Here is a 61,118-nt window from a genome sequence, read left to right on the forward strand (position 1 = left end):
CTGGTGTCTTTTCGAGGGGGTATGGCAGTATTGGTCAGGTCTGGTATAGCCGTGTTATCCAGTCACAGTATGGCGATATTGGTCAGGTCTGGTATGGCAGTGTTATTCAGTCAGTGTGTCGGTATTGGTCAGGTCTGGTATGGCGGTGTTATCCAGTCACAGTATGGCGGTATTGGTCAGGTCTGGTGTGGCGGTGTTCTCCAGTCACAGTGTGGCGTTATTGGTCAGGTCTGGAATAGTGGTGTTATTCAGTCACAGTATGGTGGTATTGGTCAGGTCTGGTATGGCATTGTTATCCAGTTATAGTATGGCGGTATTGGTCAGGTCTGGTATGGCAGTGTTATCCAGCACAGTATGGCGGTATTGGTCAGGTCTGGTATGACAGTGTTATTCAGTCACTGTATGGTTGTATTGGTCAGGTCTGGTATGGCAGTGTTATCCAGCACAGTATGGCGGTATTGGTCAGGTGTGTTATGACAGTGTTACCCAGTCACAGTATGGTAGTATTGGTCAGGTCTGGTATAGCGGTGTTATCCAGTCACAGTATGGCGGTATGGTCAGGTCTGGTGTGGCGGTGTTACCCAGTCACAGTGTGGCGGTATTGGTCAGGTCTGGTATAGTGGTGTTATCCAGTCACAGTATGGCGGTATTGGTCAGGTCTGGTATGGCAGTGTTATCCAGCACAGTATGGCGGTATTGGTCAGGTCTGGTATGACAGTGTTATTCAGTCACAGTGTGTCGGTATTGGTCATGTCTGGCATGGCAGTGTTATCCAGTCACAGTATGGCGGTATTGGTCAGGTCTGGTATAGTGGTGTTATCGAGTCACAGTATGGTGGTATTGGTCAGGTCTGATATGATGGTGTTATCCAGTCACAGTATGGCGGTATTGGTCAGGTCTGGTATGACAGTGTTATCCAGTCACAGTATGGCGGTATTGGTCAGGTCTGGTATGGCGATGTTACCCAGTCACAGTTTGTCATACCAGATCTGACCAATACCGCCAAACTGTGACTGGGTAACACTGTCATACCAGACCTGACCAATACCACCATACTGTGCTGGATAACACCGCCATACCAGACCTGACTAATACCGCCATACTGTGACTGGATAACACCGCCACACCAGACCTGACCAATACCGCCATACTGTGCTGGATTACACGGTCATACCAGACCTAACCAATACCGCCAGTGTTATCCAGCACAGTATGGCGGTATTGGTCAGGTCTGGTGTGGCAGTGTTATCCAGCACAGTATGGCGGTATTGGTCCGGTCTGGTATGGCAGTGTTATCCAGTCACAGTATGGCGGTATTGGTCAGGTCTGGAATGGCGGTGTTATCCAGCACAGTATGGCGGTATTGGTCAGGTCTGGTATGACAGTGTTATTCAGTCACAGTATGGCGGTATTGGTCAGGTCTGGTGTGGCAGTGTTACCCAGTCACAGTTTGGTATACCTGTAGTGCCCTGTATATACATGTACTGTATAGATGGAGTAGGGGGTCCTGTATACATGTAGTGCCCTGTATATACCTGGACTGTATAGATGGAGTAGGGGGTCCTGTATACATGTACTGTATAGATGGGAGTAGGGGGTCCTGTATATACATGTACTGTATAGATGGAGTAGGGGGTCCTGTATACATGTACTGTATAGATGGAGTAGGGGGTCCTGTATATACATGTACTGTATAGATGGAGTAGGGGGTCCTGTATACCTGTACTGTATAGATGGAGTAGGGGGTCCTGTATACCTGTATAGATGGAGTAGGGGGTCCTGTATACCTGTATAGATGGAGTAGGGGGTCCTGTATACCTGTATAGATGGAGTAGGGGGTCCTGTATACATGTACTGTATAGATGGAGTAGGGGGTCCTGTAATATACATGTAGTGTATAGATGGAGTAGGGGGTCCTGTATACCTGTATAGATGGAGTAGGGGGTCCTGTATACATGTACTGTATAGATGGAGTAGGGGGGTCCTGTATACCTGTATAGATGGAGTAGGGGGTCCTGTATACATGTACTGTATAGATGGAGTAGGGGGTCCTGTATATATACATGTAGTGTATAGATGGAGTAGGGGGTCCTGTATACCTGTATAGATGGAGTAGGGGGTCCTGTATACATGTACTGTATAGATGGAGTAGGGGGTCCTGTATATACATGTCCTGTATAGATGGAGTAGGGGGTCCTGTATATACATGTACTGTATAGATGGAGTAGGGGGTCCTGTATACATGTACTGTATAGATGGAGTAGGGGGTCCTGTATACCTGTACTGTATAGATGGAGTAGGGGGTCCTGTATATACATGTACTGTATAGATGGAGTAGGGGGTCCTGTATATACATGTACTGTATAGATGAGTAGGGGGTCCTGTATACATGTACTGTATAGATGGAGTAGGGGGTCCTGTATACCTGTACTGTATAGATGGAGTAGGGGGTCCTGTATACCTGTACTGTATAGATGGAGTAGGGGGTCCTGTATATACATGTACTGTATAGATGGAGTAGGGGGTCCTGTATACATGTACTGTATAGATGGAGTAGGGGGTCCTGTATAAATGTACTGTATAGATGGAGTAGGGGGTCCTGTATACATGTAGTGTATAGATGGAGTAGGGGGTCCTGTATATAGATGTAGTGTATAGATGGAGTAGGGGGTCCTGTATATACATGTACTGTATAGATTACATTTGTATACCCTTGGAAACCATCTTCCAATCAGATGTACAATTATAGTGTCTAATTATGACAATAATAATCCTCATCAGCTGCCGCTGGTTCTGATACAAATACAATTCTTAGTTGCCCTTACATAGTGGCAGCATATCCATCCCATCACCTGACAGGTACCAATGTAACCAAACCTTATTGTCTCATCACTCCTCTCCCTAATCCTGACTACAGATGTAGCCAAGCTGCTCTAGGTCCCTGTACTGTAGGACACCCTCCGTCTCGTACCTAGTCTCCTGTCGCTCCTACGTCTCCCTGTGACACCGAGTGATCGGACAATAAGCTATCCACTGTATATAACAGACCTGACTCTAGCACAAGGACTCTACCACTTTGGTATCATGTGGGGATTGGAAAGTCACAACAACTAACTTTAAGAAGTTTCTGAAAAGAAAAGTTTAGATGTGAGGAAATCTTATCTCATGGCAAAAGCAAAAATAAAAAGATGATTTGACACATAAACCAAAAACAGCACAACAGGTAAATGCAATAACATCTCCACAATGTGACCTACTATGTGACCTCTAGATTATAATATATAACCAATTAGTGAATTCACACTCGTCAGTACCGGATTCTCAGAATTTCCACTTCTTTTTAGTCTTTTTACTTCATTTTGTACCTAGAAAACGTCTTTATGATCAGATCCCACAGGTCTAATGACTGGTCACATGGTCCCATCTCTTCCTGTACATAATCATATAGTATAATACATACACCAATAATATGGAGTATCTGGGCGCTTATTACCGATATAATATATGTATCCTACTGAATTGTCTCTTCTCTCACTGAGATAATAATAATAATAATAATAATAATTTGTATTTATATAGCGCCGACAGATTCCACAGCACTTTACAATTCTGAGGGTACATACATAGACAAAAAATCGACATTACATAGATACATATAATTATCCATACATGAGGAGTGAGGTCCCTGCTCGCATGCATGAGCTTACAGACTATCAGGAGGGGGGGCGAGACAGAATGGCAGAGGGGCAAAGTGCATCGTTGTTCTCATGGTCCGGCCATCTTTATGAATAAGGCAGTGCGGGTAAGGGGGGGTGAACCTGTCACCAGCCAATGCCTGCTACAGGTCTAAGTGCTTAAATGCTTGGTGTGTGTGTGTGCGTGTATGTATGTGTCTGTGTGTGTGTCTGTGTGTGTGCGTGCGTGGTGGAGGTGTCTGTGTGTGTGTGCGTGTATGTATGTGTCTGTGTGTGTGTGTGTGTGTGTGCGTGTATGTATGTGTGTGTGTGTGTGTGTGTGTGTGTGAGATCATCACATATTACACATAAAATAACCACCATAGAAATAATAGCAAAGTATATACCATACGTCATCGAAGGTTTCACACTTTTTATGAAAATAATTGATCACATGATCCTTTCTGTATTGGTAAGTAACATTATTGTGGATCCTTAGACCTGTCTTTGACTGACAGGCCTCTTTACAGCCGCTCGGACGCTTGGCCTCAGTTATATATAGGCCACTAGTATCACCTCAGACATTGGCATTGTTCTCTCCCATAGCTTTGGCTGAGCTGTAAAGAAGACATCAGTACAGACAAGGACATATCTATATATACCACCTGTAAGGACACACCTATATATACCACCTGTAACGACATACCTATATATACCACCTATAAGGACATACCTGTATATACCACCTGTAAGGACACACCTATATATACCACCTGTAAGGACACACCTATATATACCACCTGTAAGGACACACCTATATATACCACCTGTAAGGACATACCTGTATATACCACCTGTAAGGACACACCTATATATACACCACCTGTAAGGACATACCTGTATATACCACCTGTAAGGACATACCTATATATACCTCCTGTAAGGACACACCTATATATACCACCTGTAAGGACACACCTATATATACCACCTGTAAGGACACACCTATATATACCACCTGTAAGGACATACCTATATATACCACCTGTAAGGACACACCTATATATACCACCTGTAAGGACACACCTATATATACCACCTGTAAGGACATACCTGTATATGCCACCTGTAAGGACATACCTATATATGCCTCCTGTAAGGACATACCTATATATACCACCTGTAAGGACATACCTATATATACCACCTGTAAGGACACACCTATATATACCACCTGTAAGGACACACCTATATATACCACCTGTAAGGACATACCTGTATATGCCACCTGTAAGGACATACCTATATATGCCTCCTGTAAGGACATACCTATATATACCACCTGTAAGGACATACCTATATATACCACCTGTAAGGACACACCTATATATACCACCTGTAAGGACATACCTATATATACCACCTGTAAGGACACACCTATATATACCACCTGTAAGGACATACCTATATATGCCACCTGTAGGGTCACACCTATATATACCTCCTGTAAGGTCACACCTATATACGCCACCTGTAGCAGTTGGATGAAGTCCTCTTCTCCATCTGATGGTTTCTTGGCTTTTCGCTGCTCATCTGTGGAAAAGACTTAAAAACAAACACGGAATATGCAGCCCCCAACCCCCTTGAAATAAACAAACATTTGGAAATAAAAGGCTGCGGCACTTTAATAAGGGTAAACAAATACATTGTTAAGCAGAAATGTAATAAATATTTAAAATGAATTAAATAAATAAATAAATAAATAACCAACCATAGCTTAACCGTAATATCCTGCCCGGCCTGGGAGCAGGGTGACAATACCCCACCTACCAAAGTGCCACCACAAGGAAGGAAAGTCATTAAACAAAGGGACGGCGGGTGGGAGCAGCTTTCTTCTCACTGACACCAGGCAGAGCCGGCTCCCCTATAAATACAGATTCAGAACTCCCGCTCTCTGAAGGATGGCCAATCAAAAGGAGGGACACATTTCTATTTTTAGACCTCCATAATCCCGCTCAGCAGCATCCACCAATCAGAAGGTTGTTCTGTTGCTAGGCAGACTCTCCAGATGTTGTCATCCCCTGTAGTAATAGAAAAAGGGGGGGGGGGGAGAACTACTACCACACAAACATAACCCTAACCTTTGAACAGAAAAGGGTGGGGCGCCTTGAAAGATCCACATCTCCCCATCCACCTATATACTATGTACAGTTACCTCAGGAAGAGACCGGAAAAATCTCCCCATCCACCTGTATACTATGTACGGTTACCTCAGGAAGAGACCGGAAACATCTCCCCATCCACCTGTACACTATGTACGGTTACCTCAGGAAGAGACCGGAAACATCTCCCCATCCACCTGTATACTATGTACAGTTACCTCAGGAAGAGACCGGAAACCTCTCCCCATCCACCTGTATACTATGTACGGTTACCTCAGGAAGAGACCGGAAACATCTCCCCATTCCCCTGTACACTATGTACGGTTACCTCAGGAAGAGACCGGAAACATCTCCCCCTCCACCTGTACACTATGTACGGTTACCTCAGGAAAAGACTGGAAACATCTCCCCATCCACCTGTATACTATGTACGGTTACCTCAGGAAGAGACCGGAAACATCTCCCCCTCCACCTGTACACTATGTACGGTTACCTCAGGAGGAGACTGGACGCATCTCCCCATCCCCCTGTACACTATGTACGGTTACCTCAGGAAGAGACAGGAAACATCTCCCCATCCAACCTGTATACTATGTACGGTTACCTCAGGAAGAGACCGGAAACATCTCCACATCCCCCTGTACACTATGTACAGTTACCTCAGGAAGAGACCGGAAACATCTCCCCATCCACCTGTATGCTATGTACGGTTACCTCAGGAAGAGACCGGAAACATCTCCCCATCCACCTGTATACTATGTACGGTTACCTCAGGGAGAGACCGGAAACATCTCCCCATCCACCTGTACACTATGTACGGTTACCTCAGGAAGAGACCGGAAACATCTCCCCATCCCCCTGTACACTATGTACGGTTACCTCAGGAAGAGACCGGAAACATCTCCCCATCCCCCTGTACACTATGTACGGTTACCTCAGGAAGCATCTCCCCATTCCCTTGTACGCTTTCTATGCGGTTATCTTGGGAAGAGACCGGAAGCATCTCCCCATTCCCTTGTACGCTTTCTATGCGGTTATCTTGGGAAGAGACCGGAAACCACAGCATCGGCAGCTTTGTCGATCATCGGTCTCTGGAGTTGACTGTGTGAACCTGAACGTTGCGTCAGCCGCTCTCTATTGCAGCTTTTCTTCTTCTTTGAATAGTTTTTTTTTTTTAGTTATTGGTAAGCCCAGGGATCAACAAAATCTCTAATCGGCCAAGTAACCCATAATGGTGGGCTTCATATAGACCTCTGCACAGTCGCCTCCAACCATCTTACATGTCTCAGTGAATGTCCTCACACCTCGGATAGGGTTACGTCTTGCGGCGTTGTCATCATACAACCTTGTGTCTTGTGTCGTCCGTCTTTGAAATCAGGGATTATCTAAAATGACAACTCTTAAACTTTCATAAAAATTTGGGCTTTCAATTACATTTTCATCTTTCAGATTTGAAATATCAAACACAGAAATCAGTTGTATTTTTCTCTGTGAGGTGATTAACCCCTTAATACAATAATGTAATACAGGGCCGCCATCAGGAATTTCGGGGCCCCATACAACCAAAGTGTCTGGGCCCCCACATTAATAAAAAAAAAAAAAGTGTGTTGGCCCCACGCCTTGCTGGGAGGTATAATTTGGTTCCGATCAATTCTAGAGAACTGGCTCATATTCCCCATTTTCCCCAGTGGCTTAAAATGTAACCTCTGTTATACAGTTATAAAATTGTAGAAACTAAATGTGAACAAGGTGCAATGTAAATGTCCCCATACAGACACTTACTTGTATAGCTGTCTCTTGTGCTCTGTATGCAGTGCGTTATATTCACCCCTGCAACGTACAATTTATAGCGTGTCTACAAGCCCAGCGGGGCTCATTATGATGGAGACTAAAACTTATACAAGAGTGGGGTAGGGGTTCCCCTGTATTCAGAATGCTGTTGAGTGCTAGGCAATGCCCCGTCTGGGATTATTGAATTTCGAGGGCTTGGGGGTATGTTCACCAATATCCCCCCCCGGTATGCTCACTAACATAGAATATGTTGATAAGGCTAATATAATGAGGCTGTTCCATGGTAGTGAGCATATACAAATCACCCCCCCCCCCAGGCAGACTAGTTTAGCTCACCCAAGCCAGTGATAGCGAATACATGGCGGTGAGAACGCTTTCTAGGAGATCCTGTTTGTGCAGCAGAGGTGTCTTTATCCTGCTCTGCATAGACCCTCGAAATTCAATAATCCCAGACGGGGCATTGCCTAGCACTCAACAGCATTCTGAATACAGGGGAACCCTTACCCCACTCTTGTGTAAGTTTTTCCTCTCCATCCGGCCCAGACCTCCATGATGATTTCTTCCAGATATGTTTCATCTTTTCAGAACATGCGAGACAAACAATTTAGGCTCCGCACATTTCTAGCAGCTTCCTTTCCTTTCTCTCCCCTGTCGGCTCCCATAGTAACTGCGCTGTGTGGGATGCCCCCTGTATGTAGGATCCCCTGCTGTGCCCCCTGTATGTAGGATCCCCTGCTGTGCCCCCTGTATGTAGGATCCCCTGCTGTGCCCCCTGTATGTAGGATCCCCTGCTGTGCCCCCTGTATGTAGGATCCCCTGCTGTGCCCCCTGTATGTAGGATCCCCTGCTGTGCCCCCTGTATGTAGGATCCCCTGCTGTGCCCCCTGTATGTAGGATCCCCTGCTGTGCCCCCTGTATGTAGGATCCCCTGCTTTGCCCCCTGTATGTAGGATTCCCTTCTGTGCCCCCATGAGCTAATAATGCCCCTAGAGGCGCCCCCATGAACTAATAATGCCCCCAGAGGTGCCCCCATATACTAATAATGCCCCCAGAGGTGCCCCCATATACTAATAATGCCCCCAGAGGTGCCCCCATATACTAATAATGCCCCCAGAGGTGCCCCCATACACTAATAATGCCCCCAGAGGTGCCCCCCATATACTAATAATGCCCTCAGAGGTGCCCCCCATATACTAATAATGCCCCAGAGGTGCCCCCATACACTAATAATGCCCCCAGAGGTGCCCCCATATACTAATAATGCCTCCAGAGGTGCCCCCATTTACTAATAATGCCCCAGAGGTGCCCCCATACACTAATAATGCCCCAGAGGTGCCCTCATGAGCTAATAATGCCCCCAGAGGTGCCCCTAAAAAAACAAACCTCCTACTCACCTAATCCGCGCTGTGCAGGCAGCAGCTCTCCTCCTCCTCTTCGGGCTCCATCTTGCGAGCCGCAGGGACGGGGCTTCCGGCAGGCGTGATGACGTCACATGATCACGCCTGGCGGGAGAGGTCACGTCCTGGCGTCCCATAGGCTGCTGGTATGAAGTGCCGGCAGCCTATGGGAGAGAATACAGGAGGAGGACGCTGACAGGTCCTGCTCCTGTATTCTGATCGCTTTAATGTTCCGCCCGCTCACTGTGCTCACTGTGCGGGCGGAACATCAAAGCGATCAGTGCATCTCGAGAAGCTGCGCGGCTGCAGCTTCTCGGGATGCTCAAAAACAGGTGGCAAGGGGGGCCGTGCGGGCCCCCCTAGCGTAGCGGACGGGGGGCGGCGGCCGGCGGGCCCCCCCCCCCATGTCTCTTAGGGTCCGGGCCCCATACGGCAGTACCACTTGTACTGCCCTATCGGCGGCCCTGATGTAATATAATGTCCCAGAGAAGTGAATCTGGCCTAAAAAAAAAATACCAAAGTTTGGACTTTACAACATTGTCAGCTAAAAAACTGGAGTAGGGATAAAGTTGCCATTTTACATGTTTTATGATTGGGGCAATAGAAAATTATGAGCATTTTGTAACCTCACTATCTCTTCTAAAGGGGGTCACCAGTTTTGTAAAACATGCTGCAATACAACAATGTATAGTGTAGGGGACATGTTTTTCCCTAACTCTGCATGCTTGTGATCTGAATAAATGGAAACCAGTTTAGATCCTCCACCCGGGCATTGCTTGTGTTACTGCAGCCCACAGAGCTGGTGGGGGACCTTGTACAAAATAAGAAAACAAATAATAAACTTCTGTGAGCCTGATTATATACCTCATGTGCCACCATTGGGGGTAGGTTGGCTCCTGCTGGATCTGGGTCTATATGCCACCATTGGGGGTAGGTTGGCTCCTTCTGGATCTGGGTCTATAAGCCACCATTGGAGGTAGGTTGGCTCCTGCTGGATCTGGGTCTATATGCCACCATTGGAGGTAGGTTGGCTCCTGCTGGATCTGGGTCTATATGCCACCATTGGGGGTAGGTTGGCTCCTGCTGGATCTGGGTCTATACGCCACCATTGGAGGTAGGTTGGCTTTTTGCAGGGTCTGGGGTTTGTATACAGATATAAACTGGGTACAATGGTGTATCATAATGATGTGGCTTGGGTCGGCCACACACACTACAATATTCTGTCTTATCTAGATATTGTTGGTCACCGGCACATGACATGTCCACCCAGCTGGACCTGTGCTTCCCACCCATTATCCTGAAAGTTTTCCTTCTGTCTGACCCTCTGGCTCTCATCTATCTACTCCACACCCTCCTCTCTTAGAACTCTAATCCTTGATTCCCCCTTAGGGATAGTACTTCGATTAACCCCCAAGGTTCCTGGAAATTCCAAGGACCCATTTGCCCTGCATGTTACATATAGGTCTGGTTACCTACCCACAAGGCAAAATAAGTGTGTACAGGAGTGTAAGGGGTTTCCCAGGTGTTAGTCAGAGAGCCAGAGGTTGGTGGGGCTAAGGCATGTATCTGCCTTCATATCAAACCTCCTAAAGATCTGTGTTAGGTCGTCAACAGCATCTTCTCATGCCCGTCGCTATCTTCCTCAGCTTCACATAAACTTCTTGTGGAGACTGGGGATCCCTTCTTTTAGTGAATAACTGTCTCTTCCTTGCTCATCTAATCCCTAGGTAGCGTATTGGGGACGAGACCTAAACCTTAGGTCTTGCCAAGCACAGCCTCTATAGGCCCAGCCGCTTATAGTGACACACTATAGCGACGCTTTATAGCAACCTACTGTCCCTCGTTGCTAATTCCTCCTAGGGGGCAAGGGGGTAAATCACAGGTCTTTTGACCTGCTCTCTACTCCAGTACAAGCACACCTTATATCCGATCCAAAGGGCGAATATAAGTAATGGTATCAGTACAAGTCCCGCTACTAGAGACAGAGATCACTTATCAGGATTTCGTTTGCTCCAAAAGTTATGAGCCTACTGTTTGTGCAATCTATCCTCTTGTGATGACTAGGACACTTTTTACCGTGCCTTAGTTCCCAATACTTATCCCATTATTCCTCTCAGACACACTTCTCGCTCCCGTCCACTGGGGATTCACGGGAGGAGCACACACATTCCACTCACGGGATCTTATTTCACTTACGCTTCTCCAGTTCTCAACATTCACCTGTTCTCGATGTTATGCTGTATTACAAGGGTTAAGCATTGATCACAGTCTCCCTGAAAGGACGTAGAAGTGATCATGTTCGGCAATCCCTTTTCATTAATTCACCATAAATCTACTAACCGCTTATCTCAATCACACAACAGTTTGCGACGGCAATGCAACACTTTAACCGTTGTCCTATCCTGGGTTACAGAGTTCTTTGTCTAACAAATCAGACCCAACATTGCAAACATATAGAGAACACAGATGACGGGATCTAGATAGATCCGCTACTCTGAGGCAGACAAAGTACGTAAGAAAAAAGTTTTTCTTACCTGGCCAGATATATCTGTGCATCCGATGGCTGATAAATCACCACGTCCCGTCTCTCCATGTTCTAGTTTGCAAGTGGTCTGGTCCCTGTTTTGGCGCCAATTGATAAGGTTAACTTTTAATTTGCCTGACTTTATGAAGCCAGACACTCCCCAGGATAGGATGGTTTCAGATTAGAGTTAGCAGCTGCAGTTCTGCTTACACCTTAAAATTACAGACCCAGACAGCTGATGTACGTAACAGTATCGGAAGTTTGGGAAGTGTTAAGGTTAAATTTAGATGTTGACCCATCTCTATGGAGAAAAGTCAAATACCCAGGTAGAGGATGGTTTCAAATATATCTATATAGCAGCTGCAGTTCTGCTTAAACCTTAAAATCACGGACACAGACATCTGATGTACGTATCAGTAATGTAAGATTGGGAAGCCCCCCCTTTATTGATGTGTGTTAATTTTTATAGACAGATAATGGGGTGGTACTACTCATGTGTAGTGTATTCATATAAAGTATGTAAACTCTCAACACAGGAGGGGTCTTAAGTCACAAGACACATACATGTCACACTTTCATAGGTCAAATCCACAGATGGTCAGCAGCTTCCTGTCCTGCGCAGTCAAGGTGGAATAACGTGTGAGAAGGTTAGAACAATACGTTCCTTGCACTGATGATAAAGGATGATTCCCAGTGCCCAAATGTAACAAACAGTCAGGTTTGTTCAGGGAATGTCCTTGAAACTGATAAGGACTTGTGAGACATAGTTCATCATTAGAAAATTCCTTATTGTCTCCATGTATCCGAAGTCTCGAGGGAAGAGGAATTTCCCAGACATTAGAATCATAAAATTATCCCTATCAGTAAGCGCCCCCTTTATTGTTTTGTGTTAACTTTTATAGACAGAATATAGGGCACTACTACTCATGCGCAGTGTAGTCACATGAAATTTATAAACTTTCAATACAGGCGGGGTTTCAAGTCACAAGACACATACATGTCACACTCTGATAGGTCAGTCCATAGGTGGTCAGCAGCTTCCTGTCCTGTGCAGTCAGGCTGGTACAACGTGTTGTTTACCATAAATTGTTTCCATAACAGGGTCTCTTTCTTACATCTGTATTGTGGCTACGATGTAAGTTGAAGGATCTTTGCTCATTGGCGTGCTGCATTCCTCTCCTTCTTCCAGACCATCTCTGATCGCTCTGATCACGCACTGATTCAGGGACCTATATATATAGGTGTAGTCCCACAGGTACGGTGTAAGCAGGTAGAATCACATCACCTAGCCTTATCACTCTGTAAGATGTGTGGGGTGCGGGGCTGATCCCGTCTGTGCTGTCTCCAGATACCTCGGTAAGATGTGTGGGGTGCGGGGCTGATCCCGTCTGTGCTGTCTCCAGATACCTCGGTAAGATGTGTGGGGTGCGGGGCTGATCCCGTCTGTGCTGTCTCCCGATTCCTCGGTAAGATGTGTGTGGTGCGGGGCTGATCCCGTCTGTGCTGTCTCCCGATTCCTCTGTAAGATGTGTGAGGTGCGGGGCTGATCCCGTCTGTGCTGTCTCCAGATACCTCGGTAAGATGTGTGGGGTGCGGGGCTGATCCCATCTGTGCTGTCTCCCGATTCCTCTGTAAGATGTGTGAGGTGCGGGGCTGATCCTGTCTGTGCTGTCTCCCGATTCCTCGGTAAGATGTGTGGGGTGCGGGGCTGATCCCGTCTGTGTTGTGTCCCGATTCCTCGGTAAGATGTGTGTGGTGCGGGGCTGATCCCGTCTGTGCTGTCTCCAGATACCTCGGTAAGATGTGTGGGGTGCGGGGCTGATCCCGTCTGTGCTGTCTCCCGATTCCTCTGTAAGATGTGTGGGGTGCGGGGCTGATCCCGTCTGTGTTGTGTCCCGATTCCTCAGGAAGATGTGTGGGGTGCGGGGCTGATCCCGTCTGTGCTGTCTCCGGATACCTCGGTAAGATGTGTGGGGTGCGGGGCTGATCCCGTCTGTGTTGTGTCCCGATTCCTCGGTAAGTTGTGTGGGGTGCGGGGCTGATCCCGTCTGTGCTGTCTCCCGATTCCTCGTTAAGATGTGTGGGGTGCGGGGCTGATCCCGTCTGTGTTGTGTCCCGATTCCTCGGTAAGATGTGTGGGGCTGCGGGGCTGATCCCGTGTGGGGGCTCTGCTCTTCGGTGGTCTCCCCTCCCATACTTCCCGCCGTCACACAGTTTCTTCTCTTGTCAGGTGCGGCGGCAGAGCTCTGAGCAGGAAGAAGTCACAGAGGAAAGTGTCCGGCGGATCAGCATCAACACCCTGTACCTGATCAGCACCACGGTGGAGCGCATGACCAATGTGAGTCCTGGCCGTATGAATGTGACCGCGATCATCCGGGAAAACGTTTGGGCGTTCCCTTTCAGTCACTCGTAGGACCGGACCCCAATGCAGGGACAGACCCTACAATCTTCTGCTATCTCCTGCTCCGTGCTGATCCCTCTCTATTACACGGACAGGAAGGGGTTAAAGGGCACATCATGCACTGAGGGAGTCTGTGTACAGGGTGGGGGCAGTGTGGTCTTAGTTATACAGGTTTCGGGGTTCCCCTTACAGATCCTGTGGCCCCACCTCCTGGAGTTTGTGGTCCCTGTACAGTTCACCAACGCGCTGACCCCGGTGTGTAAGAGCCTGGTGCACCTGAGCCAGAGAAAGCTGGAAGAGGGCGTGGAGCGCTTCCTCATCAACTACAATGTGAACGGTGCGTACCGGGGTCACCCCCCTAGTAGGAGGTATGTATCCCCCCCAGGAGGTAGTGCCGTGTACCCCCCCCCCCCTCCTCAGGAGGTAGTGCCATGTACCCCTCCCCAGGAGGTAGTGCCATGTACCCCTCCCCAGGAGGTAGGGCCATGTACCCCTTCTCCCCAGGAGATAGTGCCATGTACCCCTCCCCAGGAGGTAGTGCCATGTACCCCTCCCCAGGAGGTAGTGCCATGTACCCCTTCTCCCCAGGAGGTAGTGCCATGTACCCCTCCCCAGGAGGTAGTGCCATGTACCCCTCCCCAGGAGGTAGTGCCATGTACCCCTTCTCCCCAGGAGGTAGTGCCATGTACCCCTCCCCAGGAGTTAGTGCCGTGTTCCCCCCTTCTCCTCAGGAGTTAGTGCCGTGTACCCTTTCTCCCCAGGAGGTAGTGCCGTGTACCCCCCCTCCTCAGGAGGTAGTGCCATGTACCCCTCCCCAGGAGGTAGTGCCATGTACCCCTTCTCCCCAGGAGATAGTGCCATGTACCCCTCCCCAGGAGGTAGTGCCATGTACCCCTCCCCAGGAGGTAGTGCCATGTACCCCTCCCCAGGAGGTAGTGCCATGTACCCCTTCTCCCCAGGAGGTAGTGCCATGTACCCCTCCCCAGGAGTTAGTGCCGTGTTCCCCCCTTCTCCTCAGGAGTTAGTGCCGTGTACCCTTTCTCCCCAGGAGGTAGTGCCGTGTACCCCCCCTCCTCAGGAGGTAGTGCCATGTACCCCTCCCCAGGAGGTAGTGCCATGTACCCCTTCTCCCCAGGAGGTAGTGCCATGTACTCCTCCCCAGGAGGTAGTGCCATGTACCCCTTCTCCCCAGGAGGTAGTGCCATGTACCCCTCCCCAGGAGTTAGTGCCGTGTTCCCCCTTTCTCCCCAGGAGGTAGTGCCGTGTAACCCCACCCTCTTCCCCCCCCTCCCCAGGAGGTAGTGCCGTGTAACCCCACCCTCTTCCCCCCTCCCCAGGATGTAGTGCTGTGTGCCCCCCCCCCCCCGCAGGTAGTGCCGTGTACCCCCCCCCCCCCTCCCCAGGAGGCAGTGCTGTGTGCCCCCCCCCCAGCAGGTAGTGCCGTTTACCACCGTTCCCCAGGAGGTAGTTCTGTGTACCCCTCCCTCAGAGGTAGTGCCGTGTACCCCCCCCCCCCCTTCTCCCCAGGAGGTAGTTCTGTGTACCCCTCCCTCAGAGGTAGTGCCGTGTACCCCCCCCCCCCTTCTCCCCAGGAGGTAGTTCTGTGTACCCCTCCCTCAGAGGTAGTGCCGTGTACCCCCCCCCCCTTCTCCCCAGGAGGTAGTTCTGTGTACCCCTCCCTCAGAGGTAGTGTCGTGGTACCCCCCCCCCTTCTCCCCAGGAGGTAGTTCTGTGTACCCCTCCCTCAGAGGTAGTGCCGTGTACCCCCCCCCTTCTCCCCAGGAGGTAGTGCCGTGTGCCCTCCCCCTATAGTTAGTGCCACGTGCCCCCCCTCCCTGCAGCCCGGCTGTTCCCTGTAATGGTTCTCTTTTCCCTCTCCGCAGTGACCCTGCCGTCCCCGCATGCTTTGTTTGCTCGTCTCCTGGTAAGTTGTATAGACGTCTCCCCCTGGAGTGATGCTGAGCGGATGATGGGGATGTAGTGATGTCTCCTCACTCTGCAGGTGGTCTCAGCCTCCTTGGAACCCGGAGATGGCAGGAACGGCGCCGCTCTCCGCCTCCTGTCCGTCATGCAGATGAATATACACCCGACCATCGGGCACTGCTGGGAGCAGGAGATCCCCCCTCTGCTACAGTACCTGGAAGGTGGGAATCGCTCTGGGGGTCTCTCCCTCCTCTGTATAGAGGGGGGCCCCCGTCTTCAGCAGGACTGTCACGTGATGTATATGGGGGGGGACCGTCTTCAGCAGGACCGTCACGTGATGTATATGGGGGGCCCCGTCTCCAGCTGGACGGTCACATGATGTATATGGGGGGGACCGTCTTCAGCAGGACGGTCACGTGATGTATATGGGGGGGGACCGTCTTCAGCAGGACCGTCACGTGATGTATATGGGGGGGACCGTCTTCAGCAGGACCGTCACGTGATGTATATAGGGGGGGACCGTCTTCAGCAGGACTGTCACGTGATGTATATAGGGGGGGGGGGCGTCTCCAGCAGGACTGTCACGTGATGTGTATATAGGGTGGGACTGTCTTCAGCAGGACGGTCACGTGATGTATATGGGGGGGACCGTCTTCAGCAGGACCGTCACGTGATGTATATGAGGGGGACCGTCTTCAGCAGGACCGTCACGTGATGTATATGGGGGGGACCGTCTTCAGCAGGACCGTCACGTGATGTATATAGGGGGGGGACCGTCTTCAGCAGGACCGTCACGTGATGTATATGGGGGGGACCGTCTTCAGCAGGACCGTCACGTGATGTATATAGGGGGGGACCGTCTTCAGCAGGACTGTCACGTGATGTATATAGGGGGGGGGGCGTCTCCAGCAGGACTGTCACGTGATGTATATGGGGGGCTCCGTCTCCAGCAGGACGGTCACGTGATGTATATGGGGGGCCCCGTCTCCAGCTGGACGGTCACATGATGTATATGGGGGGCCCCGTCCTCAGCAGGACGGTCAGGTGATGTATATGGGGGGCCCCGTCTCCAGCAGGACGGTCACATGATGTATATGGGGGGCCCCATCTCAAGCAGGACGGTCACATGATGTATATTGGGGGGGGGACCTGTCTCCAGCAGACTAGAGGGGGGGGGGGGAGACTAGATGGAGGAGGGGGGGTGCAGACTAGATGAGGGAGGGGAGGGGGGGTGCAGACTAGATGGGGAGGGGAGGGGGGGGCAGACTAAATAGTCGGTAACAAATCTGTAACAAACTGAGGGCAATTGGGACGGTTGTCACAGATACAGCAGGGAGACACAGACCCCGTTCACCTTCTCCTGACTCTTCTCTCATTTTTCTGCTTGTCTAGAAGAAACATCTGAGAAGCTTCATCAGCAGACAGTGTGGGAGGAGCGCCTACTGAAGGTGGGGGGCCGGGGTCTGTATGATGCTGGGGGGAGGTCTGTATGATGCTGGGGGGAGGTCTGTATGATGCTGGGGGGAGGTCTGTATGATGCTGGGGGGAGGTCTGTATGATGCTGGGGGTGGTCTGTATGATGCTGGGGGTGGTCTGTATGATGCTGGGGGTGGTCTGTATGATGCTGGGGGTGGTCTGTATGATGCTGGGGGGAGGTCTGGGGTCTGTATGATACTGTAGGGGTGAGAGGTCTGTATGATGCTAGGTGATCTGGGGTATGTATGATGCTGGGAGAGTCTAGGGTCTGTATGATGCCGGGGGGGAGGGGGGGTGAGAGGTCTGTATGATGCCGGATTCTTCCATACTAATGATCCTGTACACTCTCTCAGCTCCTGGTGGGCTCGCTGCAGGCTGTGTCGGATGATGCCTGGATCTGTCAGCTGTCGCAGGAGATGAGAAAACAGCTGATCGGCTACAACAACTCCGCGCTGGAGAAGGTGGGCAACATTCTGTGGTCCTGGGGGGGAAGGTAATTCTGCTGCTGGTGATGGAGGGGATGATAGTGGCTGCTGCTGCTGTTAATGGAGGAGATGATGGTGGCTGCTGCTGCTGCTGTTAATGGAGGAGATGATGGTGGCTGCTGCTGCTGCTGGTGATGGAGGGGATGATGGTGGCTGCTGCTGCTGTTAATGGAGGAGATGATGGTGGCTGCTGCTGCTGCTGGTGATGGAGGGGATGATGGTGGCTGCTGCTGCTGGTGATGGAGGGGATGATGGTGGCTGCTGGTGATGGAGGGGATGATGGTGGCTGCTGCTGCTGCTGCTGGTGATGGAGGGGATGATGGTGGCTGCCGCTGCTGGTGATGGAGGGGATGATGGTGGCTGCTGCTGCTGGTGATGGAGGGGATGATGGTGGCTGCTGCTGCTGGTGGTGATGGAGGGGATGATGGTGGCTGCTGGTGATGGAGGGGATGATGGTGGCTGCTGGTGGTGGTGATGGATGGGATGATGGTGGCTGCTGCTCGTGATGGAGGGGATGATGGTGGCTGCTGCTGCTGGTGATGGAGGGGATGATGGTGGCTGCTGCTGGTGATGGAGGGGATGATGGTGGCTGCTGGTGGTGGTGGTGGAGGAGATGATGGTGGCTGTGCTGCTGGTGATGGAGGGGGTGATGGTGGCTGTGCTGCTGCTGGTCATGGGGGAGGATGATGGCTGTGCTGCTGCTGGTGGTGGAGGAGATGATGGTGGCTGTGCTGCTGCTGGTCATGGGGGGGGATGATGGTGGCTGCTGGTGATGGAGGGGATGATGGTGGCTGTGCTGCTGCTGGTGGTGGAGGAGATGATGGTGGCTGCTGCTGCTGGTGATGGAGGGGATGATGGTGGCTGCTGCTGCTGGTGATGGAGGGGATGATGGTGGCTGTGCTGCTGCTGGTGGTGGAGGAGATGATGGTGGCTGCTGCTGGTGATGGAGGGGATGATGGTGGCTGTGCTGCTGCTGGTCATGGGGGGGGATGATGGCTGTGCTGCTGCTGGTGGTGGAGGAGATGATGGTGGCTGTGCTGCTGCTGGTCATGGGGGGGGATGATGGTGGCTGCTGGTGATGGAGGGGATGATGGTGGCTGTGCTGCTGCTGGTGGTGGAGGAGATGATGGTGGCTGCTGCTGGTCATGGGGGGGATGATGGTGGCTGCTGGTGATGGAGGGGATAAGGGTCGCTGTGCTGCTGCTGGTCATGGGGGGGGATGATGGTGGCTGCTGCTGCTGGTGGTCATGGGGGGGATGATGGTGGCTGCTGGTGATCAACAAAACACAGTAATCACTGAACTCAAGGAGAACATCGAAAAAAAATTCCAATGAAGTACTCAATCAAGAGTCTCCACTGATGCCCCCAAAAATTTAAATATGCAAAACAAGAGTCCGTGGAGCCTCAGTTACGAGTCTCAAAACACGGGATAGCCAGATATCTCTAGCCTGTTGCCACGGGGTGCCTCCATGATGGGGAGAGCACCACACCACCCTGATACATAACCCCTTAAGTCCCACTCGGTTGCGAGTATTGGAACATAGACAGGGAAACAACAGGGTGGCCCCTTTTGTTAATGTCTAACTCAAGGTGCGAGTATTGCGATCATGACAAGGGCTTGAAAAGGCAGGCCTCCACCCACAGACAGCCGTTTCGGGGTTTTTGCCCCTCGTCAGTGTGGGGTAGGATTCTGGCTAGTTGGGGCAATGAAAAATCAACCAACAAAACACAGTAATCACTGAACTCAAGGAGAACAGCGAAAAAAAATTCCAATGAAGTACTCAATCAAGAGTCTCCACTGATGCCCCCAAAAATTTAAATATGCAAAACAAGAGTTTTGTTGGTTGATTTTTCATTGCCCCAACTAGCCAGAACCCTACCCCACACTGACGAGGGGCAAAAACCCCGAAACGGCTGTCTGTGGGTGGAAGCCTGCCTTTGCAAGCCCTTGTCATGATCGCAATACTCGCACCTTGAGTTAGACATTGACAAAAGGGGCCACCCTGTTGTTTCCCTGTCTATGTTCCAATACTCGCAACCGAGTGGGACTTAAGGGGTTATTTATCAGGGTGGTGTGGTGCTCTCCCCATCATGGAGGCACCCCGTTGGCAACAGGCTAGAGATATCTGGCTATCCCGTGTTTTGAGACTCGTAACTGAGGCTCCACTGGCTGCTGGTGATGGAGGGGATAATGGTCGCTGTGCTGCTGCTGGTCATGGGGGGGATGATGGTGGCTGCTGCTGCCGGTGGTCATGGAGGGGATGATGGTGGCTGCTGGTGATGGAGGGGATGATGGTGGCTGTGCTGCTGCTGCTGGTAATGGAGGGGATAATTGTGGCTGTGCTGCTGGTGGAGGAGATGGTGGTGGAGGAGGTGATGGTGGCTGTGCTGCTGCTGCTAGTGGAGGAGATGATGGTGGCTGTGCTGCTGCTGCTAGTGGAGGAGATGATGGTGGCTGTGCTGCTGCTGGTGGAGGAGATGATGGTGGCTGTGGTGGCTGTGCTGCTGCTGCTGGTGATGGAGATGATGGTGGCTGTGCTGCTGCTGGTGAAGGAGATGATGGTGGCTGTGCTGCTGCTGCTGGTGGAGGAGATGATGGTGGCTGTGCTGCTGCTGGTGAAGGAGATGATGGTGGCTGTGCTGCTGCTGGTGGAGGAGATGATGGTGGCTGTGCTGCTGCTGCTGGTGGAGGAGATGATGGTGGCTGTGCTGCTGCTGCTGCTGGTGGAGGAGATGATGGTGGCTGTGCTGCTGGTGGAGGAGATTATGGTGGCTGTGCTGCTGCTGGTGGAGGAGATGATGGTGGCTGTGCTGCTGCTGGTGGCTGTGCTGGTGGTGGAGGGGATGATGGTGGCTGTGCTGCTGCTGGTGGAGGGGATGATGGTGGCTGTGCTGCTGCTGCTGGAGGAGATGATGATGGCTGTGCAGCTGCTGGTGGTGGAGGGGATGATGGTGGCTGTGCTGCTGCTGGTGGTGGGGATGATGGTGGCTGTGCTGCTGCTGCCGGTGGTGGAGGGGATGATGGTGGCTGTGCTGCTGCCGGTGGTGGAGAGGATGATGGTGGCTGTGCTGCTGCCGGTGGTGGAGGGGATGATGGTGGCTGTTGTGGTGGTGATAGTTATGGTTGTTGTGATGGTGTCTGTTCTGGTGATGGTTGTTGTGATCAGGGCTGTGGAGTCGGATTTGTGGAGTTGGGGCTAGTTTTGGCTGGAGTTGGAGTCTGAGTCTGAGTTGGAAAAAAATGTTCCGACTCCGACTCCAGCTTTAAAAAAATCTTTAAAAAATGTAGAATTGTATTTTAATATGAATTTTACAAGTTTTGCTCATGAATTTATATTATGAGCAACATTCTAATAGGACACTGGCCCTATTAGATAAGGGTGGTCGGGGGATATATCAGTAATAGGACATTGGCCCTATTACATAAGGGTGGTCGGGGAATATATCAGTAATAGGACACTGGCCCTATTACATAAGGGTGGTCGGGGAATATATCAGTAATAGGACACTGGCCCTATTACATAAGGGTGGTCGGGGAATATATCAGTAATAGGACACTGGCCCTATTACATAAAGGTGGTCGGGGAATATATCAGTAATAGGACACTGGCCCTATTAGATAAGGGTGGTCGGGGAATATATCAGTAATAGGACACTGGCCCTATTACATAAGGGTGGTCGGGGAATATATCAGTAATAGGACACTGGCCCTATTACATAAGGGTGGTCGGGGGGATATATCAGTAATAGGACACTGGCCCTATTACATAAGGGTGGTCGGGGAATATATCAGTAATAGGACACTGGCCCTATTACATAAGGGTGGTCGGTGAATATATCAGTAATAGGACACTGGCCCTATTACATAAGGGTGGTCGGGGAATATATCAGTAATAGGACACTGGCCCTATTACATAAGGGTGGTCGGGGGGATATATCAGTAATAGGACACTGGCCCTATTACATAAGGGTGGTCGGGGGATACATCAGTAATAGGACACTGGCCCTATTACATAAGGGTGGTCGGGGAATATGTCAGTAATAGGACACTGGCCCTATTACATAAGGGTGGTCGGGGAGAGGTTGTTGGTCACTATTTGGCATATTGTTCCTGAGCTGGAAGAGTCCATTGTGCGGGGGGAGATCTGTGCTGGTCTCTCCCTGGATGCTGATGACTGTATATGAGCAGCAGTGTAATATGGAGATATCCTGTGTAATATAGAGGAGGAGGAGGAGGAGACATAAGTAATGTAGCTGTAACCTCTGTCCTCAGTGCCGGGTTTTCTTCAGTGTTCTATGGCTGCAGCAGGCTGTGCGCGCTTTGGCGTGCCCCCTCTATATCACTATGTGTGACCTCTCTATATCACTATGTGTGACCCCACTATATCACTATGTGTGACCCCTCTCTATATCACTATGTGTGACCCCTCTATATCACTATGTGTGACCCCTCTATATCACTATGTGTGACCCCTCTCTATATCACTATGTGTGACCTCTCTCTATATCACTATGTGTGACCCCTCTATATCACTATGTGTGACCCCTCTATATCACTATGTGTGACCCCTCTCTATATCACCATGTGTGACCCCTCTCTATATCACTGTGTGACCCCTCTCTATATCACTATGTGTGACCCCTCTCTATATCACTATGTGTGACCTCTCTATATCACTATGTGTGACCTCTCTCTATATCACTATGTGTGACCTCTCTATATCACTGTGTGTGACCTCTCTATATCACTATGTGTGACCTCTCTATATCACTGTGTGACCCCTCTATATCACTATGTGTGACCCCTCTCTATATCACTATGTGTGACCCCTCTCTATATCACTATGTGTGACCTCTCTATATCACTATGTGTGACCTCTCTCTATATCACTATGTGTGACCTCTCTATATCACTATGTGTGACCCCTCTCTATATCACTATGTGTGACCCCTCTCTCTATATCACTATGTGTGACCTCTCTCTATATCACTATGTGTGACCCCTCTCTATATCACTATGTGTGACCCCTCTCTCTATATCACTATGTGTGACCTCTCTCTATATCACTATGTGTGACCTCTCTCTATATCACTATGTGTGACCCCTCTCTATATCACTATGTGTGACCCCTCTCTATATCACTATGTGTGACCTCTCTATATCACTATGTGTGACCCCTCTCTATATCACTATGTGTGACCCCTCTCTATATCACTATGTGTGACCCCTCTCTATATCACTATGTGTGACCCCTCTCTATATCACTATGTGTGACCCCTCTCTATATCACTATGTGTGACCTCTCTATATCACTATGTGTGACCCCTCTCTATATCACTATGTGTGACCCCTCTCTATATCACTATGTGTGACCCCTCTCTATATCACTATGTGTGACCCCTCTCTATATCACTATGTGTGACCCCTCTCTATATCACTATGTGTGACCTCTCTATATCACTATGTGTGACCCCTCTATATCACTATGTGTGACCCCTCTCTATATCACTATGTGTGACCCCTCTCTATATCACTATGTGTGACCCCTCTCTATATCACTATGTGTGACCCCTCTCTATATCACTGTGTGACCTCTCTATATCACTGTGTGTGACCTCTCTCTATATCACTATGTGTGACCTCTCTATATCACTGTGTGTGACCTCTCTCTATATCACTATGTGTGACCTCTCTGTATCACTATGTGTGACCCCTCTCTATATCACTATGTGTGACCTCTCTATATCACTATGTGTGACCTCTCTATATCACTATGTGTGACCTCTCTATATCACTATGTGTGACCTCTCTCTATATCACTATGTGTGACCCCTCTCTATATCACTATGTGTGACCTCTCTATATCACTATGTGTGACCTCTCTATATCACTATGTGTGACCCCTCTCTATATCACTGTGTGACCTCTCTATATCACTATGTGTGACCTCTCTATATCACTATGTGTGACCCCTCTCTATATCACTATGTGTGACCTCTCTATATCACTATGTGTGACCTCTCTATATCACTATGTGTGACCCCTCTCTATATCACTATGTGTGACCTCTCTCTATATCACTATGTGTGACCTCTCTCTATATCACTATGTGTGACCTCTCTATATCACTATGTGTGACCCCTCTCTATATCACTATGTGTGACCTCTCTATATCACTATGTGTGACCCCTCTCTATATCACTATGTGTGACCTCTCTCTATATCACTATGTGTGACCCCCTCTCTATATCACTATGTGTGACCTCTCTATATCACTATGTGTGACCTCTCTCTATATCACTATGTGTGACCCCTCTCTATATCACTATGTGTGACCCCTCTCTATATCACTATGTGTGACCCCTCTCTATATCACTATGTGTGACCCCTCTCTATATCACTATGTGTGACCCCTCTCTATATCACTATGTGTGACCCCTCTCTATATCACTATGTGTGACCTCTCTCTATATCACTATGTGTGACCCCTCTCTATATCACTATGTGTGACCTCTATATCACTATGTGTGACCCCTCTCTATATCACTATGTGTGACCTCTCTCTATATCACTATGTGTGACCCCTCTCTATATCACTATGTGTGACCCCTCTCTATATCACTATGTGTGACCCCTCTCTATATCACTATGTGTGACCCCTCTATATATCACTATGTGTGACCCCTCTATATCACTATGTGTGACCTCTCTATATCACTATGTGTGACCCCTCTCTATATCACTATGTGTGACCTCTCTCTATATCACTATGTGTGACCCCTCTCTATATCACTATGTGTGACCCCTCTCTATATCACTATGTGTGACCCCTCTCTATATCACTATGTGTGACCCCTCTCTATATCACTATGTGTGACCCCTCTCTATATCACTATGTGTGACCCCTCTCTATATCACTATGTGTGACCTCTCTCTATATCACTATGTGTGACCCCTCTCTATATCACTATGTGTGACCTCTCTCTATATCACTATGTGTGACCCCTCTCTATATCACTATGTGTGACCTCTCTATATCACTGTGTGTGACCCCTCTCTATATCACTATGTGTGACCTCTCTATATCACTATGTGTGACCCCTCTCTATATCACTATGTGTGACCTCTCTATATCACTATGTGTGACCTCTCTATATCACTATGTGTGACCCCTCTCTATATCACTATGTGTGACCCCTCTCTATATCACTATGTGTGACCCCTCTCTATATCACTATGTGTGACCCCTCTATATATCACTATGTGTGACCCCTCTATATATCACTATGTGTGACCCCTCTCTATATCACTATGTGTGACCCCTCTCTATATCACTATGTGTGACCTCTCTATATCACTATGTGTGACCTCTCTCTATATCACTATGTGTGACCCCTCTCTATATCACTATGTGTGACCCCTCTCTGTATCACTATGTGTGACCCCCTCTATATCACTGTGTGACCCCTCTCTATATCACTATGTGTGACCTCTCTATATCACTGTGTGACCCCTCTATATATCACTATGTGTGACCCCTCTCTATATCACTATGTGTGACCCCTCTCTATATCACTATGTGTGACCCCTCTCTATATCACTATGTGTGACCCCTCTATATCACTATGTGTGACCTCTCTATATCACTATGTGTGACCCCTCTCTGTATCACTATGTGTGACCTCTCTATATCACTATGTGTGACCTCTCTCTATATCACTGTGTGACCTCTCTATATCACTATGTGTGACCTCTCTATATCACTATGTGTGACCTCTCTATATCACTATGTGTGACCCCTCTCTATATCACTGTGTGACCCCTCTCTATATCACTATGTGTGACCTCTCTATATCACTATGTGTGACCCCTCTATATATCACTATGTGTGACCTCTCTCTATATCACTATGTGTGACCTCTCTATATCACTATGTGTGACCTCTCTATATCACTATGTGTGACCCCTCTCTGTATCACTATGTGTGACCCCTCTATATTACTATGTGTGACCTCTCTCTATATATCACTATGTGTGACCCCTCTCTATATCACTATGTGTGACCTCTCTCTATATCACTATGTGTGACCCCTCTCTATATCACTATGTGTGACCCCTCTCTATATCACTATGTGTGACCTCTGTATATCACTATGTGTGATCCCTCTCTATATCACTATGTGTGACCCCTCTCTATATCACTATGTGTGACCCCTCTCTATATCACTATGTGTGACCTCTCTATATCACTATGTGTGACCTCTCTATATCACTATGTGTGACCTCTCTATATCACTATGTGTGACCTCTCTCTATATCACTGTGTGTGACCTCTCTCTATATCACTATGTGTGACCCCTCTCTATATCACTATGTGTGACCTCTCTATATCACTGTGTGACCCCTGTATATCACTATGTGTGACCCCTGTATATCACTAAGTGTGACCACGCTATATCACTATGTGTGACCCCTCTCTATATCACTATGTGTGACCCCTCTCTATCACTATGTGTGACCCCTCTATATCACTATGTGTGACCTCTCTCTATATCACTATGTGTGACCTCTCTCTATATCACTATGTGTGACCCCTCTATATCACTATGTGTGACCCCTCTCTATATCACTGTGTGACCTCTCTATATCACTGTGTGTGACCTCTCTATATCACTGTGTGTGACCCCTCTCTATATCACTATGTGTGACCTCTCTATATCACTATGTGTGACCCCTCTCTGTATCACTATGGCTGACCTCTATATCACAGGTATCTGGCATTGTTAGCAGTGTTTCTGTGTTTCTGTGGTGAATATTAGTTAGAAACATAGAAAATGTCAGCAGGAAAAGCCCACCTGCTCCATCTAGTCTAGTTGTGAGTAGTTCAGGACATGGAGGCTGGAGACTGGCTGCACCCACAGGAGAAGCTGCTGTATATACAGTATATATTCCCTCAGTCAGTGTGATAGATAACTCCCCTGGTATATGACCGGCCATTTATCAAGGAGTCTGAGTTGGAGTCTAAGCCAGTCCTGATACAATTCAGGAGTTGGAGTCGGAGCTGCGGTTTACCGACTCCCTGGTTGTGTCTGTGGTGGTGATGGTGGCTGTTCTGGTGGTGGTGGTGATGGCTGTTCTGGTGGTGGTGGTTGTGATTGCAATGGTGGTGATGGTGGCGGTTCTGGTGGTGGTTGTGATTGCGGTGGTGGTGTCTGTTCTGGTGGTGGTGGTTGTTGTGATGGCGGTGGTGATGGTGGCTGTTCTGGTGGTGGTGGTTGTTGTGATGGCGGTGGTGATGGTGGCTGTTCTGGTGGTGGTGGCGGTTCTGGTGGTGGTTGTGATTGCGGTGGTGGTGGTGGTGGCTGTTCTGGTGGTGGTGGTGGCTGTTCTGGTGGTGGTGGTTGTGATTGCAATGGTGGTGATGGTGGCGGTTCTGGTGGTGGTGGTTGTTGTGGTGGTGATGGTGGCTGTTCTGGTGGTGGTGGTGGCTGTTCTGGTGGTGATAGTGGCGGTTCTGGTGGTGGTGGTGGTTGTGATTGCGGTGGTGGTGATGGTGGCTGTTCTGGTGGTGGTGGTGGTGGCTGTTCTGGTGGTGGTGGTGGCTGTTCTGGTGGTGGTGGTGGCTGTTCTGGTGGTGGTGGTTGTGATTGCAATGGTGGTGATCGTGGCGGTTCTGGTGGTGGTGGTGGTTGTGATTGCGGTGGTGGTGATGGTGGCTGTTCTGGTGGTGGTGGTGGCTGTTCTGGTGGTGGTTGTGATTGCGGTGGTGGTGATGGTGGCTGTTCTGGTGGTGGTTGTTGTGATGGTGGCTGTTCTGGTGGTGGTGGCTGTTCTGGTGGTGATAGTGGCGGTTCTGGTGGTGGTGGTGGTGGTTGTGATTGCGGTGGTGGTGATGGTGGCTGTTCTGGTGGTGATGGTGGCTGTTCTGGTGGTGGTGGTGGCTGTTCTGGTGGTGGTGATAGTGGCGGTTCTGGTGGTGGTGATGGTTGTGATTGCGGTGGTGGTGGTTCTGGTGGTGGTGATGGCAGGTGTTCTGGGAGTGAGGACAATGGGTAATGGGGTCTGTACCCAGCAGGGGGCGACATGTTGTGTTTTGTGGTTCCCAGAGTTTCCTGTATAAATGTATTGGGAGCAGCCTGGGCGCCTGCGCCAATCGGGAGGTGGTGAGGAGAGAGCTGCAGGAGCTGCTGAGTGCTGCCCGCTACCAGGAGGAGGCCGAGAGAGAGGTGAGCGCCCTGTCACTACTACTACTGCTCCCCGGATAAAGCAATAGTATTGCTGATCTCTGCCCCCAGAATAACACTGATCCCTGCGCCCCCAATAATGCTGATCCCTGCGCCCCCAATAATGCTGATCCCTGCGCCCCCAATAATGCTGATCCCTGCGCCCCCAATAATGCTGATCCCTGCGCCCCCAATAATGCTGATCCCTGCGCCCCCAATAATGCTGATCCCTGCGCCCCTCTCCTCCACATAACGCTGATCTCTGCCCCCCCAATAACACTGATCCCTGCCCCCCCAATAACACTGATCTCTGCCCCCCTTCTCCACATAACGCTGATCCCTGCGCCCCCAATAACACTGATCCCTGCGCCCCCCCAATAACACTGATCCCTGCGCCCCCCCAATAACACTGATCCCTGCCCCCCCCTCCTCCACATAACACTGATCCCTGCGCCCCCTCCTCCACATAACGCTGATCCCTGACCCCCCAATAACACTGATCCCTGCGCCCCCCTCCTCCACATAATGCTTATCCCTGCCCCCCCAATAACACTGATCTCTGCCCCCCCAATAACACTGATCCCTGCGCCCCCTCCTCCACATAACGCTGATCCCTGCCCCCCCTTCCTCCACATAACGCTGATCCCTGCGCCCCCCAATAACACTGATCCCTACGCCCCCTCCTCCACATAACGCTGATCCCTGCGCCCCCTCCTCCACATAACGCTGATCCCTGCGCCCCCTCCTCCACATAATGCTGATCCCTGCCCCCCCAATAACACTGATCCCTGCCCCCCCAATAACACTGATCCCTGCCCCCCCAATAACACTGATCTCTGCCCCCCCTCCTCCACATAATGCTGATCCCTGCCCCCCCAATAACACTGATCCTTGCCCCCCCTCCTCCACATAATGCTGATCCCTGCCCCCCCATAACACTGATCTCTGCCCCCCCTCCTCCACATAATGCTGATCCCTGCCCCCCCAATAACACTGATCTCTGCCCCCCCCTCCTCCACATAATGCTGATCTCTGCCCCCCAATAACACTGATCTCTGCCCCCCCAATAACACTGATCCCTGCCCCCCCAATAACACTGATCCCTGCGCCCCCCCCAATAACACTGATCCCTGCCCCCCAATAACACTGATCCCTGCCCCCCCAATAACACTGATCCCTGCGCCCCCAATAACACTGATCCCTGCGCCCCCCCAATAACACTGATCCCTGCCCCCCCAATAACACTGATCCCTGCCCCCCCAATAACACTGATCCCTGCCCCCCAATAACACTGATCCCTGCCCCCCAATAACACTGATCTCTGCCCCCCCAATAACACTGATCTCTGCCCCCCCAATAACACTGATCCCTGCCCCCCCAATAACACTGATCCCTGCCCCCCCAATAACACTGATCCCTGCCCCCCAATAACACTGATCTCTGCCCCCCCAATAACACTGATCCCTGCCCCCCTAATAACACTGATCCCTGCCCCCCCCAATAACACTGATCCCTGCCCCCCCCAATAACACTGATCCCTGCCCCCCCAATAACACTGATCCCTGCCCCCCCAATAACACTGATCCCTGCGCCCCCTCCTCCACATAATGCTGATCCCTGCCCCCCCAATAACACTGATCCCTGCCCCCCCAATAACACTGATCCCTGCCCCCCCCTCCTCTACATAACGCTGATCCCTGCCCCTCCTCCACATAACGCTGATCCCTGCACCCCCTCCTGCACATAACACTGATCCCTGCGCCCCCTCCTCCACATAACGCTGCCCCCCCAATAACGCTGATCCCTGCGCCCCCTCCTCCACATAACGCTGATCCCTGCGCCCCCCCAATAACACTGATCCCTGCGCCCCTCCTCCACATAACGCTGATCCCTGCGCCCCCAATAACACTGATCCCTGCGCCCCCTCCTCCACATAACGCTGATCCCTGCGCCCCCTCCTCCACATAACGCTGATCCCTGCGCCCCCCCAATAACACTGATCCCTGCGCCCCCTCCTCCACATAACACTGATCCCTGCGCCCCCTCCTCCACATAATGCTGATCTCTGCCCCCCCTCCTCCACATAACGCTGATCCCTGCGCCCCCAATAACACTGATCCCTGCCCCCCCTCCTCCACATAATGCTGATCCCTGCCCCCCCAATAACACTGATCCCTGCCCCCCCAATAACACTGATCTCTGCCCCCCCAATAACACTGATCCCTGCCCCCCCTCCTCCACATAATGCTGATCTCTGCCCTCCAATAACACTGATCTCTGCCCCCCAATAACACTGATCCCTGCCCCCCCCAATAACACTGATCCCTGCCCCCCAATAACGCTGATCCCTGCGCCCCCAATAACACTGATCCCTGCCCCCCCCTCCTCTACATAATGCTGATCCCTGTGCCCCCAATAACACTGATCCCTGCCCCCCCCTCTTCCACATAACGCTGATCCCTGCCCCCCCAATAACGCTGATCCCTGCGCCCCTCCTCCACATAACGCTGATCCCTGCACCCCCTCCTGCACATAACACTGATCCCTGCGCCCCCTCCTCCACATAACGCTGATCCCTGCCCCCCAATAACGCTGATCCCTGCGCCCCTCCTCCACATAACGCTGATCCCTGCGCCCCCAATAACACTGATCCCTGCGCCCCCTCCTCCACATAACGCTGATCTCTGCCCCCCCTCCTCCACATAACGCTGATCCCTGCGCCCCCAATAACACTGATCCCTGCGCCCCCTCCTCCACATAACGCTGATCCCTGCCCCCCCAATAACACTGATCCCTGCCCCCCCAATAACACTGATCTCTGCCCCCCCAATAACACTGATCCCTGCCCCCCCTCCTCCACATAATGCTGATCTCTGCCCCCCAATAACACTGATCTCTGCCCCCCAATAACACTGATCCCTGCCCCCCCCAATAACACTGATCCCTGCCCCCCAATAACGCTGATCCCTGCCCCCCCAATAACACTGATCCCTGCCCCCCCAATAACACTGATCCCTGCCCCCCCCAATAACACTGATCCCTGCCCCCCCCAATAACGCTGATCCCTGCGCCCCCTCCTCCACATAACGCTGATCCCTGCGCCCCCAATAACACTGATCCCTGCGCCCCCTCCTCCACATAATGCTGATCCCTGCCCCCCCAATAACGCTGATCCCTGCGCCCCTCCTCCACATAACGCTGATCTCTGCCCCCCCAATAACACTGATCCCTGCGCCCCCTCCTCCACATAACACTGATCCCTGCCCCCCCAATAACACTGATCCCTGCGCCCCCCCAATAACACTGATCCCTGCGCCCCCCCCAATAACACTGATCCCTGCCCCCCCAATAACGCTGATCCCTGCCCCCCCAATAACACTGATCTCTGCCCCCCCCCAATAACACTGATCCCTGCCCCCCCAATAACACTGATCCCTGCCCCCCAATAACACTGATCCCTGCCCCCCAATAACACTGATCCCTGCCCCCCCAATAACACTGATCCCTGCCCCCCAATAACACTGATCCCTGCCCCCCAATAACACTGATCCCTGCCCCCCAATAACACTGATCCCTGCGCCCCCTCCTCCACATAATGCTGATCCCTGCCCCCCCTCTTCCACATAACACTGATCCCTGCCCCCCCAATAACGCTGATCCCTGCGCCCCCTCCTCCACATAACGCTGATCCCTGCGCCCCCTCTTCCACATAACACTGATCCCTGCCCCCCCAATAACGCTGATCCCTGCGCCCCTCCTCCACATAACGCTGATCTCTGCCCCCCCAATAACACTGATCTCTGCCCCCCCAATAACACTGATCCCTGCGCCCCCCCTGATAACACTGATCTCTGCCCCCCCAATAACACTGATCTCTGCCCCCCCAATAACACTGATCTCTGCCCCCCCAATAACACTGATCTCTGCCCCCCCAATAACACTGATCCCTGCGCCCCCTCCTCCACATAATGCTGATCCCTGCCCCCCCAATAACACTGATCCCTGCCCCCCCAATAACACTGATCTCTGCCCCCCCAATAACACTGATCCCTGCGCCCCCCCTGATAACGCTGATCCCTGCCCCCCCTGATAACGCTGATCTGCCCCCGCAGGGTCTTGCTGTGGCGTTCGGTATCTGCTCCGCTCAGCACTTGGATGACACTTTAGATAAGATGTCGGAGTTCCTTAAATCTGACGTCATGAAGAAGAACACGGGAATCTTCAACCTCTTTAAGGTGCGTGTGAAGGTGTGTATGGTGCCCCCCCCCCTTGGCGTTGTGCGTACAGCGGCCCCGCGGGGGGGGGGGGGGGGTGTTGGTCAGGAAGGAGCTGGCTGTCAGTTGTTAGAACACTGCAGAGATTAGGACCTTGAAGACTTTGTAGCGAATGACCCCCTCAGTCTGGACAGGCGGCTTCCCTCGGGAGGTGGTCACTTGTGGATAAGCAGCAGGTCCTAGCCCGGCTCTCAGGATCAGCACAATGCTCTGGATAGTGGGATATATCATGGGGGTGTATAGCGGGGTGTATGATGGGGGTGTATGATGGGGGTATATAGCGGGGTGTATAATGGGGGTGTATAGCGGGGTGTATGATGGGGGTGTATAGCGGGGTGTATGATGGGGTGTATAGCGGGGTGTATAGCGAGGTGTATGATGGGGGTGTATAGCGGGGTGTATGATGGGGGTGTATAGCGGGGGGTGTATAGCGGGGTGTATGATGGGGATGTATAGCGGGGTGTATGATGGGGATATATCATGGGGGTGTATAGCGGGGTGTATGATGGGGGTGTATAGCGGGGTGTATGATGGGGGTGTATAGCGGGGTGTATGATGGGGGTGTATAGCGGGGTGTATGATGGGGATGTATAGCGGGGTGTATGATGGGGGTGTATAGCGGGGTGTATGATGGGGGTATATAGCGGGGTGTATGATGGGGGTGTATAGCGGGGTGTATGATGGGGGTCTATAGCGGGGTGTATGATGGGATGTATAGCGGGGTGTATGATGGGGATGTATAGCGGGGTGTATGATGGGGATGTATAGCGGGGTGTATGATGGGGATGTATAGCGGGGTGTATGATGGGGATGCTTAGCGGGGTGTATGATGGGGATGTTTAGCGGGGTGTATAGCGGGGTGTATGATGGGGGTGTATGATGGGATGTATAGCGGGGTGTATGATGGGGGTGTATGATGGGGGTGTATAGCGGGGTGTATGATGGGGGTGTATAGCGGGGTGTATGATGAGAATGTATAGCGGGGTGTATGATGGGGGTGTATAGTGAGGTGTATGATGGGGGTGTATAGCGGGGTGTATGATGGGGATGTATAGCGGGGTGTATGATGGGGATGTATAGCGGGGTGTATGATGGGGATGTATAGCGGGGTGTATGATGGGGATGTATAGCGGGGTGTATGATGGGGGTGTATAGCGGGGTGTATGATGGGGATGTATAGCGGGTGTATGATGGGGATGTATAGCGGGGTGTATGATGGGGATGTATAGCGGGGTGTATGATGGGGGTGTATAGCGGGGTGTATGATGGGGATGTATAGCGGGGTGTATGATGGGGATGTATAGCGGGGTGTATGATGGGGATGTATAGCGGGGTGTATGATGGGGATGTATAGCGGGTGTATGATGGGGGTATATAGCGGAGTGTATAGCGGGGTGTATGATGGGGGTGTATAGCGGGGTGTATAGAGGGGTGTATGATGGGGGTGTATGATGGGGGTGTATAGCGGGGTGTATGATGGGGGTGTATGATGGGGGTGTATGATGGGGGTGTATAGCGGGGTGTATGATGGGGGTCTATAGCGGGGTGTATGATGGGATGTATAGCGGGGTGTATGATGGGGGTGTATAGCGGGGTGTATGATGGGGATGTATAGCGGGGTGTATGATGGGGATGTATAGCGGGGTGTATGATGGGGGTGTATAGCGGGGTGTATGATGGGGGTGTATAGCGGGTGTATGATGGGGGTATATAGCGGGGTGTATGATGGGGGTGTATAGCGGGGTGTATGATGGGGGTATATAGCGGAGTGTATGATGGGGGTATATAGCGGGGTGTATGATGGGGGTGTATAGCGGGGTGTATGATGGGGGTGTATAGCGGGGTGTATGATGGGGGTGTATAGCGGGGTGTATGATGGGGGTGTATAGCGGGGTGTATGATGGGGGTATATAGCGGAGTGTATAGCGGGGTGTATGATGGGGGTGTATAGCGGGGTGTATGATGGGGGTGTATAGCGGGGTGTATGATGGGGGTGTATAGCGGGGTGTATGATGGGGGTGTATAGCGGGGTGTATGATGGGGGTGTATAGCGGGGTGTATGATGGGGGTGTATAGCGGGGTGTATGATGGGGGTGTATAGCGGGGTGTATGATGGGGGTGTATGATGGGGGTGTATGGCGGGGTGTATGATGGGGGTATATAGCGGGGTGTATAGCGGGGTGTATAGCGGGGTGTATAATGGGGGTGTATGATGGGGGTGTATAGCGGGGTGTATAGCGGGGTGTATGATGAGGAGCCTCCCCTCTCTCTCGGGGTGTTGGGGTGCACTGTGTCTGGTGTAGTAGTTGGCGCGGGGGTCGGCCATGTACTCGCTGGCGCTCTGCTTCTCCCGGCGGGGGTGACGCTCCATGTGGGGAATGTTAATTTGATCTTCAGACCTCGCAGTAATGGACATAGCAGACCCCGGTGTTATTGTGATGCTGGAAAACATGGCCGCTGCTTCCTCTCCCAGGAATTGACCTGTGTGGGGAGGGGTCCGCAGCGGAGGCCGGGGGCGTAGGAACATCTCCACTACTCCTGTCTGAGGATCTGCAAACTGCAGGGGAGCGTCACAGTGTGTCAGCGAAGCTTCCTCTCCTCCTACCTGAAAGAGCGTCCACAGGGGCCGCCACCCCCCCCACCGAGGCTGTTTATATATATATATATATATACACACCACCATACATCCTCAGTCCCAGGGAAGAGGACACTATATATCACACATCACTCCCGGGGGACAGGACACTATATATCACACATCACTCCCGGGGACAGGACACTATATATCACACATCACTCCCGGGGGACACTATATATCACACATCACTCCCGGGGGACAGGACACTATATATCACACATCACTCCCGGGGACACTATATATCACACATCACTCCCGGGGGACAGGACACTATATATCACACATCACTCCCGGGGGACACTATATATCACACATCACTCCCGGGGGACAGGACACTATATATCACACATCACTCCCGGGGGACAGGACACTATATATCACACATCACTCCCGGGGACAGGACACTATATATCACACATCACTCCCAGGGGACAGGACACTATATATCACACATCACTCCTGGGGGACAGGACACTATATATCACACATCACTCCCGGGGGACAGGACACTATATATCACACATCACTCCCGGGGACAGGACACTATATATCACACATCACTCCCGGGGGACAGGACACTATATATCACACATCACTCCCGGGGGACAGGACACTATATATCACACATCACTCCCGGGGGACAGGACACTATATATCACACATCACTCCCGGGGACACTATATATCACACATCACTCCCGGGGGACAGGACACTATATATCACACATCACTCCCGGGGGACAGGACACTATATATCACACATCACTCCCGGGGACACTATATATCACACATCACTCCCGGGGGACACTATATATCACACATCACTCCCGGGGGACACTATATATCACACATCACTCCCGGGGGACAGGACACTATATATCACACATCACTCCCGGGGACACTATATATCACACATCACTCCCGGGGGACAGGACACTATATATCACACATCACTCCCGGGGACACTATATATCACACATCACTCCTGGGGACACTATATATCACACATCACTCCCGGGGGACAGGACACTATATATCACACATCACTCCCGGGGACAGGACACTATATATCACACATCACTCCCGGGGACAGGACACTATATATCACACATCACTCCCGGGGACAGGACACTATATATCACACATCACTCCCGGGGACAGGACACTATATATCACACATCACTCCCGGGGACAGGACACTATATATCACACATCACTCCCGGGGACAGGACACTATATATCACACATCACTCCCGGGGGACAGGACACTATATATCACACATCACTCCCGGGGGACAGGACACTATATATCACACATCACTCCCGGGGACAGGACACTATATATCACACATCACTCCCGGGGACAGGACACTATATATCACACATCACTCCCGGGGAGAGGACACTATATATCACACATCACTCCCGGGGACAGGACACTATATATCACACATCACTCCCGGGGGACAGGACACTATATATCACACATCACTCCCGGGGGACAGGACACTATATATCACACATCACTCCCAGGGGACAGGACACTATATATCACACATCACTCCCGGGGGACAGGACACTATATATCACACATCACTCCCGGGGACACTATATATCACACATCACTCCCGGGGACAGGACACTATATATCACACATCACTCCCGGGGACACTATATATCACACATCACTCCCGGGGGACAGGACACTATATATCACACATCACTCCCAGGGGACAGGACACTATATATCACACATCACTCCCGGGGACAGGACACTATATATCACACATCACTCCCGGGGACAGGACACTATATATCACACATCACTCCCGGGGGACAGGACACTATATATCATACATCACTCCTGGGGGACACTATATATCACACATCACTCATGGGGACACTATATATCACACATCACTCCCGGGGACAGGACACTATATATCACACATCACTCCCGGGGACAGGACACTATATATCACACATCACTCCCGGGGACAGGACACTATATATCACACATCACTCCCGGGGACACTATATATCACACATCACTCCCGGGGACAGGACACTATATATCACACATCACTCCCGGGGACAGGACACTATATATCACACATCACTCCCGGGGACAGGACACTATATATCACACATCACTCCCAGGGGACAGGACACTATATATCACACATCACTCCCAGGGGACAGGACACTATATATCACACATCACTCCTGGGGACAGGACACTATATATCACACATCACTCCCGGGGACAGGACACTATATATCACACATCACTCCCGGGGGACAGGACACTATATATCACACATCACTCCCGGGGGACAGGACACTATATATCACACATCACTCCCGGGGGACAGGACACTATATATCACACATCACTCCCGGGGGACACTATATATCACACATCACTCCCGGGGACAGGACACTATATATCACACATCACTCCCGGGGACAGGACACTATATATCACACATCACTCCCGGGGACAGGACACTATATATCACACATCACTCCCGGGGACAGGACACTATATATCACACATCACTCCCGGGGGACAGGACACTATATATCACACATCACTCCCGGGGGACAGGACACTATATATCACACATCACTCCCGGGGACACTATATATCACACATCACTCCCAGGGGACAGGACACTATATATCACACATCACTCCCGGGGGACAGGACACTATATATCACACATCACTCCCGGGGGACACTATATATCACACATCACTCCCGGGGGACAGGACACTATATATCACACATCACTCCTGGGGACAGGACACTATATATCACACATCACTCCCGGGGACAGGACACTATATATCACACATCACTCCCGGGGACACTATATATCACACATCACTCCCGGGGGACAGGACACTATATATCACACATCACTCCCAGGGGACAGGACACTATATATCACACATCACTCCCGGGGACAGGACACTATATATCACACATCACTCCCGGGGACAGGACACTATATATCACACATCACTCCCGGGGGACAGGACACTATATATCACACATCACTCCTGGGGGACACTATATATCACACATCACTCATGGGGACACTATATATCACACATCACTCCCGGGGACAGGACACTATATATCACACATCACTCCCGGGGACAGGACACTATATATCACACATCACTCCCGGGGACACTATATATCACACATCACTCCTGGGGACAGGACACTATATATCACACATCACTCCCGGGGACAGGACACTATATATCACACATCACTCCCGGGGACACTATATATCACACATCACTCCCGGGGACACTATATATCACACATCACTCCCGGGGACACTATATATCACACATCACTCCCGGGGGACAGGACACTATATATCACACATCACTCCCGGGGGACAGGACACTATATATCACACATCACTCCCGGGGGACACTATATATCACTCATCACTCCCGGGGGACAGGACACTATATATCACACATCACTCCCGGGGACAGGACACTTTATATCACACATCACTCCCGGGGACACTATATATCACACATCACTCCCGGGGACAGGACACTATATATCACACATCACTCCCGGGGACACTATATATCACACATCACTCCCGGGGACACTATATATCACACATCACTCCCGGGGGACAGGACACTATATATCACACATCACTCCCGGGGGACAGGACACTATATATCACACATCACTCCCGGGGACACTATATATCACACATCACTCTCGGGGACAGGACACTATATATCACACATCACTCCCCGGGGACAGGACACTATATATCACACATCACTCCCGGGGGACAGGACACTATATATCACACATCACTCCCGGGGGACAGGACACTATATATCACACATCACTCCCGGGGGACAGGACACTATATATCACACATCACTCCCAGGGGACAGGACACTATATATCACACATCACTCCTGGGGACACTATATATCACACATCACTCCCGGGGGACAGGACACTATATATCACACATCACTCCCGGGGGACAGGACACTATATATCACACATCACTCCCGGGGACAGGACACTATATATCACACATCACTCCCGGGGGACACTATATATCACACATCACTCCTGGGGACAGGACACTATATATCACACATCACTCCCGGGGACAGGACACTATATATCACACATCACTCCCGGGGACAGGACACTATATATCACACATCACTCCCGGGGACAGGACACTATATATCACACATCACTCCCGGGGACAGGACACTATATATCACACATCACTCCCAGGGGACAGGACACTATATATCACACATCACTCCCGGGGACAGGACACTATATATCACACATCACTCCCGGGGACACTATATATCACACATCACTCCCGGGGCACAGGACACTATATATCACACATCACTCCCGGGGGACAGGACACTATATATCACACATCACTCCCGGGGGACAGGACACTATATATCACACATCACTCCCGGGGACAGGACACTATATATCACACATCACTCCCGGGGACACTATATATCACACATCCCTCCCGGGGGACAGGACACTATATATCACACATCACTCCCGGGGACACTATATAATCACACATCACTCCCGGGGACACTATATATCACACATCACTCCCGGGGGACAGGACACTATATATCACACATCACTCCTGGGGGACAGGACACTATATATCACACATCACTCCCGGGGACACTATATATCACACATCACTCCCGGGGACAGGACACTATATATCACACATCACTCCCGGGGACACTATATATCACACATCACTCTCGGGGACAGGACACTATATATCACACATCACTCCCGGGGACACTATATATCACACATCACTCCCGGGGGACACTATATATCACACATCACTCTCGGGGACAGGACACTATATATCACACATCACTCCCGGGGGACAGGACACTATATATCACACATCACTCCCGGGGGACAGGACACTATATATCACACATCACTCCCGGGGGACAGGACACTATATATCACACATCACTCCCGGGGACACTATATAATCACACATCACTCCCGGGGACACTATATATCACACATCACTCCCGGGGACACTATATATCACACATCACTCCCGGGGGACAGGACACTATATATCACACATCACTCCCGGGGGACAGGACACTATATATCACACATCACTCCCGGGGACACTATATATCACACATCACTCTCGGGGACAGGACACTATATATCACACATCACTCCCGGGGACAGGACACTATATATCACACATCACTCCCGGGGGACAGGACACTATATATCACACATCACTCCCGGGGACACTATATATCACACATCACTCCTGGGGACACTATATATCACACATCACTCCTGGGGACACTATATATCACACATCACTCCCGGGGACACTATATATCACACATCACTCCCGGGGACAGGACACTATATATCACACATCACTCCCGGGGACAGGACACTATATATCACACATCACTCCCGGGGGACAGGACACTATATATCACACATCACTCCCGGGGGACAGGACACTATATATCACACATCACTCCCGGGGGACAGGACACTATATATCACACATCACTCCCGGGGACACTATATATCACACATCACTCCCGGGGGACAGGACACTATATATCACACATCACTCCCGGGGACAGGACACTATATATCACACATCACTCCCGGGGACACTATATATCACACATCACTCCCGGGGGACAGGACACTATATATCACACATCACTCCCAGGGGACAGGACACTATATATCACACATCACTCCCGGGGACAGGACACTATATATCACACATCACTCCCGGGGACAGGACACTATATATCACACATCACTCCCGGGGGACAGGACACTATATATCACACATCACTCCTGGGGGACACTATATATCACACATCACTCATGGGGACACTATATATCACACATCACTCCCGGGGACAGGACACTATATATCACACATCACTCCCGGGGACAGGACACTATATATCACACATCACTCCCGGGGACAGGACACTTTATATCACACATCACTCCCGGGGACACTATATATCACACATCACTCCCGGGGACAGGACACTATATATCACACATCACTCCCGGGGACACTATATATCACACATCACTCCCGGGGACACTATATATCACACATTACTCCCGGGGGACAGGACACTATATATCACACATCACTCCCGGGGACACTATATATCACACATCACTCCCCGGGGACAGGACACTATATATCACACATCACTCCCGGGGGACAGGACACTATATATCACACATCACTCCCGGGGACAGGACACTATATATCACACATCACTCCCGGGGACAGGACACTATATATCACACATCACTCCTGGGGACACTATATATCACACATCACTCCCGGGGGACAGGACACTATATATCACACATCACTCCTGGGGACAGGACACTATATATCACACATCACTCCCAGGGACACTATCTATCACACATCACTCCCCGGGACACTATATATCACACATCACTCCCGGGGACAGGACACTATATATCACACATCACTCCCGGGGGACAGGACACTATATATCACACATCACTCCCGGGGACACTATATATCACACATCACTCCCGGGGACAGGACACTATATATCACACATCACTCCCGGGGACAAGACACTATATATCACACATCACTCCCGGGGGACACTATATATCACACATCACTCCCGGGGACAGGACACTATATATCACACATCACTCCCGGGGACAGGACACTATATATCACACATCACTCCCGGGGGACAGGACACTATATATCACACATCCCTCCCGGGGGACACTATATATCACACATCACTCCCAGGGGACAGGACACTATATATCACACATCACTCCTGGGGACACTATATATCACACATCACTCCCGGGGGACAGGACACTATATATCACACATCACTCCCGGGGGACAGGACACTATATATCACACATCACTCCCAGGGGACAGGACACTATATATCACACATCACTCCCGGGGGACAGGACACTATATATCACACATCACTCCCGGGGGACACTATATATCACACATCACTCCTGGGGACACTATATATCACACATCACTCCCGGGGGACAGGACACTATATATCACACATCACTCCCAGGGGACAGGACACTATATATCACACATCACTCCTGGGGACAGGACACTATATATCACACATCACTCCTGGGGACAGGACACTATATATCACACATCACTCCCAGGGGACAGGACACTATATATCACACATCACTCCCGGGGGACAGGACACTATATATCACACATCACTCCTGGGGACACTATATCACACATCACTCCCGGGGGACAGGACACTATATATCACACATCACTCCCGGTGACAGGACACTATATATCACACATCACTCCCGGGGGACAGGACACTATATATCACTCATCACTCCCGGGGACACTATATATCACACATCACTCCCGGGGACAGGACACTATATATCACACATCACTCCCGGGGACACTATATATCACACATCACTCCCGGGGACACTATATATCACACATCACTCCCGGGGGACAGGACACTATATATCACACATCACTCCCGGGGGACACTATATATCACACATCACTCCCGGGGGACAGGACACTATATATCACACATCACTCCCGGGGGACAGGACACTATATATCACACATCACTCCCGGGGGACAGGACACTATATATCACACATCACTCCCGGGGACAGGACACTATATATCACACATCACTCCCGGGGACACTATATATCACACATCACTCCCGGGGGACAGGACACTATATATCACACATCACTCCCGGGGACAGGACACTATATATCACACATCACTCCCGGGGGACAGGACACTATATATCACACATCACTCCCGGGGACAGGACACTATATATCACACATCACTCCCGGGGACAGGACACTATATATCACACATCACTCCTGGGGACACTATATATCACACATCACTCCCGGGGGACAGGACACTATATATCACACATCACTCCTGGGGACAGGACACTATATATCACACATCACTCCCAGGGACACTATCTATCACACATCACTCCCGGGGACAGGACACTATATATCACACATCACTCCCGGGGACAGGACACTATATATCACACATCACTCCCGGGGACAGGACACTATATATCACACATCACTCCCGGGGGACAGGACACTATATATCACACATCACTCCCGGGGACACTATATATCACACATCACTCCCGGGGACAGGACACTATATATCACACATCACTCCCGGGGACAAGACACTATATATCACACATCCCTCCCGGGGGACACTATATATCACACATCACTCCCGGGGGACAGGACACTATATATCACACATCACTCCCGGGGACACTATATATCACACATCACTCCCGGGGACACTATATATCACACATCACTCCCGGGGGACAGGACACTATATATCACACATCACTCCCGGGGACACTATATATCACACATCACTCCCGGGGGACAGGACACTATATATCACACATCACTCCCGGGGGACAGGACACTATATATCACACATCACTCCCGGGGACAGGACACTATATATCACACATCACTCCCGGGGGACAGGACACTATATATCACACATCACTCCCGGGGGACACTATATATCACACATCACTCCCCGGGGGACAGGACACTATATATCACACTTGTCACGGGCAGTATACAGGTGCGGGGGTGTATATACACTATATTGGGATATATATATATATATATAATATATTCGGGAGATCACGGCTGGAGATTATAACCTTTGCTCTGATCTCGTTTTAGGACCGAGTAGACGGTGACCTGGAGAAGATAAAGAGCGCGCTGATCCTGTGTTACGGTTATGTGGCCGTCTACGCCCCCACCGAGCTGCTGCTCCCGCGGATAGAGGCTGAGATTCTGCGCAATGTCTTCCTGTACTTCCACACCAAGGTGAGTCTACAGCGTCAGCCTCCCCTGTACCACATGTGTGCCGGCCTCCATCCTCCCCCCACACGTGTGCTGGCCACCATCCTCCCCTTGTTACCAGTGTACCTGCCTCCATCATCCCCCTACACATGTGTGCCGGCCTCCATCCTTCCCCGATACCGGTGTGCCGGCCTCCATCCTCCCCCTACACGTGTGCCGGCCTCCATCCTCCCCTTATACATGTGTGCTGGCCTCCATCCTCCAACTATACATCTGTACCGGCCTCTATCATCCCCCTACACATGTGTGCCGGCCTCCATCCTCCCCCAGTACCAGTGTGCCGGCCTCCATCCTCCCCCTATACTTCTCCCCTGCCCGCTGGGCGCCGGCCTCTCCCCTGCCCGCTGGGCGCCGGCCTCTCCCCTGCCCGCTGGGCGCCGGCCTCTCCCCTGCCCGCTGGGCGCCGGCCTCTCCCCTGCCCGCTGCGCTCCAGCCTCGGGGTAATTTCTGTTCTCCTGGTTTCCTCCTCAGGTTCTGGGGATAAAGGTTGAGCCTAAGGTACAGTGTGCTGCCCTGATGCTTCCTGTCCTCTGCTGCCTGCATGCCTGCCGGGGGGTCCGCAGATCATACCCCACACTACTGCCCCCCGGGGATGGGGGTCATTTTATGTTATACCCCACACTACTACCCCCCGGGGGATGGGGGTTCCCAGATCATACCCCACACTACTGCCCCCCCAGGGATGGGGTCATTTTATGTTATACCCCCGTAACGCTGATCTCCTGGTATGGGGCAGTATATTATACCCCCGTAACGCTGATCTCCTGGTATGGGGCAGTATATTATACCCTGTAACGCTGATCTCCTGGGATGGGGGTGATATATTATATCCCGTAACGCTGATCTCCTGGGATGGGGCGGTATATTATATCCTGTAACGCTGATCTCCTGGGATGGGGCGGTATATTATATCCTGTAACGCTGATCTCCTGGGATGGGGCGGTATATTATACCCTGTAACGCTGATCTCCTGAGATGGGGCGGTATATTATACCCTGTAACGCTGATCTCCTGGGATGGGGCGGTATATTATACCCTGTTACGCTGATCTCCTGGTATGGGGCGGTATATTATATCCTGTAACGCTGATCTCCTGGTATGGGGCGGTATATTATATCCCGTAACGCTGATCTCCTGGTATGGGGCAGTATATTATACCCTGTAACGCTGATCTCCTGGGATGGGGGTGATATATTATATCCCGTAACGCTGATCTCCTGGGATGGGGCGGTATATTATATCCTGTAACGCTGATCTCCTGGGATGGGGCGGTATATTATATCCTGTAACGCTGATCTCCTGGGATGGGGCGGTATATTATACCCTGTAACGCTGATCTCCTGAGATGGGGCGGTATATTATACCCTGTAACGCTGATCTCCTGGGATGGGGCGGTATATTATACCCTGTTACGCTGATCTCCTGGTATGGGGCGGTATATTATATCCTGTAACGCTGATCTCCTGGGTTGGGGCAGTATATTATATCCCGTAACGCTGATCTCCTGGGATGGGGCGGTATATTATACCCTGTAACGCTGATCTCCTGGGATGGGGCGGTATATTATATCCCGTAACGCTGATCTCCTGGGATGGGGCGGTATATTATATCCTGTAACGCTGATCTCCTGGGATGGGGCGGTATATTATACCGTGTAACGCTGATCTCCCGGTATGGGGCTGTATATTATACCCTGTAACGCTGATCTCCTGGGATGGGGCAGTATATTATACCCCCGTAACGCTGATCTCCTGGGATGGGGCGGTATATTATATCCCGTAACGCTGATCTCCTGGGATGGGGCGGTATATTATATCCCGTAACACTGATCTTCTGGGATGGGACGGTATATTATATCCCGTAACGCTGATCTCCTGGGATGGGGCAGTATATTATATCCTGTAACGCTGATCTCCTGGGATGGGGCGGTATATTATATCCTTTAACGCTGATCTCCTGGGATGGGGCGGTAGATTATATCCCGTAACACTGATCTTCTGGGATGGGACGGTATATTATATCCCGTAACACTGATCTTCTGGGTTGGGACGGTATATTATATCCCGTAACGCTGATCTCCTGGGATGGGGCGGTATATTATATCCTTTAACGCTGATCTTCTGGTATGGGGCGGTATATTATACCCTGTAACGCTGATCTCCTGGGATGGGGCGGTATATTATATCCTGTAACGCTGATCTTCTGGTATGGGGCGGTATATTATACCCTGTAACGCTGATCTTCTGGGATGGGGCGGTATATTATATCCCGTAACGCTGATCTCCTGGGATGGGGCGGTATATTATATCCTGTAACGCTGATCTCCTGGGATGGGGCGGTATATTATATCCTGTAACGCTGATCTCCTGGGATGGGGCGGTATATTATATCCTGTAACGCTGATCTCCTGGGATGGGGCGGTATATTATATCCTGTAACGCTGATCTTCTGGTATGGGGCGGTATATTATACCCTGTAACGCTGATCTTCTGGGTTGGGACGGTATATTATATCCCGTAACGCTGATCTCCTGGGATGGGGCGGTATATTATATCCCGTAACGCTGATCTCCTGGGATGGGGCGGTATATTATATCCTGTAACGCTGATCTCCTGTCACTAACTCTCATGCTGTATAACTAACATGGTGAGTGGCGGGGCTTCATGATTCGCTATATTGTGCTGCTTCTCAGCCTGAGAACACCGGACGCCATTACCTGAGAGAGACGATGACCTGCACAGGTGATGTATGACCATGTGACCTTAGGGACACCTGGGGGGGGGGGGGGGGGGGGCGGCACCTGTAGTGGGTAGTGTACTATCAGGAGGCCCCAGTGGCCGCTGTGACATCATCGCCTCATGTCTGATGATTCATGCAGTGAGGTCAGAGAGCTGCAGTCTGTGCAGTCACCACCGGGGGCAGAGTCTGTAGGTAACTAGATATCAGTCCTGGAGGGACCTGGCAATAGCGATGGCGGGGGGTATATATAGGGGAGAGATGGCGGGGGTGTATATAGGGGAGAGATGGCGGGGGTTGTATATAGGGGAGAGATGGCGGGGGTGTATATAGGGGAGAGATGGAGGGGGGGTGTATATAGGGGAGAGATGGCGGGGGTGTATATAGGGGAGAGATGGAGGGGGGGTGTATATAGGGGAGAGATGGCGGGGGGTGTATATAGGGGAGAGATGGCGGGGGGTGTATATAGGGCAGAGATGGCGGAGGGTGTATATAGGGGAGAGATGGCGGGGGTTGTATATAGGGGAGAGATGGCGGGGGGTGTATATAGGGGAGAGATGGCGGGGGTGTATATAGGGGAGAGATGGCGGGGGTGTATATAGGGGAGAGATGGAGGGGGGGTGTATATAGGGGAGAGATGGCGGGGGTGTATATAGGGGAGAGATGGCGGGGGTGTATATAGGGGAGAGATGGCGGGGGGTGTATATAGGGGAGAGATGGCGGGGGGTGTATATAGGGGAGAGATGGCGGGGGGGGTGTATATAGGGGAGAGATGGCTGGTTTGTAGTGTTGGTATCTATCTATCTTCTATCTATCTATCTCCTATCTATTATCTATCTCCTATCTATCTATCTATCTCCTATCTATCTATCTATCTATCTATCTATCTATCTATCTATCTCCTATCTATCTATCTATCTATCTCCTATCTATCTATCTATCTATCTATCTCCTATCTATCTATCTCCTATCTATCTATCTATCTCCTATCTATCTATCTCCTATCTATCTATCTATCTATCTATCTATCTATCTATCTATCTATCTATCTATATCTATCTATATCTATCTATCTATCTATCTATCTATCTATCTATCTATCTATCTCCTATCTATCTATCTCCTATCTATCTATCTATGTCCTATCTATCTCCTATCTATCTCCTATCTCCTATCTATCTCCTATCTATCTATCTCCTATCTATCTATCTATCTATCTATCTATCTATCTATCTATCTATCTATCTCCTATCTATCTATCTATCTATCTATCTATCTATCTATCTATCTATCTCTCTTTTTCTCTTTGTCTCTGAAGCCTTTGCCTTTGAAGTCTGTGCCGCTCCTCCCCTGCTGCCTTATAACTGACTGCTGCTCCGTGCCGCTCCTCCCCTGCTGCCTTATAACTGACTGCTGCTCTGTGCCGCTCCTCCCCTGCTGCCTTATAACTGACTACCGCTCCGTGCCGCTCCTCCCCTGCTGCCTTATAACTGACTGCTGCTTTGTGCCGCTCCTCCCCTGCTGCCTGATAACTGACTGCTGCTCTGTGCCGCTCCTCCCCTGCTGCCTTATAACTGACTGCTGCTCTGTGCCGCTCCTCCCCTGCTGCCTTATAACTGACTGCTGCTCCGTGCCGCTCCTCCCCTGCTGCCTGATAACTGATTGCTGCTCTGTGGCGCTCCTCCCCTGCTGCCTAATACCTGACTGCTGCTCCGTGCCGCTCCTCCCCTGATGTCTTATAACTGACTGTCGCTCGATGCTGCTGCTCCCCTGCTGCCTTATAACTGACTGCTGCTCCTCCCCTGCTTCCTTATAATTGACTGCCACTCCGTGCTGCTCCTCCACTGTTGCCTTATAACTGACTGCCGCTCCATGCTGCTCCTCCTTTGCTGCCTTATAACTGACTTCCGCTCCTCCCCAGTTGCCTTATAAGGCACAGAGCGGCAGTCAGTTATAAGGCAGCCGGGGAGGAGTGGCAGTCAGTTAAAAAGCAGCTGGGGAGGAGCGGTCAGTTATAAGGCAGCCGGGGAGGAGCGGCAGTCAGTTATAAGGCAGCAGGGTAGGAGCGGCACAGAGTGGCAGTCAGTTATAAGGCAGCCGGGGAGGAGCGGTAGTCACTTATAAGTGACTGCCGCTCCTCCCCGGCTGCCTTATAAGTGACTGCAGCTCCTCCCTGGCTGCCTTATAACTGACTGCCACTCCGTGCCACTCCTCCCCTGCTGTCTTATAACTGACTGCCGCTCCTCCCCCCTGCCTTATAAGGCAGCGGGGGAGAAGCAGCATGGAGTGGCAGTCAGTTATAAGGCAGCCGGGGAGAAGCGGCAGTCAGTTATAAGGCAGCCGGGGAGGAGCGGCAGTCAGTTATAAGGCAGCAGGGGAGGAGCGGCAGTCAGTTATAAGGCAGCCGGAGAGGAGCGTCAGTCAGTTATAAGGCAGCAGGGGAGGAGCGGCAGTCAGTTATAAGGCAGCAGGGGAGGAGCGGCAGTCAGTTATAAGGCAGCCGGGGAGGAGCGGCAGTCAGTTATAAGGCAGCCGGGGAGGAGCGTCAGTCAGTTATAAGGCAGCAGGAGAGGAGCGTCAGTCAGTTATAAGGCAGCCGGGGAGGAGCGTCAGTCAGTTATAAGGCAGCAGGGGAGGAGCGGCAGTCAGTTATAAGGCAGCAGGGGAGGAGCGGCAGTCAGTTATAAGGCAGCAGGGGAGGAGCGGCACAGCCGGCATATAAGCAGATTACCGAGATAACAAAGTGATTTCCTCTTTTTTTACATTTGCTCATTCGCTTGTTGATTATTATTGATTATGAATATTGATGATGATGAATATTGATGATGATGATGATGATGATGAATATTGATGATGATTATTGGTGACAGGATGGGGAACCTTTGGCCTCCAGCTATTACAGAACTACAATTCCCATCATTCCAGGCGAGATGGAGGCCAGAGGTTCTGCATCCCTGATCGGATTGATGATGATGATCCATCCATGTGATCGGATTGATGAGTGATGATGATCCATCCATGTGATCGGATTGATGATGATGATGATGATCCATCCATGTGATCGGATTGATGAGTGATGATGAGTGACACTCTGGGGGTGTACGTGGACCCTCCCTGCTTATGGTTTCCCTCTTGCAGGATGTGACGCTGAAGCTGAGCCTGATCCGCAGCCTGTCTATGATCGCGCTCTCCATCTGCAGCAGCTCTCAGGCCGGCTTCTTCCACTTCAGCCGCAAGTCAGAGCTCATCTCCCAGCTGGTGGTAAGTAGCTGCCTCAGTCCGGAGAGGTCGCCCGTGGCCCCAGGAGAGGTCACCGTTGTCCTTCATGGCCCCAGGAGAGGTCGCCCGTGGCCCCAGGAGAGGTCACCATTGTCCTTCATGGCCCCCGGAGAGGTCACCGTTGTCCTTCATGGCCCCCGGAGAGGTCGCCCGTGGCCCCCAGAGAGGTCGCCCTTGTCCCCCGTGGCCCCTGGAGTGTTTGGCCCCTTTTCCTCTGGAGAGGTCGCCCTTGTCCCCTGTGGCCCCTGGAGTGTTTGGCCCCTTTTCCTCTGGAGAGGTCGCCCTTGTCCCCCCGTGGCCCCAGGAGAGGTCACCGTTGTCCTTCGTGGCCCCCGGAGAGGTCTCTCTTGTCCCCTTTGCCCCCCCCCAGAGAGTTTGATTGATTGTCCCCCGTGGCCCCTGAAGAGGTCGCTCTTGTTCCTTGTGGCCCCCGGAGAGGTCACCATTGCCCCCTGTGTTTCTGCAGGAGTTCCTGAAGTTGGAGTCAGTGGACAACCTGAAGTCTGCGGTGCGGCACCGCGCCATCACCGCCTGCTCCTACCTGGTGTATCCTGAGAGCAACCGCCATGGGGGCATCTATAGGGGATGATGGGTGCACTCCAGGGTCATCAGGGGCATCTCTGTATCTGCCGTATACCGTAGTGATGGGGGGGCGGTGGTCACACTGGGGGGGGGGGGGCATCTCTGTATCTGCCGTATACCGTAGTGATGAGGGGCCGGTGGTCACACTGGGGGAGGGGGCATCTCTGTATCTGCCGTATACCATAGTGATGGGGGGCCGGTGGTCACACTGGGGGGGGGGGGGCCATCTCTGTATCTGCCGTATACCGTAGTGATGGGGGGGGCGGTGGTCACACTGGGGGGGGGGGGGGCATCTCTGTATCTGCCGTATACCGTAGTGATGAGGGGCCGGTGGTCACACTGGGGGAGGGGGCATCTCTGTATCTGCCGTATACCATAGTGATGAGGGGCCGGTGGTCACACTGGGGGGGGGGGCATCTCTGTATCTGCCGTATACCGTAGTGATGAGGGGCCGGTGGTCACACTGGGGGAGGGGGCATCTCTGTATCTGCCGTATACCATAGTGATGGGGGGCCGGTGGTCACACTGGGGGGGGGGGGGCCATCTCTGTATCTGCCGTATACCGTAGTGATGAGGGGCCGGTGGTCACACTGGGGGAGGGGGCATCTCTGTATCTGCCGTATACCATAGTGATGGGGGGGCGGTGGTCACACTGGGGGGGTGGCATCTCTGTATCTGCCGTATACCATAGTGATGGTGGGGGCGGTGGTCACACTGGGGGGGTGGCATCTCTGTATCTGCCGTATACCATAGTGATGGGGGGGCGGTGGTCACACTGGGGGGGGGGCATCTCTGTATCTGCCGTATACCATAGTGATGGAGGGGCGGTGGTCACACTGGGGGGGTGGCATCTCTGTATCTGCCGTATACCATAGTGATGGGGGGCGGTGGTCACACTGGGGGAGGGGGCATCTCTGTATCTGCCGTATACCATAGTGATGGGGGGCCGGTGGTCACACTGGGGGGGGGGCATCTCTGTATCTGCCGTATACCATAGTGATGGGGGGGCGGTGGTCACACTGGGGGGGGGGGGCATCTCTGTATCTGCCGTATACCATAGTGATGGGGGGCGGTGGTCACACTGGGGGGGGGGGCATCTCTGTATCTGCCGTATACCATAGTGATGGGGGGGCGGTGGTCACACTGGGGGGGTGGCATCTCTGTATCTGCCGTATACCATAGTGATGGGGGGCGGTGGTCACACTGGGGGGGGGGGGGGGTCATCTCTGTATCTGCCGTATACCATAGTGATGGGGGGGCGGTGGTCACACTGGGGGGGGGGCATCTCTGTATCTGCCGTATACCATAGTGATGGGGGGGGCCCCTTTGGGGAGGATGTAGCGGTGCGGTGGGCCGGCTTCTGTGTCCTTGGCCCCACCGTCTTGGTGATGACGCAGCACAGAGGAGTCATGTGATTCGGGCCCCCCTGTAGGAGGGCTGTGGCCCCTGCGTTTGGTCACCCGCTGCATCCCAGTTGGTTGTGTTCCTTAACACGCGCTCAGTAAGCTGGAGCCGCCCCTGAATGATGCGGAGAGGGCGGAGCTTATTAATACAGCGCTGTCCAGTGTCATCCCGCTGCCGCCTGTCACCCCTGGGAGTGTCGGAGAACTGCACAAAGAGGTGAGCGGCAGAGCGCGCGGGGGGAGTAACGTCACGTGACCGCTGCGTGGGGGAGGGGACTAATGTCACATGACCGATCCTAACCAATGATGTGGGGTGGTGGTGGGCGTGGTCTCTCCTCCGCAGACGCTGTATCGGGACACTCTGGAGGCGCTGAAGGATCTGCTGAGGGGACTGATCTCCTGGAACATCACCCCACAGGGCCTGCAGCACATGTTCCAGGTAGGTGCCGACGAATGGGGGGGGAGGGGGGGAATGGGGGCTGCAGATGGATGGGGGGGAGGGGGGAATGGGGTCTGCAGATGGATGGGGGGGACATGACCCTGGGGGGGGGGGGGGGAATGGGGGCTGCAGATGGATGGGGGGGGACACGACCCGGGGGGGGGGAATGGGGGCTGCAGATGGATGGGGGGGGACACGACCCAGGGGGGGGAATGGGGGCTGCAGATGGATGGGAGGGAGGGGGGAATGGGGGCTGCAGATGGATGGGGGGGACACGACCCAGGGGGGGGAATGGGGGCTGCAGATGGATGGGGGGGGGACACGACCCAGGGGGGGGGGAATGGGGGCTGCAGATGGATGGGGGGGGACACGACCCAGGGGGGGGGAATGGGGGCTGCAGATGGATGGGGGGGGGGGGGAATGGGGCCCGCAGATGGATGGGGGGGGGACACGACCCAGGGGGGGGGAATGGGGGCTGCAGATGGATGGGGGGGAGGGGGGAATGGGGCCTGCAGATGGATGGGGGGGGAGGGGGGAATGGGGCCTGCAGATGGATGGGGGGGACACGACCCAGGGGGGGGGGGGAATGGGGCCTGCAGATGGATGGGGGGGACACGACCCAGGGGGGGGGGGGGAATGGGGGCTGCAGATGGATGGGGGGGACACGACCCGGGGGGGGGGGAATGGGGGCTGCAGATGGATGGGGGGGGGACACGACCCGGGGGGGGGGGAATGGGGCTGCAGATGGATGGGGGGGACACGACCCAGGGGGGGGGGAATGGGGGCTGCAGATGGATGGGGGGGGGGGGAATGGGGGCTGCAGATGGATGGGGGGAGGGGGAATGGGGGCTGCAGATGGATGGGGGGGGAGGGGAAATGGGGGCTGCAGATGGATGGGGGGGGCACACGACCCGGGGGGGGGGAATGGGGGCTGCAGATGGATGGGGGGGGAGGGGGAATGGGGGCTGCAGATGGATGGGGGGGACAACACGACCCAGGGGGGGGGGGGGACACACGACCCAGGGGGGGGGGGGGGATGGGGGCTGCAGATGGATGGGGGGGGACACACGACCCAGGGGGGGGGGGGGAATGGGGGCTGCAGATGGATGGGGGGGACACGACCCAGGGGGGGGGGGGGGAATGGGGGCTGCAGAACATTTCATTGTCCTTGTTCCCACTTTTTTTTTTTGTGTAGTATTTTTTATTATTTTGTAATAATTCCCTTATAATTAGCACCAGTCACTTTATAGATATTTATAGATAGGAATGTATTCATCATTACATCACTTATTCTATGAATTGGTATACTTACATTTGATGTTATGATATTATTTATGTAGACTGTGTTAGGGGAATGTGAAGAAATATGGCCTTTATTATTAGTATATCTCCAATTACCCCTGTTGATTTGATCACCGCTGTTCCAGTAAGTTTAGAGTTAAAATTGGGAAGTCACCGCAGATGGGTGTGCGCGCCCGGCCGGTTGCTGACGTTGCGGTCACTTCCGGGTGGCCTCAATACTCCTAATGCGCATGTCCGTGACGTCATACGTTGCGGCCGTGCGTGCGTGGGGTGAGCTGCTGACCCGGAAGTGACGTGGTCCTTACTTCCGGCCCGACGAGCCCGGAGGCGGGGCTAATCCATAATGAGGCCCGGTATGTATATAAAGGGAGAGGGGGATTTAGGGGGACAGTTCCCTGAAGAAGCCCGGTTGTGGTGAAACGTACGTAGGGACAGCTGTGACCCTCATAGGACAGATGGGTTATTACGGTTTATGATCACCTCCGGTGTGTCTTGAGCCATACAATTGCTGGGATAGCAGGTTACTCTGAGGGAGGACACACCAGTGGGACATATTTTTTACATTGACCACCCATTTAGCCTATGTTGTTGTCTATTTTATATGTATTGTACCTGGTTGTTTTTAAATACTTTTTAGTGATATTTTTATATTATTTTTTATCATGTCATCATTCTAATTGTGATAAATAAACTTTGTAGTGATCTATGCCCATGGCTGTTTTTTGTATTCATCTTTATGGTGGGTTTTTCTGGTAATTGAGTAGAGTGACACCCATAGCTGTAACTAACTAGTAAGCTGTACTGTGATTAAGGGTGATTCGGTCCCTCTACCGGGAACCTTTCTGTATATATTTATTGTTCCCACTTTGCAGATCCTGAATCCCTGGATCCGATCCAGCAAGGAGCAGGAGCGGGAGCGCGCCCTGGAGCTGAGCAGCAGCCTCCTCCACTTCTTCCTTCAGAAGCTGAATGTGAATGTGAGCGTCACCCCCCAGCAGCACAGAGGATGTCAGGGAAGGAGGAGCGGGGCCCCCCCAGCAGCACAGAGGATGTCAGGGGAGGAGGAGCGGGGCCCCCCCCAGCAGCACAGAGGATGTCAGGGGAGGAGGAGCGGGGCCCCCCCAGCAGCACAGAGGATGTCAGGGGAGGAGGAGCGGGGCCCCCCTAGCAGCAGCACAGAGGATGTCAGGGGAGGAGGAGCGGGGCCCCCCCAGCAGCACAGAGGATGTCAGGGAAGGAGGAGCGGGGCCCCCCTAGCAGCAGCACAGAGGATGTCAGGGGAGGAGGAGCGGGGCCCCCCCAGCAGCAGCACAGAGGATGTCAGGGGAGGAGGAGCGGGGCCCCCCCAGCAGCACAGAGGATGTCAGGGAAGGAGGAGCGGGGCCCCCCTAGCAGCAGCACAGAGGATGTCAGGGGAGGAGGAGCGGGGCCCCCCCAGCAGCACAGAGGATGTCAGGGGAGGAGGAGGAGCGGGGCCCCCCCAGCAGCACAGAGGATGTCAGGGGAGGAGCGGGGCCCCCCCCAGCAGCACAGAGGATGTCAGGGGAGGAGGAGCGGGGCCCCCCCAGCAGCACAGAGGATGTCAGGGGAGGAGGAGCGGGGCCCCCCCTAGCAGCAGCACAGAGGATGTCAGGGGAGGAGGAGCGGGGCCCCCCCAGCAGCACTGCGGATGTCAGGGAAGGAGGAGCGGGGCCCCCCCTAGCAGCAGCACAAGAGGATGTCAGGGGAGGAGGAGCGGGGCCCCCCCAGCAGCAGCACAGAGGATGTCAGGGGAGGAGGAGCGGGGCCCCCCCAGCAGCACAGAGGATGTCAGGGAAGGAGGAGCGGGGCCCCCCTAGCAGCAGCACAGAGGATGTCAGGGGAGGAGGAGCGGGGCCCCCCCAGCAGCACAGAGGATGTCAGGGGAGGAGGAGGAGCGGGGCCCCCCCAGCAGCACAGAGGATGTCAGGGGAGGAGCGGGGCCCCCCCAGCAGCACAGAGGATGTCAGGGGAGGAGGAGCGGGGCCCCCCCAGCAGCACAGAGGATGTCAGGGGAGGAGCGGGGTCCCCCCAGCAGCACAGAGGATGTCAGGGGAGGAGGAGCGGGGCCCCCCCAGCAGTACAGAGAATGTCAGGGGAGGAGGAGCGGGGCGCCCCCAGCAGCACAGAGGATGTCAGGGGAGGAGGAGCGGGGTCCCCCCAGCAGCACAGAGGATGTCAGGGGAGGAGGAGCGGGGCCCCCCCAGCAGCACAGAGGATGTCAGGGGAGGAGGAGGAGCTGGGCCCCCCAGCAGCACAGAGGATATCAGGGGAGGAGGAGGAGCGGGGTCCGGCCGAGAAATGGGGTGCGGGGTCCGGCCGAGGGAGGGGGAGCGGGGTCCGGCCGAGGGAGGGGGAGCGGGGTCCGGCCGAGGGAGGGGGAGCGGGGTCCGGCCGAGGGAGGGGGAGCGGGGTCCGGCCGAGGGAGGGGGAGCGGGGTCCGGCCGAGGGAGGGGGAGCGGGGTCCGGCCGAGGGAGGGGGAGCGGGGTCCCGGCCGAGGGATGGGGTGCGGGGTCCGGCCGAGGGAGGGGGAGCGGGGTCCGGCCGAGGGAGGGGGAGCGGGGTCCGGCCGAGGGAGGGGGAGCGGGGTCCGGCCGAGGGAGGGGGAGCGGGGTCCGGCAGAGGGAGGGGGAGCAGGTTCCGGCAGGTGTTGGGTGTCGCAGTCTGTGAGCTGACGGCCCCCTCCTTTTCTGCAGTGTGTGGTGGTCTTCCATAACTTGGGGCTCCTGATGGGCCGGCTGTGTCCTCGCTGCTCCGATTCCCTGGCCTCCATCCGCCAGCACACCCTGGACTGTATCTACTACCTCCTCTACATACAGCTGCGATATGAAGGTGAGTGCCTGCCCCCTGCTGGCTGGAGGACTCCCTGATCCAGAAGGGAGGTCCCCGCTCTGCTGCCCCCCGCTGGCCGAAGGAAGGAGGTCGCCCCCTCTGCTTCCCCCCGCTGGCCGAAGGAAGGAGGTCGCCCCCTCTGCTGCCCCCCGCTGGCCGAAGGAAGGAGGTCACCCCCTCTGCTGCCCCCCGCTGGTCGGAGGAGTTAGGTTGCCCCCTCGGCTGCCCCCCGCTGGTCGGAGGAGGTAGGTTGCCCCCTCGGCTGCCCCCCGCTGGTCGGAGGAGGTAGGTTGCCCTCTCTGCTGCCCCCCCCCCTGGTCGGATGAGGTAGGTTGCCCCCTCTGCTGCCCCCCACTGGTCGGAGGAGGTAGGTTGCCCCCTCTGCTGCCCCCCGCTGGTCGGAGGAGGTAGGTGCCCCCTCTGCTGCCCCCCGCTGGTCGGAGGAGGTAGGTTGCCCCTCTGCTGCCCCCCCCTGGTCGGAGGAGGTAGGTTGCCCCCTCTGCTGCCCCCCGCTGGTCGGAGGAGGTAGGTTGCCCCTGGCCGGCCAGAGGAAGGAGATCGCCCCCTCTGCTTCCCCCTGCTGGTCGAAGGTCGCCCCCTCTGCTGCCCCCCGCTGGTCGGAGGAGTTAGGTTGCCCCCTCTGCTGCCCCCCGCTGGTCGGAGGAGTTAGGTTGCCCCCTCTGCTGCCCCCCCGCTGGTCGGAGGAGGTAGGTTGCCCCCTCTGCTGCCCCCCGCTGGTCGGAGGAGTTAGGTTGCCCCCTCTGCTGCCCCCCGCTGGTCGGAGGAGTTAGGTTGCCCCCTCTGTTGCCCCCCGCTGGTCGGAGGAGTTAGGTTGCCCCCTCTGCTGCCCCCCGCTGGTCAGAGGAGTTAGGTTGCCCCCGGCCGGCCAGAGGAAGGAGATCGCCCCCTCTGCTTCCCCCTGCTGGTCGAAGGTCGCCCCCTCTGCTGCCCCCCGCTGGCCAGAGGAAGGAGGTCGCCCCTCTCTGTTGCCCCCTGCTTGTTGGAGGAAGGAGGTCGCCCCTCTCTGTTTCCCCCCCGCTGTCAGGAGGAAGAAGGTCGCCCCCTCTGCTGCCCCCCACTGGTCGGAGGAGGTAGGTTGCCCCCTCTGCTGCCCCCCGCTGGTCGGAGGAGTTAGGTTGCCCCCTCTGCTGCCCCCCGCTGGTCGGAGGAGGTAGGTTGCCCCCTCTGCTGCCCCCCCCCTGGTCGGAGGAGGTAGGTTGCCCCCTCTGCTGCCCCCCGCTGGTCGGAGGAGGTAGGTTGCCCCTGGCCGGCCAGAGGAAGGAGATCGCCCCCTCTGCTTCCCCCTGCTGGTCGAAGGTCGCCCCCTCTGCTGCCCCCCACTGGTCGGAGGAGTTAGGTTGCCCCCTCTGCTGCCCCCCCGCTGGTCGGAGGAGTAGGTTGCCCCCTCTGCTGCCCCCCGCTGGTCGGAGGAGTTAGGTTGCCCCCCGCTGGTCGGAGGAGTTAGGTTGCCCCCTCTGCTGCCCCCCGCTGGTCGGAGGAGGTTAGGTTGCCCCCGGCCGTCCAGAGGAAGGGAGATCGCCCCCTCTGCTTCCCCTGCTGGTCGAAGGTCGCCCCTCTGCTGCCCCCCGCTGGCCAGAGGAAGGAGGTCGCCCCTCTCTGTTGCCCCCCTGCTTGTTGGAGGAAGGAGGTCGCCCCTCTCTGTTTCCCCCCCCCGCTGTCAGGAGGAAGAAGGTCGCCCCCTCATGCTGCCCCCACTGGTTGGAGGAGGGAGGCCCCCCCCCCCCCCCCCCCCCCCCCCCCCCCCCCGTCCGGCCCCCGCTGGTCAGAGGGCGCCCCCTCTGCTGACCCCCGCTGGTTGAAGGAGGGAGGTCGCCCCCCCTGCTGGTTGGAGGAGGAGGGCGGTTGGCCCCTCTGCTGCCCCCCGCTGGTCGGAGTAGGTAGGACACCCCCTCTGCTGCCCCGCGCTGGTCGGAGTAGGTAGGTCACCCTCTCTGCTGCCCCCCGCTGGTCGGAGTAGGTAGGTCACCCCCGCCATCTTTTATATTTTATTCTCGGTTTTTCAGGTTTTGCTCCAGATCATAAGGATGAACAAGTGGAGAAGCTGCAGACGCTGAGGGGCGGCCTCCTCAACCCTGACGCAAACGTCTTGTTCCGCACATGCTATGACATCGCCATGGTAACTTCTCCCAGTTCTGGTCACCACTTCTCCCAGTTGTGGTCACCATAGTGTGGGGTCAGAGGTCAAAATGGAGGGGGTGGAGTCATCTCATTATCATTAGAGGGTGGGGTCAGCAGTCATCTCATTATCAGGGGGCAGGGTCAGCAGAGTAATCTCAGTATCATCAGGGGGTGGGGTCAGCAGAGTCACCTCAGTATCACCGGGGGGCGGGGTCAGCGCTGTATATGGCGCCCCCTGTGTATGGCGCCCCCTGTGTATGGCGCCCCCTGTGTATGGCGCCCCCTGTGTATGGCGCCCCCTGTATATGGCGCCCCCTGTGTATGGCGCCCCCTGTATATGGCGCCCCCTGTACGCAGTTTTTCCTTATCTCCTCAGATCATCGGGAGGCGTCTTCCCCCGGAGCAGCTCATCAGCCTCCTCTTTGTCACCTTCGAGGGGCTCTCAGACCCTGATAGTAACTGCTCCAGAGCGGCCACCGTGATGATCAATTCTCTGCTGAAGGATCGGGGAACCATCTTACTGTCCAAGGTGGGTGTTGTGGCTTCTGGGACGCCCCGTGGCCCCGGCAGGTGAGGCATTGTCCAATCATGTCTCCTCTTAGGTCCCGGAGATCATTGTTCGTGTACAGCAGCAGCTGGAGGAGACCCCGGAGGAGCACGTCAGCAAGGCGGCCGTACAGACCGTGTATATCCTGGCCACACAACACGTCAAGGCTGTGATATCCAGCCTGCTGTCCAGCCCCGTACCGTATGACAGGTAATGACTCCGCCCTCTTGGGAACCCCGCCCCTGCCATCATGATAACTCCACCCCTTGTCCTCATGATAAACCCGCCCCCTGGCATCATGATAACTCCACCCCTTGTCCTCATGATAAACCCGCCCCCTTCCCTCATGATAAACCCGCCTATTGTCTTCATGATAAACCCTCCCCCTGCCCTCATGAGAACCCCACCCCCTGCCCTCATGATAACCCATCCCCCTACCCTCAGGATAAACCCTCCCCCTGCCCTCATGAGAACCCCACCCCCTGCCCTCATGATAACCCATCCCCCTACCCTCAGGATAAACCCTCCCCCTGCCCTCATGAGAACCCCACCCCTGCCCTCATGATAACCCATCCCCCTTCCCTCAGGATAAACCCTCCCCCTGCCCTCATGAGAACCCCACCCCCTACCCTCAGGATAAACCTGCCTCTTGTCCTCATGATAACCCCGCCCCCTGCTCTCATGAGAACCCCGCCTCCTGCGGTCATAACAAACCCGCCTACTGTCCTCATGATAACCCCGCCCCCTGCCCTTATAAACCCCTCCCCCTGTGCTCATCAAAACACCCCCTGTCCACCCGGACCCTCACGCTCATGATAACCCTACCCAGTCCTCCCCTTCCCCCAGTCGCCTGTGGCTCCTCCCCCTCTCCTGTCACTTTCCTCTTGTCTTGCAGTGAGACATGCACCCTGTGGGGGGCGCTCTCCTCGGATCCTCCTCTCACCTCTCAGGTGCTGGATATTCTGCTGGGGAAGATGACATGTGACGTCCCCTACAAGGAGAATAAGACATCTCTGCTAAGCTCCGCCTCTGCTCGGGTGGCCACCCTCCTGCCTGTTGCTGTAAGTAGCCTCCGCTATATCATATAGGGCGGAGGGTGGAGCATGGCATTATGGGGGGACTTAGTAAGTACATGTAATGCCAGGACTGTGCTGGGGGGGGGAGGAGGAAGTGGAGATAACGTTCTCCGGTGGTCTCTGTGTCAGGACTGTGCTGGGGGAGGGGATAACGTTCTCTGGTGGTCTCGGTGTCAGGACTTAGCTAGGGGGGGGGGGGGGGGGGATGCGGACAACGTTCTCAAGTGGTCTGTGCTGGATGGGGGGGATAACGTTCTCCGGTGGTCTCGGTGTCAGGACTGTGCTGGGGGGGATAACGTTCTCCGGTGGTCTCGGTGTCAGGACTGTGCTGGGGGGATAACGTTCTCCGGTGGTCTCGGTGTCAGGACTGTGCTGGGGGGGGGAAAACGTTCTCCGGTGGTCTCGGTGTCAGGACTGTGCTGGGGGGATAACGTCCTCCGGTGGTCTCGGTGTCAGGACTGTGCTGGGGGGATAACGTTCTCCGGTGGTCTCTGTATCAGGACTGTGCTGGGGGGGATAACGTCCTCCGGTGGTCTCTGTATCAGGACTGTGCTGGGGGAGGGGATAACATTCTCCGGTGGTCTCGGTGTCAGGACTGTGCTGGGGGGATAACGTCCTCCGGTGGTCTAAGTATCAGGACTGTGCTGGGGGGGATAACGTTCTCCGGTGGTCTCGGTGTCAGGACTGTGCTGGGGGGGGGGA

General features: G+C 53.3%; 1 protein-coding gene across 1 annotated transcript; it reads left to right on the forward strand.

Moving 5' to 3' along the window:
- Positions 1-13,679: 13,679 nt before the first annotated feature.
- On the forward strand, positions 13,680-60,401 carry LOC138774664 (maestro heat-like repeat-containing protein family member 1; the record flags this gene model as incomplete). The annotated part of the gene is made up of 20 exons (XM_069955657.1): positions 13,680-13,886; positions 14,142-14,286; positions 15,833-15,873; positions 15,952-16,093; positions 17,265-17,320; positions 17,702-17,809; positions 27,941-28,060; positions 32,170-32,304; positions 43,880-44,026; positions 44,534-44,560; positions 49,937-50,059; positions 50,544-50,623; positions 52,162-52,279; positions 52,406-52,501; positions 54,676-54,780; positions 56,519-56,654; positions 58,679-58,791; positions 59,170-59,322; positions 59,396-59,550; positions 60,236-60,401. Coding segments are annotated over exons 1-20 (2,373 nt in total), but the record flags the coding sequence as incomplete, so codon positions are not given.
- Positions 60,402-61,118: the final 717 nt, after the last annotated feature.

The sequence above is a fragment of the Dendropsophus ebraccatus genome, unplaced genomic scaffold (genome assembly GCF_027789765.1).
Source record: "Dendropsophus ebraccatus isolate aDenEbr1 unplaced genomic scaffold, aDenEbr1.pat pat_scaffold_1004_ctg1, whole genome shotgun sequence".
Taxonomy (NCBI): Eukaryota; Metazoa; Chordata; class Amphibia; order Anura; family Hylidae; genus Dendropsophus; species Dendropsophus ebraccatus.